This window comes from Neovison vison, chromosome 5, assembly GCF_020171115.1.
Source record: "Neovison vison isolate M4711 chromosome 5, ASM_NN_V1, whole genome shotgun sequence".
Classification (NCBI taxonomy): Eukaryota; Metazoa; Chordata; class Mammalia; order Carnivora; family Mustelidae; genus Neogale; species Neogale vison.
Genome location: NC_058095.1, coordinates 17,799,131 through 17,867,433, shown reverse-complemented (window position 1 = coordinate 17,867,433; position 68,303 = coordinate 17,799,131). Strand labels below are relative to the sequence as shown.

The 68,303-nt window shown below is 54.0% G+C and overlaps 2 protein-coding genes and 2 long non-coding RNA genes across 7 annotated transcripts; 1 reads left to right on the top strand and 3 right to left on the bottom strand.

Moving 5' to 3' along the window:
• Positions 1 to 30,513: 30,513 nt before the first annotated feature.
• Positions 30,514 to 55,500, top strand: FMNL1 (formin like 1). Of its 4 annotated transcripts, none has more exons than XM_044247725.1 (27): positions 30,514 to 30,642; positions 38,997 to 39,080; positions 40,589 to 40,702; positions 41,359 to 41,432; positions 41,617 to 41,700; positions 42,056 to 42,193; positions 42,490 to 42,507; positions 44,011 to 44,119; positions 44,694 to 44,770; positions 44,986 to 45,079; positions 45,986 to 46,060; positions 46,325 to 46,435; positions 47,528 to 47,677; positions 48,161 to 48,262; positions 48,427 to 48,682; positions 48,949 to 49,251; positions 49,440 to 49,564; positions 50,763 to 50,965; positions 51,476 to 51,710; positions 51,930 to 51,998; positions 53,046 to 53,126; positions 53,216 to 53,345; positions 53,494 to 53,657; positions 53,839 to 53,940; positions 54,080 to 54,175; positions 54,430 to 54,538; positions 55,048 to 55,500. In XM_044247725.1, exons 1-27 carry the CDS (start codon positions 30,514 to 30,516, stop codon positions 55,149 to 55,151), a joined length of 3,336 nt encoding a protein of 1,111 aa, XP_044103660.1. In that variant the 3' UTR covers positions 55,152 to 55,500. The 4 variants fall into 4 exon arrangements, with proteins under 4 accessions (XP_044103660.1, XP_044103662.1, XP_044103661.1 ...); XM_044247727.1 differs by lacking the exon at positions 42,490 to 42,507 and adding an exon at positions 54,692 to 54,790 and having other exon boundaries at positions 55,048 to 55,136; XM_044247728.1 differs by having other exon boundaries at positions 30,605 to 30,642; positions 40,589 to 40,672.
• On the bottom strand, positions 46,677 to 48,218 carry LOC122906119. Its single transcript, XR_006384519.1, has 3 exons — positions 48,144 to 48,218; positions 47,491 to 47,656; positions 46,677 to 47,325 (listed from the first exon to the last, which is right to left on the bottom strand). It is a non-coding gene; the product is annotated as an uncharacterized LOC122906119 (long non-coding RNA).
• A 517-nt stretch (positions 55,501 to 56,017) lies between the features above and the next one.
• On the bottom strand, positions 56,018 to 58,218 carry LOC122907574. The gene is made up of 3 exons (XR_006384728.1): positions 58,147 to 58,218; positions 56,822 to 56,893; positions 56,018 to 56,112 (listed from the first exon to the last, which is right to left on the bottom strand). It is a non-coding gene; the product is annotated as an uncharacterized LOC122907574 (long non-coding RNA).
• A 2,190-nt stretch (positions 58,219 to 60,408) lies between these two features.
• Positions 60,409 to 62,806, bottom strand: SPATA32 (spermatogenesis associated 32). The gene is made up of 3 exons (XM_044250219.1): positions 62,801 to 62,806; positions 61,504 to 62,510; positions 60,409 to 60,874 (listed from the first exon to the last, which is right to left on the bottom strand). Exons 1-3 carry the CDS (start codon positions 62,804 to 62,806, stop codon positions 60,790 to 60,792), a joined length of 1,098 nt encoding a protein of 365 aa, XP_044106154.1. The 3' UTR covers positions 60,409 to 60,789.
• Between the last annotated feature and the right edge of the window lie 5,497 nt (positions 62,807 to 68,303).

Here is a 68,303-nt window from a genome sequence, read left to right as displayed (position 1 = left end):
GAAGCCCACAGAGGCAGATACATTCCACGGGAGCGAAGCTTCCCATCACCTCTGTGTACCCTTGCCCACCTCCTCCTCTCTTCCCCATCAGGGACTCCTTCCAGCTCAGGTGGAAACTCCTGTGTCCAGAGAGGGGGCAGAAGGCATCCTCAGGAAGTGAAGAGGGGGGTCTGAGGTGAAGTGATCAGGATGCGGGAAGAGGGGGGCCAGTTCCCACTGCTCCTGCTGGGTGTAAGCAAGGATGGCACTGGCCCTTTAAGTGGGGGTGCCAGCCGATGCCCTCCCCCAGCCTACCCAATTCGTGGGCACACTGAGCATGTGCAGGAGCTGTGCAAGCGCAGGGGAGGGAAGTGGGGGGAGAGATTCCGGAGGGAACTCCTCACCCCCCCCACTTCCTGTAGCTGCCCCCACTATCCTTCCTGGGTCTGACAAAGGAGCCCTTGGTGCTCACCCAATCCTTTCCCCCACCTCAGGCCCGCGTGGGTGCTGCCCCCTCTGGACTCTGGGCAGGCCCTCTGGGCCCTGGGAAGGTGCTGCCCCCTCGGGACTCTGGGCAGGCCCTCTGGGCCCTGGGAAGTCGGGCAGCCCCCCTGCTGCACTGAGTGACACACACACTCAGCCCAGTGCCATCCTCACTTCTCTGGTGTGGGCGGCAGATCATCTTCCTGGTGCTTAATGTGTTTGATATCATTCCCTTGGCACCAGCGTTTTTAAAAGAACCATCTACCTGTGACGAAACTGCTCTGAAAATTAGAAACAGCCAAAATGATGAGGTCCCTGCCCACACCCACCCTGGAGCTTGCAGTCCACACTCAGAGGAAGCAAACAGCTTGAGGTCTGTTAGTGCCTGTCTGCCTCCCTCCCTGGTTCTTCCCTTTCCCCTACAGGCAGTTGGCTTCCCAAGTCCAAGGCTCAAATCTGCCGCTTCAACTGGCTGCATTGTCTAGACCACCTTCCCTCTTACTGTTCCCCCACCTCAAGCCACCCTGTTCCTGCAATGCCCCCCCCATACCTCAGCCCTTCTTCACCTCCCTGCCCCCCTTGGCACTTGCTCTCTTCCTCCTTTAATCTCTTATCTCCAGATTCCCTTATTTCTTTTTATTTTATTTTTTCAAAGATCTTATTTATTTATTTGAGAGAGAGAGGGAGCACAGTGGGAGAGTGTGAGGGAGAAACAGACTCCCTGTTGAGCAGGGAGCCCGATGCTGGCCTCCATCCCAGGATCCTAGGATCATGACCTGAGCCGAAGGCAGATGCTTAACCAACTGAGCCACCCAGGGGCCCCTGGGTACCTTTATTTGTAATCAAGGTAAAAGTCACATAATAGAAAACTAACCGTTTTGGGGCGCCTGGGTGGCTCAGTGGGTTAAGCCGCTGCCTTCGGCTCAGGTCATGATCTCAGGGTCCTGGGATCGAGTCCCGCATCGGGCTCTCTGCTCAGCAGGGGCCTGCTTCCCTTCCCCTCTCTCTGCCTGCCTCTCTGCCTGCTGTGATCTCTCTCTGTCAAATAAATAAAATCTTAAAAAAAAAAAAAAAAGAAAACTAACCGTTTTAAAGTGAACGATTCAGTGGCATTTAGTGTGTTCACAACGTGTGCACCTGCTGCCTCTGTCTAGTTCTGACTTTATCACCCTAAAAGGAAACCCCTGTCCCCCTTGAAGCGGTTAGTTACTCCCTGCTTCCACCTTTCTCTAGCCCGGGCACCACCAACCTGCCTTCTCTTTCTATGGATTTACTTACTCTGGGTATGCTGGTGGTAAAGCCAAGAGGGAAAAACTGGTCTCCTGGGGCTTGGATTTGAAATGACCCGAGAGGACCTGAGGGCATGTTGTAGAGGGAGCACTGTACCGGGAGGCTCAGACCTGTGATCCAACCCAGTTCTGCTTTTAACTCAGGGGCCTCCTTTCCTTTGTTCAAGGGCGTAGTGGGGATGGGTGGCTGCAATGCTTCAGGCCAGTCAAGGATCCTGGCCCTCCAGGGCCTATCCATGGCCAGGGGGCTTGTGTCTGGGAGTAGCTGCCTGGCCTGAAAAACGGAACACCTCCTTGATCCTCTTGGCTCCTCCCTGCTGGGTCCAGGCAGTGCTGGTGGGTCTGGGGCACAGGGTGATTCATACTGGGCGGTTTGGGGTCAGATGCATGAGATGAGACATCTTTGGCTCGGAGAGGTTGAGAAGCTCATAGCCAGTCCTGCCTGACCGTGTTTGAGCCATTGACTGCTGTGTTCTCCTGTCTTCCTAAAAGATAAAGCAAGTTAAGGTTTAGCAAAGTACCAGTAGTGTGGGAATGCTCTCAGATAGAAGTGGCCATAAACGTTTACTACTTGCAGGGTATTGTGTAATCAAGAAGGGAATAGCTCCATTCCAAGATGGTTCTTGGGAGTTCCTCTGGCCACCCCCTTCCCTTATCTTTTGGAGATCATTTCCATCTTGCCTTCTCTTCTGGCTTGCTTACCATGACAGCTTTTGTGGGGGGAGCTAAGAGGGGGCTGCCTGGACCTTGAGCCCTTAGGGCAGGTGGGAGTGGGAAGCATGGCTTTCCTCTCCCCAAGATAAGATACCATTGCTGCCTTCACCTGGAACTCAGTTCACTCATGTCTCCACGGCTGACCCAAAACAGAAAGGCCTTTGTGGACCCAGGGAAGGGAGGGAACTGCACAGGCCTTGCCTGGTGGTGGGACAGGGTGAGCAGCTGGTTCCCAGTTGGCCACAGTGTCCCGGCTGCCTGCGGGTGCGGACATTCCAGAGCCCACCTGCCCCAGAGATCCTCTCTGGACCCCATCCAAGATGGGCTGCCCAGATCAGCCCTCATGATGACTGGCATGGGTGCCCTGTCCTGCTTTGTCCTTACTGCAGGGGCTCCGAGAGGAAGGTTCGAGAAAGACTAAGTTGTGAGGGACACATTATGAGCCACGTGGGGCATCCAGAGCCGGCCTCTGCCACAGCCTGTCATTCTAGAGGAAAGGAAGGGAAAGGGGTCTCCATGGGCCCATAATTCCTCTGGCTTTTACCCCTTCTGCCTTCCTTCCCCATCCCTTGGGCTCACCTTCTGTCCACACACACCCTATCAGACGCTCAGACTCCTATACCACAGCGTGAAGATCTGGTCACAGGTCCCGCACCTTTGTGCCTGAAACCGAAACCTGTGGCTGCTGGTCTGGCCTGCTCCCTCTCTTCCCACTGGGTCTTCAGGCCCCACTGTCCTGCCTAGATGCCCCCCTTCCTTTGCTTCTCAATCCCAGCCTCAGTTGTTCCTCCTTGGGCCTTTGAAAAGGAAGATCCTTTTCCTCTGGGCCCCTAGCCCAACCCCATCTGTCCTCTCTTGTAATTCCCATCAGCTGTATCTGTAGCCACAGGTATCTCCCGGGATGTCTCCTGGGACTCATCCCACTCGAAATGCCCCCTGAGCAACTCTAGCTTCCTGACCTCCCTGGGCAGCACTCCTCAGCTGCCTCTCCTCCTCCCTCCCCTAGGCTCCAGGTGCTGGGGGCCTTGCCCCTTCCCCCACAAATGTCTACACAAGGGTGGTCCTAACACCCTCGAAAAATTTTTTTCACCACCATTTGAAATGCCACATTTATCATAAACTACTTTCACATGTCCGTTTGTGAGTTTTCCTTTCTACTAGTTCTCCAACTCATTTTCTTTTTTTTTTTTTTAAGATTTTATTTATTTATTTGACAGACAGAGATCACAAGTAGTCAGAGGGGCAGGTAGAGAGAGGAAGGGAAGCAGGCTCCCTGCTGAGCAGAGAGCCCGATTCGGGGCTCGATTCCAGGACCCTGGGATCATGACCCGAGCCAAAGGCAGAGGCTTTAACGCACTGAGCCACCCAGGTGCCCCTCTAACTCATTTTCTTAAAAAGATTTATCTATTTGTTAGCGAGAGAGAGAAGAGCACGAGCATGCATGCAGGTGTGGGCCCTGGGAAGGGAGGGACAGCAGGAGAGAGAATCCCGAGCTGACTCCCTGCTAAACTGGGAGCCCAGTTCAGGCTCCATGCAGGACCCTGAGGCTACGAGACCTGATCCAAAATCAGAGGTCCGACTTTGGACCCATTGAGGCACCCATGTGCCCCCCCCCCCATCTCATTTAGTGACAAACTAACCACACTTAAAAAAAAATTATTATGCGGGGCGCCTGGGTGACTCAGTGGGTTAAAGCCTCTGCCTTCAGAGTCTTGGGATCAAGCCCTGCATCAGGCTCTCGGGGAGCCTCTCTGCTCAGCGGGGAGCCTGCTTCTTCCTCTCTCTGCCTGCCTCTTACCTACTTGTGATCTCTCTCATTCTGTCAAATAAATAAATAAAATCTTAAAAAAAAATTATTATGCTGCAGGATGCCTAGGTGGCTCAGTTGGTTAAGCATTTGCTCTCAGCTCAGCTCACGATCTCCGGCTGCAGGGATCCAGACCATTGGGCTCCCTGCTCAGTGGGGAGTCTGCTGCTTTCTCTCTCTCTGCTCCTCTCCACAGCTCGTACTCTCTCTCAAATAAATAAATAAAATCTTAAAAAAACTTATGATGCTGCATAATATACTTTGATAGCTCTATTCTGTCTCATTACACTTTTTTTTTTTTTTTTACTAAAGATCCCTGGATATCCTTAGATTTTTTTTTTTTTTTTTAAATAAAGTACATTTAAAAGCAGCTTGTTGGGGCGCCTGGGTGGCTCAGTGGGTTAAAGTCTCTGCCTTCAGCTCGGGTCATGATTCCAGGGTCCAGGGATCGAGCCCCACATCAGGCTCTCTGCTCAGCAGGGAGCCTGCTTTCTCCTCTCTCTCTCTGCCTGCCTTTCTGCCTATTTGTCATCTCAATCTGTCAAATAAATAAATAAAATCTTTAAAAAAAAAAAAAAAAGCATTTTCTCCGGATCCACTCCCCCAAGCACATCTTTTTTTTACCCCCCAAAGCATGTCTCTTATCTATTTACCTATCATCTATCTATCTACAAAGATACAGATCGATAAGCAGATATCGACATAGATGGAGGTATCTTCAAGAGATTCCTAGACATCTCCTAATTCAACATCAATCTTGAGGCTGGATTTCCTTTCTAAATCCGCAACTCTGTCTCTTGCATTCTGTAACTGCTTGTAAGGGTGTAGTTCAGTGGCATTAAGTACACTCACGTTGTTCTGCATCCATCACCACCAGCCGTTTCCAGAACTTTTTTCTTTTCATCTGCCCAAACTGAGACTCTGTATCCACCCAACAATAACTCCCTATCCCACCCGCCCCCAGCCCCTGGCAACCACCATTCTTCCTTTCTAGAAGCCTTTTGAGATGATCGCTTCCCCGCTGCTTTCCATCCAGCTGGAGTACAGCTCCCCTCTCCTTGCCCAGCTCCTTTGTCCAACAAATTATTTCTCTTCAACTTCACTGCCCATTGGAATCACCTGGGAAAACATTTTAAAGCTCCGATGTCTGGGTGCTGCCCTCCCCAGGGAATTCTGATATAATTGGTCTGGTGATGCTGTCCAGGCATCAGGGTTTTTAAGGGGGGATTCTCCTGTGCAGCCAGGGCTGAGAACCACAGTTCTAAGAACTCCAAACATTCTCTATGCCCCGCTGTCTGTGGCCACATATCCCCGTGTGTGGGGTACCTCTCACTTGCCCACATCCTCAGGAGGGCTCCTAGGTCATGACCTCCAGTTTGCATATGCCAGACAAGGAGGTGGGATGTTTGGGGAGCCCTGGAAGACAGAGTTCGGATTAAAGAAGGAGGAGGTATGAGGGCGCCTGGGTAGCACAGTCTGTTAAACCTCCAGCTCTTGGTTTTGGCTTGGGTCGTAATCTCAGGGTCGTGATCTCAAGGTCAAGGTCATGAGATGAAGCCCTGCCTCAGGCTCCATGCTCAGCACGAAGTCCGCTGGAGATTCTCTCTTCCTCTCTCTGTCCCACCCACATGTGCTTTCTCTCTGTCAAATAAATAACTATATCTTGGGGGGAGGAAAAAAAGAGGAAGGATGTATTTCCATCAATCTCTCCCGAGACTCCTGGCCTTCATGGATGTGCCAGGGCTTATGAGGTAAGAGCAGAAAACATGCTGCGGGCCCCTCCAGCAGTCAGATTTTGAAATCTCGCCTGGCAAGGATCTGTTGCCTCACGGCCGGCTGTGGCCACAGCAAAGCCGCCCACAGCGTGTGTGCGAGATGATGACTTCTGCCCTATCTGGGCGGGGGGGTCGGGGGGGTGGGGGGGTGCGGGCGGGCTCCAGACTGGGAGTTTACCCAGGCCTCCTGCTATGGGCGTCCAGCTGTGAACCAGTGCCGAGAGAGAGAGAGAGAGAGAGAGAGAGAGAGAGAGAGAGAGAGAGAGAGAGAGAGAGTCAAATGCTATCCTTGCTTCCATTTTTACTGGGAAACTAAACCCCATTTCTTCGTGCTCACCCAGAGCAGAGGGAGGTCGGGAGGAGGCCCCTTGGAACCTTGGGCCGGGAGGGTTTTCTAGAGCCCCTGGGCTACTCCAGGGTGGAAATGAAGAGCACAGACTCTTCCCCGGGTTTAAATCCTACCTTATTCTGCCCACAGCGGCTCCCTGCCCACACAGAGCAAGGACAGGCGCCTTCTCCATGGCCTGTCTGGGCACCCACACCCTCCTCTGTGGGCGAAGAGATGGCATGTCTCTCTAGACACACCAGGAGCCGTACCGTCCCTCCGATAGATACTCACTGGCTGTTTGATGTTCTAGGGCCTCGGGAACAAGGCACCATGAACTGGGTGGTTTGGAGCAATGGAAATGTGTTTTCACATGGCTCTGGAGTCTAGAAGTCCGGACCCAAGGCGTGGGGAGGGCCGGGCTCCCTCCAAAACCGGCAGGTCAAGAAACGCTCCTTGCCTCTCCTTAGCTTCTGGTGCTTCGCTGGCCTGGCTATCTGTAGTGTCCCTTGGTTTATGGCTGTATCACTTAAATCTCTGCGTGTCTGTCTGTGTCCAAATGTCCCCTTTGTTTGAGAACACCCTTGGGCTCGCTCTGGTAGCACATAGATTAAAATAGAAGGACACTGCAATTACCTCCTTTCAACCTAATTACCTATGTAAAGGTTGTATTCTAAGGTATTGGGGATCTAGATTTCAACATATCTTTTTTGTGGGCAGGTGGTGGGGGGACTTAAGTCAGTCCATAACTCCGGGTGTCCATGCGGTGCCCAGCACTGTGCTGGTCACTGGGGATGTTACAGGAGGCCTGATGGACATACTCACTGTCCTCATGGACCTTATCCTCTCTTGTGTTACCTATAGCTTCTTCTTCCTTTTTAAAAGAATTTTTAATTAATTAATTAATTATTTATTTTAAAAAGTAGGCTCCACACCAAATGTGGGGCTTGAACTCACAACCCAGAGATCAACAGTCCTGTTCAGGGGCACCCAAGTGGTTCAGTCAGTTGTGTCTACCTTCAGCTCAGGTCATGATCCCAGAGTCCTGGGATTGAGTCCTGCTTTGGGCAGGGAGCCTGCTTCTCCCTCTGCCTGTCACTCCCCCTGCTTGTTCTCTCTCTCTTGCTAGCTCTCTCATTGTGTCAAATAAATAAAATCTTTATTTTTTTTTAATTTTTTGAATTTTTTTAAAGATTCTACTTATTTGACAGAGAGAGATCACAAATAGGCAGAGAGGCAGGCAGAGAGAGAGAAAGGGGTACGCAGGCTCCCTGCTGAGCAGAGAGCCCCATGCGGGGCTTGATTCCAGGACCCCGGGATCATGACCCGAGCCAAAAGCAGAAGCTTTAACCCACTGAGCCACTCAGGCTCCCCGAACATTTTTTTTCTTTTTAAAGATTTTATTTATTTATTTGACAGAGAGAGACCACAAGTAGGCAGAGAGGCAGGCAGAGAGAAAGGAGGAAGCAGGCTCCCCGCTAAGCAGAGAGCCCGATGTGGGACTCGATCCCAGGACACTGAGATCATGACCCGAGCTAAAGGCAGAGGCTTAACCCACTGAGCCACCCAGGTGCCCCCCTGGCATTTTTTTTTTTTTTTTAATTTGAGAGAGAGAGAGCACAAGTGGGGTGAGGGGCAGAGGGAGAAGCAGGCTCCCTGCTGAGCAGAGAGCCCGATGTGGGACTTAATCCCAGGACTCGAAGATCATGACCTGAGCTGAAGGCAGATGCCCAACTGACTGAGCCACCCAGGTGCTGCAATAAATAAAATCTTTTAAAGGGGCACCTGGGTGGCTCAGTGGTTTAAAGCCTCTGCCTTAGGCTCAGGGCATGGTCCCAGGGTCCTGGGATTGAGCCTCCCCTCTTTGCTCAGCAGGGAGCCTGCCTGCCTCCTCCTCTCTCTCTCTCTGCGTGCCTCTCTGCCTACTTGTAATCTGTCTGTCAAACAAATAAATAAAATTTAAAAAAAATGCTTTAAAAAGAAGAAAAAAAGAGTCCTGTGCGTTATACCAACTGAGCGAGCTGGGTGATCATTCCAGCTATAGCTCTTTATTTAATTCTAACTCTTCAAAAAAAAAAAAAAGTATTTATTTATTTATTTAAGAGAAGGAAAGAGCAGGGTGATGGGCAGAGGGAGAGGGAGAGAGAATGTCCTGCAGACTCCCAGCTAAGCGTGGAGCCCCACACGGGGTTGGCTGGATCCCATGACCCTGAGTTCATGACCAGAGCAGAAATCAAGTTGGACCCTTAACTGACTGAGTCACTCAGGCGCTTCTTAATTATAACTCTTGGTCACAAATACCCTGAGTAGCCTGGAGTGTTCAAGCTGCTTTCTTTCAAGAGTGTATTTGGGCGATATGATAGGATTCCCATTTCACGGATGGAGAGACTGAGTCTTGGAGGACAGAAGTGACATGTTCATGGTCACATGACTAACAAGTAATAATACAAGTTAACAATCAAATTCAGCTCTTGCTAGATACCAGCCAGTGCGACCTCACACACTTCATCTCATCTGATTGCCACAGACATTTTTTGGGGTGAGGGAATTGAAGTAAGTTGCCCAGTGCCGTGAGGCTAATAGAAGATTGCACTGGGATTTGAACCTAGATGGTCCAATGCCTGCTTCCATGCTCTTTGCCACCACCATGTAGTTCTCTACAGTGAGACATGAACTTATACCTTTTTTGCTGCTCTGGGCTCTACACCAGCAAGTCAAGCCTGATTATTCGTGTACCCTCCATGCCTAGCAGAGAGCCACTCTCTGCTCTTCCTTATCCAAGTTCTCTGAACTCCTTCTCTCTTCCTCTTCTTCCCTCCCGTTCCTTCTCACTCCAGACAAAGTTGCTTTTTCAAATGTCTTATTTATTATACATAATATTTTATTTAAAAAAAAAAAGATTTCTATTTGTCTATTTGACAGAGAGAGACACAGCATGAGAGGGAACATGAACAGGGGGAGTGGGAGAGAGAGAAGCAAGGTTCCTGTTGAGCAGGGAGCCTGATGCAGGGCTTGATCCTAGGACCCTGGGACCATGACCTGAGCCGAAGGCAGACGATTAATGACCGAGTCATCCAGGCGTCACTATATACAATATTTTAGAGATCAAACAAACACCCATGTATGCACCACCCAGTTTAAGAAATAGCAACATTACTATTACTGTTGAAGTCCTAGCATCTTTTTTTTTTTTTTTTAAGATTTTATTTATTTATTTGACAGATAGAGATCACAAGTAGGCAGACAGGCAGGCAGAGAGAGAGGAGGAAGCAGGCTCCCCACTGAGCAGAGAGCCCGACACGGGGCTCGACCCAGGACCCTGGGATCATGACCTGAGCCGAAGGCAGAGGCTTTAACCCACTGAGCCACCCAGGTGCCCCAAAGCCCTAGCATCTTATCACACCCCACTTGCATTCTGCCCCCTTGGGGGGGTGCATCCAGGATCCTAGATTGGTGACAATCCTTTCCATGCATCTGTAGAAACACAGAGTTGCTTTTGACTGACCATAGGAATTTGTGAGCTTGATTCTTGACAAGAAAACATAGCAGGAGGTGGGGAATCAAGGTGGAGGTGTAGCTTGAACCGGATCTTTTTTGCAAATATATTATGCCAAAATACTTCAGACACAGAAAGGCCTATAGAATGAGAGAAGGAACCTCCTCGCTCAGGAAATGAAAACATTAAAAATGATCCCCAGGGTTTTCCTCCCTGATGGAATCCTTCCCGATGAACCACCCACCTGAATTTGGGGCTTATCCTTTGGAGCTGAAACTTGGGGGAGAAGCAAGGGGCTAGAGTCATCTGTGCGTGGGAAACAGAGAGAACAGTAGGGCAGAGACTCCGAGGAATGAGTTCAGAAAGCAGCTGTTGGGCAACTTTGGGAGGAGAGGTAGGGAGCTTGGGAAGGTAGATAAACAGCCATCCCTGTCCTCCTTGGGGACTTCCCTTCTGAATTTCCCTCTATCATTGCCCTAATCACCCGGAATCCTAATTATTTGTTAGCATGACTCTGAGATCCTAAGGGTAGAGACCCTATTAATCATCTTTGCCATTCTAGCATCTGACACAATGGCGGGCACAGATTAATTTTTAAAAATCAAATATTAAATTGATTAAATGAGTGAATGAAGGGCTGTTCAATTGATTTCAGCCTGCCCTGCGGGGGTGGGGAGCTGCTGCCGGTGGCAAGAGGACAGTCAGAATGGGAAGTCTGAGCGGGAGTGTTTTTGTAGAGAATTATCATTTTCCTACACCAAGTGCAGGACGCCACTGCCTCCATCCATGCCAGAGGCCTTGCTTCTTAACGCAGATCAGTTAAGGGTGAAGATTCGCTGTGTAGACCGATGTTCGGTGATGTGGACGACCGCATGGACGGGCTTCCAGCAGCTTCAGCCACACCGGTGTCATTTGAAACCCTTTCAACTCATAGCTCTGGTTGGAGGGAAGCAGATAATCAGCCTCCCACAGGATTGGACCTATTTCTTTTCCTTAAAAACAACCCTCCAAGCCTTCGAGTCCCCGCCCTTGTGTGTGCTCGCTATGCTGTTAAGTCTGCTTACTGGTACCCCGGCAGCCCATCGTTTGCATTCCTAGAAGCCCCTCTCGGGGCTGGGCATGCTTGGGTGGGTTTTGAGTGGTGAGAAGTGCTGTTCTCAGAGGCTGCATTCCACACAGGGCCTAACAAACAGATAGAATGCGTCTGCAATTAATGGCATCTCTTTGTGCGCAAAGAATTCACGAGCTGGGGGCTGGCTGTTTGCTCTCTCTTCCCAGCCGGATGTGTGCACCACTATCCTATTCTCTTTGAACCAAACCTCGGCTTAGAAAGCCCCCTTTTCTGTCCCACGGAAGGGATGAGTGGGCTAATATGAAAAAGACGAAAGCATCAAGCTGTCATACAGATAAGTCTTAAAAGGTTTCGGATAAAGAGCAGGTTAGGAAAGGACTTGGGCAGTGTGATCCTTAGGCGACAGGATTCTGAATTTGCAGAATGCGGATTAGTGAAGTTGTTTTGTGCCTTGCTTCTCTGTTTCCTGTAATTCAGTTTAGATATGCAGAGTGCTGAGTAGGGCTGGGGGCTCCTTTGTTGCAGCCCCTCCACAGGTGCCCCCCAACTTGTGGCAGGGTGGGGGAGAGGTGTGGTGGGGCATGCCCTGGACTTGGGATTTGGCGTGGAAAGACTGGACATGAACCCTGGCTCTGAGGCTTTTATTGGCCCAGTGGTCCTCATTCACCAAATATTTATGGACTACCTAGCACTAGGCTGGCGCTGGAAAGTCAAAAATGAATCAGACACAATTTCTTCCCTCTCCTGCTCCTCCCCCTTTTTGTTTGACACTGAGGAGTATTTTTATGTTTTGTTATTATTTATTTATTTATTTAAAGATTTTATTTATTTGACAGAGATCACAAATAGGCACAGAGGTAGGCAGAGAGAGAGAGGAGGAAGCAGGCTCCCTGCGGAGCAGAGAGCCCGAGGATCCTGAGATCATGACATGAGCCGAAGGCAGAGGCTTAACCCACTCAGCCACCCAGGCGCCCCTTGTTTACTTATTTTTAGAGAGAGAGAAAGAGAGAGAGAGACGGGTGGGGAGGGGCAGAGAGAGAAAGAGAGACAGAATCCAAACTCTGCGTGGAGCCCAATGTGGGGCTCAATGTCATGACCTTGAGATCATGACCTGAGCTGAAACCAAGATTCGAACACTTAACTCACTCAGCCATCCAGAGGCCCCGAGAAGTATTTTTTTTTTTAAGATTTTATTTATTTATTTGACAGAGATCACAAGTAGGCAGAGAGGCAGGCAGAGAGAGAGAGGGGGAAACAGGCTCCCCACTGAGCAGAGAGCCTGATGCTGGGCTCCATCCCAGGACCCTGAGATCATGACCTGAACTGAAAGCAGAGGCCCAACCCACTGAGCCACCCAGGCGCCCCCCGAGAAGTATTTTTAACTATGAAATATGTTGGGCAATCAGAAAAGTATAAAGTAATAAGAATAATAAAATGAAGAGCTATGATAAGAACCACCTGGTTTAATAAAACTAGAAAAAGGGGCTCCTGGGTGGCTCAGTGGGTTAAAGCCTCTGCCTTCGGCTTAGGTCATGATCTCAGGGTTCTGGGATCGAGCCCCGCATTGGGCTCTCTGCTCAGCAGGGAGCCTGCTTCCCCCTCTCTCTCTGCCTACCTGTGATCTCTGTCTGTCAAATAAATAAATAAAATCTTAAAAAAAAAAAAAAAAGAAAACTAGAAAAACATGTGAAATCCCTCATGCCTATCTCAGTCCCCTCTCTCCCACTAAAATGGTACCTCTGTTCTGCATTTGGTATTTATCATCTCCCCCTGTATGTCTACTATTTGTAATCCCTAGGGATGTATGTGTAAATAACATGTATGGTTAAGTAGTTTTGTTTGGTAAGTTCAATAAATTTTTTTTTTTTAGTAATCTCTACACCCAGTGTGGGGCTCGAACTCACAATATTGAAATCAAGAGTTGGCATGCTCTACAGACTGAGCCAGCCAGGAGCCCCTGGAGTGGTAGGCACTTTAAAATTCCTGTGGGGGCACCTAGCTGGCTCAGCTGGTGGAGGGTATGACTCTTGATCTTGGGGTCATGAATTTGAACTCCCCCCCCCCCATGTTGGGTATAAAGATTACCTCTTGGCCCTGTATCTGGGAGTGAAACTGCCAGGTGGTACCGAATGCATTTATTCAGCTAGAAAGGGAACTGCTAAATTTCTTTACCAGTTGACTGTGAGAATTCCTTTGCTCCACATCCATGGTGGGGATGGGCTTATTTATTTATTTATAAAAGATTTATTTATTATTTGACAGGCAGAGAGAGAGTGCAGTGCGGGGCAGAGGGAGGACGGGAGAGAATTGCAAGCGGATTCCCTTCTGAGCACAGAGCCTGATGTGGGGCTCGATCCCATGACCCTGAGGTCATGACCTGAGCTGAAATCAAGAGCCAGATTCTCTGGGAGCCTGCGTGGCTCAGTGGGTTAAGGCTTTACCTTAGGGTCAAGTCATGATCCCAGAGTGACTTGACCCTAAGGTCAAGTCCCAGAGTGACTTGACCCTAGATCCCTGGGATCTAGCACGCATCCGGCTTTCTGATCAGCGGGGAGCCTGCTTCCCCCCCTCTCTCTAATTGTGATCTCTCTCTCTCTGTTAAATAAATAAATAAAATCTTTAAAGAAAAAAAAAAAAAAAAGAAAGAGCCAGATGCTCAACCCACTGAGTTGCCCTGGCACCCCAGGGCTTCTCTTTTTCAAGTTAAACTCTACTAGGCACTTTATAGGGCCTCTTCTTTTTTTCCCATCACATCCAACCCATGAGGAGGGTATGGCCGTTATCTCTGTTTTACAGATCAGAAAACTGATCTTGAAGGTCTTAAGAAACTTCCTCAAGGCTGCCCAGTGAGGGCTAGAGCAGGGCCCCCAAGCTTCACGGAGACCGCTGTGGTCTGGAGCCCTGTCCGGCAGAGGTGGCGGACCCAACAAAAACATCCCTGGGAGGCGGTGACACACATGCTGCAAGTACCTTGTTCGAGGTACCGTGGTGACCCCAAAGCTAAAGGAGGTCGGTCCCACTGGGTGAGTCAGAAGGAGCCACAGCAGAGCCCTGCATTGAACTGGATCCTTGGACAAGTCAGTGCAGCCGCACAGCGCCCACCTCCAGGGGTCTTAATGAGGTTTAGGCGCTGGCATCAGGGAAAGCTCCTGGGACCTTGTACAAAGCTGGTGTTCGGTGGAGGGTTGTTGAACTAGTGAACATGGAGCACTGGGAGAGTTTCACAAGGTTATGGTCCTTCCTGGAACCAGGGGGATGGACAAAACGACCGCTGTAGGCCCCTTTCATCCTGAGTCTGGGAAAGCCAGGAGAGAGCGGGAGCAAACAGCCGCTCCACCATCCCAGGCAGGAAGGACTCCCACAACCCCACCTCCCCAGCCCAGCCCACTCTACTGTAGGAGGGGCTGTGTGAGAGCAACTCTTTCTTCCTTCCTTCCCTCTCCCCCCTCCCTCCTTTCCTTCTTTCCTTCCTTCTTCCCTCCCCCCCCTCGTCCTTGTTTTTCTTAAATTTATGTTAGTAATCTCTATGCCCCATGTGGGGCTCCAACTCAAGACCTGAGATCAAGTGAGCCAGCCAGGCAGTGGGAGAGCAACTCCTTTCTATCCAGGAAGAAAAAACACCACAGGGCCTCTCCCGGCCCACCTCGGCACCCTGATACCCCCTCCCCAGCTCCATCCGGATTCCCAGACCAGCAGAAGGAACTGGAGTCTAGGAGCAACAACTTCTTGCGAAAGGCCCTGGCGGGCTGGGGACGGGTTGAGGAGGGGTGTGTTTGTTTTGAAAGCCTGGTGCTGCTCGAGTCCGGGGAGGAGGAGGGGAAGAGGAGGGAGAGGAGGGAAAAGAGGAGGAGGGAGTGAACGGGGGAGGGGTAGGAAGAAGAAAAGATGAGGCAGAGAAAAGAGAGGATTAATTTGCTACTCAGACTCTAGGGCCAAGGACTGAAGCCTCTTCCTGCTTATCCCCTCCCTTCCTCCACCAGGCGTCATCCCAGGGAGTAGTTTTGGGGCATCCACGGTGGGGGAAGGGGTGCGGGGAAGCTGAGGGCTCGAGAGTGTGAATTTAGACCCCGGCAAGGATGAGCGAGCCGGCTTACAGACCCCTGCGCCGAGATCTGGAAGACACCCGGTGGGCTGACCACCTCCAGGTCCCGGCTGTGCCTCCGCCAGGGTCGGCCAGAGCTGGCTCAACAGCGGCACCTGCTGGCCGGGGCCCTCCCTGCGGGGCGGGGCTCCCCCTCCGCCCAGGGAGCCCCGCGGGTGAGTCACTCGGCTCAAGTCCTCGGCGGCGTCAGCTGTCAGGTCAGAAAATGTCGGGGGCGAGGAATGTCCCCAAGCGGCGGCCTCGGCCCTTCCAGTCACCACCTGTGCCCCTGATTCTGCCGGATACACTCAGTATCCCGACCGAGGATCTGCCATGGGGCCGATCCAGGGACAGTGCTGGGGAAGAGCGGGATAGAAGTCCCTAACTTCAGAGCCTCCGGTTTGGGTAGAAGGGTTTTGTTTTGTTTTGTTTTGTTTTTTAACATTTTTTTTTAACTTTTTATCTGGAAAAATTTCAAGCTTACAGGAGAGTTGCAAGAACTAGACAAAAATCCTCCACATACCACTTACCCAGTCGCTAAAATATACCATATACCAAAATACCCGTATGCCATCACCAGTTGTTAACATTTTATCCTGTTTGCTTCAGCTCTCACTGTGTGTGTGTGTGTGTGTGTGTGTGTGTATTTTTTCCCTCCCAAACTGAGAGTGGCCACCATTACTGTCCTTTGCTCAAAAATACTTCAGGGGCTATTTCCTAAGAAGGAGGGCATTCCCTTGCATAACCACAATAGACTTTTCAACTTTGCGGAAATTTAACCTTGATCCAATGCTTGTAACTAATCGACCGTGCATATTCCAATGTTATCAATCGATGGAGTGAAGGTCCCTTAGAGAATTTTCCGTAGGATCCAGACTAGGATCACATGTTACATTTCTTGAAGCCTCTTCAATTGGGAGAAATTCCTTATCTTCTTCCATCTTTCACAATTTTTCAGAGTAGAGCTCCCCCCACCCCTCCCCCGCTTTCTTTTAATTGAGTGCTCCTCAGTTTGGCTTTGTCTGGTCAGGCCCCACACTCTTGTTGGAAATACTGCGTAAGCAATATTATGTTCTTGGGGATGGGGATCTCCACCTTAAGGGGTTTTTGGAACCGCTGAATCCTGAATTTCTTATTTATTTATTTATTTGACAGAGAGAGAGAGAGAGAGAGAGATCACAAGTAGGCAGAGAGGCAGGCACAGAGAGGGGGACCTGAGCCGAAGTCAGAGGCTTTAACTCACTGAGCCACCCAAGGCGCCCCTGAATCCTGAATTTCTAAGGACTAACCCCCGGAGTTATCTGTAAAAACTCCTATCAGATTTTCAACACAGGTTAAGAATGACACTATTAATTATATGTGTGTTTTCTTTCTGTTGATGATAGGCTTAGGCTCAGGCTCTGCCCCCCTTTTTTCTCCCCCTTTCTCCCTTCTGCCTCCAAACTGCCTTTGAAATTCAGCAGCTCCTGTTGAAAGCATTATTCTTTCTGAAGGCCACTAGGTACACCCTACTTGTCCAATGTCTTTTTTTTTTTTAAAGATACTTTATTTATCTTAAATAAAGGGAGAGCGGGAACACAACCAGGTGGAGGGAGAGAAGGAGAAGCAGGCCTCTTGCTGAGCAGGGAGCCCAATGCTTGGCTCAGTTCCAAGACCCTGGGACATGACCTGACCGGAAGGAAGGCGCTTAACCTGCTGAACCACACAGGCCCCCTGTCCAATGTCTTCATAGTCCTTACCCTCTTGACTGCCTCACAGTGCCTGGGACTCACTCTTCTTCCTCCCTGAAACCTCCCGGAGCTAGACTGCCTCAGCCTCCACCCATCCTCAAATGACCAGCAAATGACAGAATGGTAGCTTGTGGCTGCTGGGTGCTCTGGGAGTCAGTCCTGCGGAAGGTGGTTTATCTGGGGAAATCTGCAGGTCCTGGTTTTTCTTGTGGCCTCCTGAAACCTCAGTGGAGGCATCCTCTCAGTTTTAATCCAAAGCTGGGTCTCGGGGCTTGTTTACCTCCGTGGGAGAGCTCAGCTGCCGCCTTCTGACTGGGTGGCTCAGTGGGTTGAGCCGCTGCCTTCGGCTCAGGTCATGATCTCAGGGTCCTGGGATCGAGTCCCGCATCAGGCTATCTGCTCAGCAGGGAGCCTGCTTCCTCCTCCTCTCTCTCTCTCTCTCTGCCTGCCTCTCTGCCTATTTGTGATCTCTCTCTGTCAAATAAATAATAAAATCTTTAAAAAAAAAGTACACTCCACACCCAGCATGGAGGGGCTTGAACTCACGACCCTGAGATCAAAATCTGAGTTAAAATTGAGAGTCAGACGCCTAACCACTAAGACCACTCAGGTGCCCCAGAGCTCAGGCTTCTAGTGGCTTCCACATCCCTTTCTTCTTCACCCACTTAGTAGCGCATCCCTGAATCTCCACTCCTCTGTCTGGACTGGCCCTGTGGATGCCCTTCAGCTTCTAAGAATCCCACTTCTAAGAAACTGTTTACTTCTCTTCCCATCCATAGTGTCGTCCTTGTGCCTGTTGTGACTCACTCGCTCTCTGTCACCTGCTCTTCAAGCACGAGCTTGAAGCTTCAAGCATGAGCTTTCACCCTTACATCGAAGCCATTATCTTTCCTCTAAAAGATACCTCCCTTCCCTCCCCTCTGCTTCTCTCCTGGTCTCTTGTTTTTAAGTCTGCAACTGGTCTTCAGTTTTACCATTGCTTTCTGATGTGCCCAGTTGGTCCAGTCCCTCAAGCTACGCCTGATCCCACCAATGACGAGGCTTCAGACTCATCGTGTTAGCATGGCTCCCACACCTTGAGAGGGTTGGCAGTGGATCCTTCCAGACTCCCATCCTCCCCCTTCTGGGTCCACGCCCTGCATTCCAGTCATACCCAGTCTGTTGTGTTTCTCCCAACCTATCATTGCCACTGGACTTGTGCACAGGGTTTTTCTATTTGAAGGGCCGTTCACCGCCCTTTTCTACCCCCTCCCACTAATTTGGTCAAATGCTCTACTGTCACTCTCTCTATGAAGACTTCCTGACATCTTCTGGTAGTTCTACACTTATATCTGGGAAAGAGGAGTCCAGCTCTGGCCTCCTCCAGCTCTTTCCCTCCGCAGAAGGGGAGGAGCCCACTGGGAACATTGTCCAATGGCATCTTCTGTGATGATGAAATTGTTCTCTGTCTGCACTGTGCAGTATGGTAGCCACTAGCCACATGTGGCTATTGAGCACTTGGAATGTGGCTCACTGTGACTTAGGAACTGACTTTAAATTTATTTTTATTTTTTTAAAGATTTATTTATTTGTCAGAGAAAAAGGGAGGGAGAGCACAAGCAGGGGGAGCAGTAGGCAGAGGGAGAAGCAGTTTCCCTGCTGAACAGGAAGCCTGACGTGGGACTTGATCCCTGGACCCTGGGATTATGACCTGAGCCAAAGGCAAACATCCAACTGACTGAGCCACCCAGAGGGCCTGGAACTGACTTTTTATTTATTTATATATTTATTAAAAAGATTTTACTTACTTGAGAGAGAGAGAGAGTGATCACAAGTAGGCAGAGAGGCGGGCAGAAGGAGAGGAGAAAGCAGACCCACTGAGCAGAGAGCCCGATGTGGGGCTCGATCCTAGGACCCTGAGATCATGACCCAAGCCAAAGGCAGAGGCTTAACCCACTGAGCCACCCACGTGCCTCGGAACGGACTTTTTAAATTTTATTTCATTTAAAATAATTTAAGTCAAAATTTAAGTAGTCATATGTGCTAGAGGCTACTGTTTTGGGAGAGCATAGAACTTGACCATGCCTTAGGTACCTGGGGTCTTGGGGTTCCCTGCTCAGAGGGCCCCTAGCCCTGTTTCCAGGGCTTGCACAGACTATGTCCCAGGTTTATTCTTCCAAGGACAGACTGTAGAGTTGGTGTGTATATGTGGGTAAGGGTGCTGTTTATGGGGGTGTGGGTGGGCTTGGATATGTGGCCTGGTGTGTGTGTGTGATTGTGGCTCCTCTTCATGCAGGACAGCGCCTGGGGTGGGAAGGGAACCGTCATGTTCCAGTGAATAATCCTAGAATGCTTTTTAATTTTTTTTTAAAGATTTTATTTATTTATTTGACAGAGAGAGATCACAGTAGGCAGAGAGGCAGGCAGAGAGAGGGGAAGGGAAGCAGGCCCCCGCTGAGCAGAGAGCCTGATGCGGGACTCGATCCCAGGACCCTGAGATCATGACCTGAGCCTAAGGCAGCGGCTTAACCCACTGAGCCACCCAGGCGCCCCTAATTTTTTTTTTATTAAATTATATTAAATTTTATTATTTTTCTTTTTTAAAGATTTTATTCATTTATTTCTGAGAGACAGAGAGAGAGAGAGAGAGAGAGAGAGAAGCAGGCTCCCCACTGAGCAGGGAGCCCAATGAGGGACTTAATCCCAGGACCCTAGGATCATGACCTGAGCTGAAGGCAGACGCTTAACCATCTGAGCCACCCAGGCACCACAGAATTTTTTTTTAAGTAGGCCCCATGCCCACCATGGGACTTGAACTCATGATCAGGAGTTCCTGGGAGAACCCCCAGATCAGGAGTCACAGGTTCCACCGACTGAAACAGCCAGGTGCTCCAGTCCTAGAATTTTTTATTTGAATTTGGGTTTTCAAGTCCTCGGGCATATTCTTCTTACCAGGGTAAGAAGATAAAACTTATTTATTTGTGTTGGCTTGGTTTATAACTTTTAAATATTTAGATGAATTGTAAGTGGGCTCTAGTGGACTTCTGGCCCTTGACCCACAAATTTCAGGAGTGGGTTTTTTTTTTTTAATATTTTATTTATTTATTTGACAGAAAGAGAGAGAGCGATCACAAGTAGGCAGAGAGGCAGGCAGAGAGAGAAGAGGAAGCAGGCTCCCTGCTGGGCAGAGAGCCCGATGCGGGGCTTGATCCCAGGACCCTGGGATCATGACCTGAGCTGCAGGCAGAGGCCTAACCCACTGAGCCACCCAGGTGCCCCCCCCCCCTTTTTTAAAGATTTATTTATTTATTGGAGTGCCTGGGTGGCCCAGTCCATTAAGTGTCTACCTTCAGCTCAGGTTATGATCCCAGGGTCCTGTGATAGGGCAAGTCTGCTTTTCCCTTTCCCTCTGCTCCTTCCCCTCACTTGTGCTCCCTTTCAAATAAATTATATATATATAATTTATTTATTTGGCAGACAGAGATCACAAGTAGGCAGAGAGGCAGGCAGAGAGAGAGGGGGAAGCAGGCTCCCCGCTGAGCAGAGAGCCCAATTCGGGGCTTGATCCCAGGACCCTGGGATCATGACCTGAGCCAAAGGCAGAGGCTTTAACCCACTGAGCCCCCAGGTGCCCCAATAAATTTTTTTTTTTAAAGATTTATTTATTTTAGAAACGATTTATTTATTTATTTTAGAGAGAGAAAGCATGTGCGTGGGGGTGGGTGGGAGGGGCAGAGTGAGAAGGACAAGCAGACTCCCTGCTGAGCCAGAGGGTGGGTGGGTGAGGGGAGGCGGGGAGGGCTCTATCCCATGACCCTGAGATCAGGGCCAGAGCTGAAATCAAGAGTTGGTGGCTTAACGGACTGAGCCACCCAGATGCTCTTCAAAAGTGGGTTTAAGGGGCGCCTGGGTGGCTCAGTGGGTTAAGACGCTGCCTTCGGCTCAGGTCATGATCTCGGGGTCCTGGGATTGAGTCCCACATTGGGCTCTCTGCTCAGCGGGGAGCCTGCTTCCTCCTCTCTCTGCTTGCCTCTCTGCCTACTTGTGATCTCTCTCTCTCAAATTAAAAAAAAAAAAAGTGGGTTTAAGGTTAGTTTCTTTCTTTCTTTCTTTTTTTAAGATTTTATTTATTTATTTGACAGAGAGAGAGAGAGATCACAAGTAGGCAGAGAGAGAGGAGGAAGCAGGCTCCCCGCTGAGCAGAGAGCCGGATGTAGGGCTCAATCCCAAGACCCTGAGATCATGACCTGAGCCAAAGGCAGAGGCTAAACCCACTGAGCCACCCACGTGCCCCTAAGGTTAGTTTCTTTTTAAAAAAAGATTTTATTTATTTGGTAAGGAGACAGGGAGAGAGGGAACATAAACAGGGGGAGCGGGAGAGGGAGAAGCAGGCCTCCTGCTAAGCAGGGAGCCCGAAGCAGGGCTCTATTCCTGGACCCTGGGATCGTGACCTGAGCTGAAGGCAGATGCTTAACGACTGAGCCACCCAGATGCCCCTCAGAAGTGGGTTTAAGCTTAGTTTCTTCACTAACTAGCTCTCTGGCACACAGAACCTCCCCTCATGCACCCTGTTGTAGGCTCTTCCCAGGCAGGCCTGAGTCTAATTCCAATCTAATCGAATTAGAGAATTCTATTCTACTAATTCTGGGGCCTGGTACGCTGTGGGCCCACCATAAATCATCATTGGATAATGAGTATAGAGTCTCAGCTGCTGGCTCAAGGCCTTGGCTTTCATAACAGTGGCCAGGGGGTCAGCTGGCTGGCTGGCGGGTCAGCTGGCTCATTGGCAGTGGGGGCTGGGGTGGGGGTCTTCCAGAGCTGGCTGTCCCTGCTCCAGCGAAAGCAGCCAGGGGCACTGTGCCCCCAGACCTGTCTTTGTTCTGCCATTTTCTTGACCTTGGACAAGTCACTTTCTGAGTCCCCGTCTCCCCTTCCATTAAAAAAAAAAAAATGGGTCTAATAACACCAATTACAGTGTGTTACCAAGAGGATCAAAATAAATGAGACCCTCTCACAGACCCAATGCCTGGTATTTCATTATGTCTCCCATAAATGCGCCCTTAATCAGCAATTACTGTATGCCAAGTACAGGCTCCGTTCCCCATTGTAGGTGCTCCCTAGTCCTGATGGGCCTGGGTGCTCCCAGTGGCTCCCTCAGCCCACTAAGCCTCCGTCTTAGCTCAGCAACTCTGAGCACGCAGGCATCACCTTTCATGTGGCCGCTGGCTGGCTGGGGCCTCATCTCACCTAGTTTGCGTGACTTCAAAAACGAAATTTCCCTCAAAACAACAATTTTTACTTTGGGTGGGCTAGCAGACCTGGCTGGGACAGACAGACAGACAGACAGACCAATGAAGGTGACAGCTGTGGTTTGTGGCCTCTTAGATCAGACACACTCCAAAGCTTGACAGGGGACCAAATACCTTCTTAGTGTTTGCCAAAAAGCTTGTCCCTCCCTCCCTCCCTCAGGGGCAGCAGGAAAAGTGAGCCGGCCAACATGGGTTTGAATCCTGGTTGTGCCATTTTCTAACTGGGTAGCTTGAGTTGTCCCACTGGTAACAGCCTCAGGAGCCTCATTAGGAAAATAGGACCGGAATAATCTTTCGCTGGCAGGGCTGTTGTTTGTAACTCGTCCTTTGGGTCTCCTCTTCCCAGACTCATTTGTTACCTCCAGACTCAGTCCTTTGGTTTTCACGCCTCCTTTGACCTTAGAACTAACTACTGTCAAGTTTTTTTTACACACACCTCTTCCTCCACAAACTACAGTCACATCATCCTGCCATTTTTAGGGCCCTGTCTGCCAAGAGCTTTCTACATAATGTTTTTTTTTTTTTTAAGATTTTATTTATTTATTTGACAGGGAGAGAGAGATTACAAGTAGGCAGGGAGGCAGGCAGAGAGAGAGAGGGAAGCAGGTTCCCCGCTGAGCAGAGAGCCCGATGTGGGGCTCGATCCCAGGACCCTGAGATCGTGACCTGAGCCAAAGGCAGAGGCTTAACCCACTGAGCCACTGAGGTGCCCTCTACATAATACTTTCGATATTCTATTCCAAATATTTTCTAATTTGTGTTAGGAGTTCTTCAACTCATGAATTATTCGGAAGTACATTTTGACATTTTGAAATGCATGGGGTTGTCTTCTCTTTTTATGCTGTCTTTTGATTATTGAGTTCTTTTTAAGATTTTATTTTTAGGGACACCCGGGTGGCTCAGTCCATTGTCTGCCTTTGGCTCCGGTGATGATCCCAGGGTCCTGGGATGGAGCCCCTCATCGGGCTGCCTGCTCAGCGGGGAGTCTGCCTTTCCCTTTCTCTCTGCCTGCCACTTGCCCTGCCTGTGTTCTCTCTCTCTTGATCACTCTTTCTCAAATAAATAAATAAAATCTTTTAAAATTTTTTTTATTTTTTTAAAAGATTTTATTTATTTGGGGCTCCTGGGTGGCTCAGAGGGTTAAAGTCCCTGCCTTTGGCTCAGGTCATGATCTCAGGGTTCTAGGATGGAGCCCTGCATCGGCCTCTCTGCTCTGCAGCGAGCCTGCTTCCTCCTCTCTCTCTGCCTGCCTCTCTGCCTACTTGTGATCTCTCTCTCTGCCAAATAAACAAATAAAATCTTAAAATTTTTTTTTTATTTATTTGTTTACTTATTTGATAGAGAGGAAGAGAGACCACAAGCAGAGGGAGCAGCAGGCCTCAGGCAGAAGGAGAGGGAGAAGCAGGCTTCCTGCTGATCAGGGAGCCCTTTGTGGAACTCAATTCCAGGACCCTGGGATCATGACCTGAAAGCAGCCGCATAATTGACTGAGCCACTCAGGCATCCCCAATAGATTTTATTTTATTTTATTTATTTATTTTTTAAAATAGATTTTATTTTTTAAGTAATCTCTGCACCTGACGTGGGGCTCAAACTCATAGCTCTCAAGATTAAGAGTCACATGCTCCTCTCACTGAGCCAGCCAGGCGCCCCTTGATTATTGATTTCTAATTTAATTATATTGCTGTCAGATAATGAGGTCTGCTGGATTGTTTTGAATTGGTCGGAACTTGCCTTGTGATCTAATATGTGGTCACTTTGGTAAGTGTGTGCCTGAAAGCAGAAGTGTGTTTGCCAGTTGTTGACTGGAGAAATCCAAGTATTCAATCAAATTAAGCCTGTCAGTTATATTGTTCAAATCTTCTACACACTTACTGATTTTTTGTTGTTGTTGTTTGTTTGCTTGCTTAAACTACCGATTCCAGAGGGAAGTGATTTAAATCTTTTATATTGCTTGTGCTCGCTTCGGCAGCACATATACTAAATCTTTTATATTGCTGGACTTGTCTGTGTTTCCCATTATTTCTCTTTATGATTTTGAAGCTATGTTATTAGGTGCATATAACTGCAGCATAGTTATACATTCTTGATAAATTGAGGCAATCAAGTATCTCATTCTCTCTCTCAGCAAGGTGGGTTTTTTCTTTCATGTTTACCCAAGGATGTTACCTTTTGGGTCCCTTGACTTTGGAGAGGAGCAGATTTGTGTCTGCTCCTCCTACCTTACCAGGCCCCAGATTTTGTCACGTTCCATTTTGGATTTGTGATTTTGGGGATTTTCTTTTCTTGCAAGCTTGGCCTTGTATTGAAAATATAATGTGCATGCATGTGCACAGACACAGACACACACACGTGTGCGCATGTCCACACACACGCACACACTTTATCTAGCATTTCTAGTTTGTTTTGTACCAGAAGGGTTTCTCCGGACCTATAGTCAACCTTATTGCTGAAAATAAAAGTCTCTGCTAGCTCTTAACTTGCAATTTTTATTTACTATTTAAATCAGTTCTATGAGGGGTACCTGAGTGGCTCAGTTGGTGAAGTGTTTGCCCTTGGCTCAGGTCATGATCCCAGGGTCCAGGGATCTAGCCTCCAATCAGGCTTCCTGCTCCATGCGGAGCCCATTTCTCCCTCTTCCTCTGCCTCCCGCTCCCCCTGCTTGTGTGATTTCTCTCTCTCTGTCAAATAAATAAATCAAATCTATAAAAAAATTCTATGCATAAAATCCCATCACCATTTTTTTGTAATGAGAAAACTGAGGCTCAGTGGTTTTTGGATTGCGTTCAGATCCTAGCTCTGACATTTACCAGCTGGGTGGCCTTGGATATAAATCAGTCATTTCAGAGGACACCGAGCTCAGAGAGCACAGTGGTCGGGCCTGACTGCAAGGTGGCTGTCCAGCTCCGAATGACACGTGAAAGCCCCCACTATGGCATCGATGCTCGGAAGACATCTGTGACCATTTAACTTGTGATCCCCTGGCTTCTTTCCAGTGTCTAGGCCTGGCTGTCCATAGGGCAGGGACAGGTGTATGGTACTAGAGGCTTGTCCTCTCTTCACTGGGAGATGTGGACAAGGATAGTTCAGCACCTGCTGGAGAGTTCCCTGGTGGACCAGAGAAAACACATACGTGGAGATTCTGATTCGGATGCACTCCTGGGTGTGGGCACATGTGTCCCATGGGTTATGGCTCACGAGGGCTTGTCCCTCTCCTTCCCCTGGGCTGTTCTCTGGTAGGTCACACAGACAGGACAGTGGGCTTACTTCCCTTAGCTGCCACAAGTTGCCAGCAAGAGGGACAGACAGCTCTCCTTGGTTAGCAAGCAACTTGCCTTTATGTTACCTTCACTTTCTGAATAGGGAATAAATACATATGGTTCAAAATCTGAGCAGTTTAGAAAGAAATGCATGGAGAAGACTTACTCCCACTTCTGCCTTGTCTACCCTGTTTCCTTGCTCCTTATAGGTGACTACTTTTGTTACTTTGCTGACATATATTTATGCATATATATTTTTAAAGATTTTATTTATTTATTTGACAGAGATCACAAACAGGTAGAGAGGAAGGCAGAGGGGGCAGGGAAGCAGGCTCCCTGCTGAGCAGAGAGCCCGATGAGGGGCTCAATCCCAGGACCCTGGGATCATGCCCTGAGCTGAAGGCAGAGGCTTTGACACACTGAGCCACCCAGGCGCCCTTGTTGACATGTATTTAAGCAAATACATTTATTCTTATATCCACCTCCCTTTCTTACACAAAAGATAACATAGCATATATACTGTTTTGTGCGGCATTTTTGCTTCCAAATATATCCTGGAGATCTTTCCATATCAATACTGACAGGTTCATTTTTTTTTTTTTTTCCAGCTGCCTATTTTTTCATTGTGGAGATGGACTATAGTTTATTTAACCCTTCATTGTTCAGTATAGTAGCCACATGTGGCTATTTACATTAAACTTATTTTCTTTCTTTCTTTTTTTTTTAAGATTTTATTTATTTATTTGACAGAGAGAGATCACAAGTAGGCCGAGAGAGAGAGGTGGAAGCAGGCTCCTTGCTGAGCAGAGAGCCCGATGCGGGACTCGATCCCAGGACCCTGAGATCATGACCTGAGCCGAAGGCAGCGGCTTAGCCCACTGAGCCACCCAGGCGCCCCTAAACTTATTTTCAATTAAGTCAAATTTGAAATTCATTTCCTCGGCGACCCTGGCAACATCTCAAGAGCTCAGTATAGCTACCTGTGGCCAGTGGCTGTCATGTTGCACAGCACAGACAGAATGGAGCATACCCATCATTGCAGAAAGTTGTAGTGGATTGCTGCTTTCACGGATCCCCCGTATCGGGACACCTGGCTCATTCCCAGTCTTCAGGCGGTTCAGTGGTGTTCAGTGGTGATGCCAGCCATACCTGGGATGCAGGATTGCTGAGTGAGAGCTGCTTTGGGAGTGGTGGGCCTTCAACCTCAGATTTCAAATTCTGGGAGGCTCCTGCAAGAGAGGGGCTATGTGGTGGGGGCACATGGCTGGCTCAGTTGGTTAAGCGTCTGCCTTTGGCTCAGTTCATGATCCCAGGCGCCCCCCTTGTGACACTTTCAACTAGGCCTCACCAAACATCAGGAGGCTTTGTAATACCTATAATATAGTAGAGTGAGGGTTTGGGAAAATAGGCATCCATTGTCGGGGGTTGAAAATTTGTGCAAACTTTTTTTTTTTTTTAAGATTTTATTTATTTATTTGGCAGACGGAGAGATCACAAGTGGGCAAAGAGGCAGGCAGAGGGGGAGGAGGAAGCAGGCCCCCAGCTGAACAGAGAGTCTGATGTGGGGCTCGATCCCAGGACTCCAAGATCATGACCTGAGCCTAAGGCAGAGGCTTAAACCACTGAGCCACCCAGGCTCCCTGTGGTGGAAACTTTTTGAGGGCAATTCCAAATCTACCCAGATTACCAAAAATCTACCCCAAAGTGCATAGCCTTTGATGCAGCACTGTCATCTTTATAAATTTGTCCTATGGATACACAAATAAGTACCGACAAGGATATGTATCGAGATATTTCCTGAAGGCACCATTGTCTGTGGCAAGAAAAGACAGACACAACCTGAATACCCACTAGGAGGGGAATAGTGAAATAGATTGTGGTGGAGGACTATGCAGATTTTGTAGAGGCAGATACGTTACTAAGTGAAAATAGCAAGGTGATAAATTGTGGAGCACATGCTACCATTTGTGTTAAACTCCCCCCTGCCTCTGCTTCTATATGCCTGCAACATCTCTGGAAAGATGCATTAAAACTGTTGTTCTTTTAAACTGAGGACATGGGGGCACCTGGGTGGCTCAGTGGGTTAAAGCCTCTGCCTTCAGCTCAGGTCATGATCCCAGGGTCCTGGGATCCAGCCCTGAATTGGGCTCTCAGCCCAGCAGGGAGCCTGCTTCCCCCCTCTCTCTCTGCCTCTCTGCCTACTTGTGATCGCTGTCTGTCAAATAAAGAAATAAAATCTTTTAAAAAATAAATAAACTGAGAACATAAATGTGTTACCTTAAAAAAAAATTTTTTTTTTTAAATTTTAAGAGGTACCCGCTGAGTAATGGTGAGCAGGCAGAGGGAGGGAAATTCCTGAGGAGACCTGATCAGTCACCTGAGCTTTGAGTGTCCCCAGTGACTGCACAATTCCTCCATATGAGGTGACAAGGGCACGACGTCCAGAAATGTCACCCATGCTGTGACTCCATCTACATCACCTCCCGAGGCCTCGCCCTGTCTTGGCTGTCATTCTTCCTGTGCCCAGCAGGGGGAAGCACAGACCCACCAAAGCATTGGTTCCAAACTTCACCAAGCATCCCTTCTAGGATTTCCTCCTCTGTGGACCCTGATTGGAAAGATATTTCCTGCCAAACCAACCAAATTTATTAGGCAATAACTGACTAAATTCTCTCCGGTTTTGTCCCCCACATTTCTGGTCAGGATGCACACAACAGAGTGTAGCCTTGGTGAGCTCATCATTTTCCCTGTAAGAGGTTCTACTTAGCCCAGCCTTGTTCCCACCAGGCCTTGGGTGGCGGAGGTTAGCCAGAGCATCCCCAGGGATTGGGGGCTCAGGCTGGCAACTGCTTCATTAGAGGCAGACCCTGCTCGGATCTTCAGCTGTGGGGCCCAACTCCCACCCTTCTCCTACCCATTCAAAGAAGTAGCTCTTTGACGAGAAGACTCATGAACACTGGGCACCTAGGCTGACTGGTGGCAGTCACTTCCCCAGATGTGTCTGGAGTCTGTTCCTTGCTAGGGGTGAGCAATGGGGACTCTTTTTATCTGCCCCAGATTCTCCAGGGGTGAGTGCAGTGCTGGGCATACGGCTGGTGTAAATTAAAAGTTTGTTGTTGTTAAATGGAAAGAGACAACCATTGAGGGGACCAGAGACTAAATTCTTAAAAAAAAAAAAAAAAAGGAGGTCCTAGTTAATCTCAAGGGCAAGAAGCCAATGACAAGATGGGACCATCCTTGTCTGAAGATAGGGGTCGTAGGCACAGCACGGGTCACCTTCTTGGCATGCCCAAGGAAAATCCTGCTTTGTCTTACCTTCTGGGTCCCTGGCTGGACATGAAATCAGAAGCCACATCTCTCTTACCCACTAGAGGTGCTGGTGACCTTGGCAGAAGAAGCGCTTAAATCAGGTTGGTCTGGTAGAAGGGGCTGTTTCATCTCAGGGCCTTCCTTAAAATTAGATAGATTTCCTAGCTCCTGCTTAACTCCTGTCAGTGGTTCTGGATGGGGGGGGGAGGGAAGAGGAAGCTCTAAAGGGAAGGGACACTTATGGCCTCTGGCATGGCCTGGAGGAAATCCAGGGCTCCTTTAGTGGGCCCTCCCTCCTTAATGTCTTGGAAGTGCAGGGAGGGGCAACTGGGGATAATGGGGAACACAAGGAGCTACTGAGAGAGAAGGGCCTCGAATACAGCTTGGAGATTATGTCTGAGACCTGGGGTTCTACAGCCCGCCAGTACTCCCTCACCTTTCTGGTCCACCCTGGACGAGAGAGGCAGTGGGGGCTAGGACAGCAGCCCCAAGGCAGTGTGGATTTTGAAGGTAGGCAGAGAGAGTCCTCCTCTCTTAGTAGTTGTGTGCCTTTGGGCAAGTCACTTAACCACAACAAGCCTCAGTCTTCCCATCTCTAAATGAAGATATCAACACCTACCTTCCCTGGTCATTGTCGGGATGAATGAAAGGAGAACTCTGGAAGCATTTCTGTAATTGCTTGAATTCAGGGATTATTATTCTCCAAGGTGAGAGGCCACCTTAGGTCCCTGGAGGTGACAGCGTCAGGAGATTTTTTTTTTTTCCTCCTCTGCGGTGCCTGCTCCTTTCTCAGCCTGGATGCTGGCTTTAATCCTCTGTTCCCCAGCCCCCGCGCTTCTCCTTGAGACCGCCCTGGTGGTCTCCAGATTCTCTCGCACTTTGCCTTTTTCCATAGGCGCCCCCATTCTACGATCCTGGGGGTGTGGGCATGCGCGCAGAGTTGGTCCAGGGTGAGACAGGTTGTGGGGGTCTCCGCTGGCCTGAATCCGCGCCCCCGCCCTGCTTTGGGGTTCTCATTCGCAGATGGTTCCCTCCGGTCCTCAGCTCCTCTCCGGACTAAACAGAGGACAGAAACAAGGGGTGGGGGGCCCGAAAGGGGGTTCCCACCTTCTCAGTCGGGAACCGAGAGGGGGACCCATCCCTTGCGCCCCAACGCCGCACCATCATGGGTCTCCAAGCCGCGCTCGCAGCTGCTGGCAATCCTCGACCGGGAGGTCTGCCCCGCCTGACCCCCAGGCCGTGACCCCCACCTCCTCCCCTCACCCAGACCCCGCAGATCCCCGGCTCCGAGCGAGCGGGAGCATGCGGTTCTAGGACCCGGAGGCGCCGCCGCGCGCGCCGCCGCCTCTGCCTGGCCTCCGCCGCCTCCCGCTCCGGCAGGTGAAGCGGCGCCCGCCGCCCCCTCTGCGGCAGGTGAAGCGGGTCGGCCGCCCCCTCCCTGCCGCGCCATGGCTGCGGCGGACCCCCGGCCCGCGCCCCGCGCCCGCCCCCTCCCTGCAGCCCGCCCCCCGGGGGCCGGGTGCGTAGCGGCGGCGGCGGCGAAATGCGGTTTGCGCGCTCGGGGAGCGACAGCAGAAGTTAGAAAATCGCCGAGGGGGGAGCCCGCGCCGCAGCTTCCTGCCCCCGGCCCAGCCCTCTGGCCCCGGCGGCCTGCAGCCTGACTTCCTCCCCCCACCCCGCAGCTCGCCGCCCGGCTCCTCGGACGGGGCCGCCCCGATGGGACGCCGCGCCCCGGCCCTTGCGCGCCGCTGAGCCGAGCGCCGCCGAGCCGAGCCCGCGCCGCAGCCGCCCGCCGCTGCCCTGCTCACCCCCCCTTCACCCCTAGGCCCTCAGCCGCGTCCCCGGTCCCCCGGAAAGCTGGATTTCCGAGGCTGGAGGCGCCTGGCCGACTGGGTGGGGACCACCATGGGCAACGCGGCAGGCAGCGCGGAGCAGCCAGCGGGCCCCGCCGCGCCGTCCCCCAAGCAGCCCGCGGCGCCCAAGCAGCCGATGCCCGCGGCGCAAGAGCTGGAGGAAAGGTTTAACCGGGTTCTGGTGAGTGTGACCCGCCGCGCGCTGGGCGCGGGCGGGGGGTGGCGGGAGCTCGGCACGCGTCCCCGCCGCCGGGGGCTCAGGTACCGCTTGGAGATCCCTGGCCCAGTGGCTGCCCCTACAGGGGGTGGGAGTGACCGTGGGTGCTTTCAGAGTGACTTAGCACTCTCCCCCCAAAAACTTTCTTCTGCAGTCGCCCAGTCTGCCTCCCCAAGACACTCCCTTCCCTGGCGCTCCTGGGTCTAAAGGTCTAAACAAAAATGTCCTGCGAGGAAGTTGGGAGCCTAGCACGCAAGGGGGTCCCCGGGGGGATCCCCTTCCGCACTGCACGCATGCCGGGCCACGGGGCGCATGTCTGGAGCATCTGCTGGTGTCTCAGGGCTAAAGATGGACGGGTCACATCTTATCGTGCTGGGAGCTGGAGACGGAGTTCAGGTGTTCGGTCCTGATTCGTTCGTGCCTGGGCAGCTGGGAGCTGGGTCCTCAGATCATGCAGAGGGAGCGTCTGTGTTTCTCACCCTCGACCTGTGCAGGAGAGATTGCCTGTGGGTCCTTATCTTGGGCATTTCCTCCAACCCACTGAAGGGATTAAGGTCAGGAGGGGTGGGGTCAGGATGGGTTGACCACTCTGGTTTGAGGTGGTGCAGAATTCTGGAAACCCCTGTGGACTCACCTTCCCCACTATCGCCTGCTTGAGGAATTGGGGGGCTCGGAGACTAAGCCCCTGGGGAGAGAGCCATCAGCTGGGGCTGAGCCTGGAAGCAGTCAGGATGTGTTTGGGGAGGGGCTTCAGAACAAAATCAGGGCTCCCTAAGACCTGGTGGGAGGCAGAAGTAGGGAGGGGGAAGGGCCACTCATTCTCACTTCCCTCTCCCTACCTCAGCCCTGGCCCAGGCTCCCTTCTCTAACTAATTGCCTGGTGGCCTGTCTGCTGTCAGCTCCCTTGCTGGACTCTGGGTGACAGGCGAATGAGGCCGTGCTTTTTCCCAGGGGCACTTCGCAGCCTAAGCAGGCTGGCATTGCAGGTCTGAGCGTGGGAGCCCAAGGGAGACTTAGGCAGTAGAGCAAAGCTGGTGTGTGGCAGTGCTCAGTCCTTTGTCCCTTCCACCTCCTTGACATCATTTCCCCTCCCTTGGCCAGTCACTGGGCAGTACTTGCCAGATTCTCCGCGTGGCCCCTCATCAGAGTTTCTAGAAATCTTGGCCGCCCCCCTCCCAGAAGGAAGGCTAGGAGGGGTTTGGAGGAGCTATCGGGTTGAGTGGGATCTGGTCCATCCTTGTGAAGGCACCTTGCTTGCTTGGGGAGAGGGAGGGACCCGGAGGGACACCTCACACCGGGTCAGACCCTGATTACCCCATCTCTCCACCCGCTTTCCTTTCCCCAAACCCATGGCCTGGCAAAGCTGAGCTGAGCTGAGCAGATGGGGGAGGGGGGAGAATGAGGAGAGACAGTCTCTGGGGGACCATCTGGGGAGCCTGAGTTGGTGGTGGATCCCTGGACCCCTGCCAGCCTGACGTTGGGGGGGTATAGGTCTGTCCTAACCCCTTAAGTGTGTGTCTGTGGACAGGGGTGGGCCAGGCTGTCAGAGTGAGGTTCCGGCCCCTGTCCACTCTCTGTTAGGTACACATTAGTGGGCAGGAGCGGTGTGAATAATTCAGACCAGTGGGAAATCCAAAAGTCAAATGGTGAGTTTCTGATGCATGTGGAGTTCTTGATTGCCCTGCTTGGTGTTTTGGCCTTAGCTCTGATTGACTGAGTCTGATGCTAACTGCCTTTGGGAGTCCCTGAGTACCAGGGCGTGGAGGGCGGAGGCCCAGGACCGGGTCTGAGAGGGTGTCTTGGTGGAGAAAGCAGCGGTGGCTGGGTAGAAATCTAGGGCAGCAGCACCCATTGGGGCTCAGCTTTCCACCCCAGCCCGCAGGAACCCCAGTGTGTTTACACTTGGCCTTCTTTCTGGGGAGGGATCAGTCTGTCCCTTGTCTTGTGTGAGCAGAACACACCCCACCCAAGGTCGCTTGGCTAAGAACCTGGCTCCCCTCACTCCCCACCGACAGGGGCATGAGCCCCGCCCTGGGCTGAGGGCCTTGGCCCCAGCCTGCAGCTGCCTGGGCTAAATATTTGGCTGAAACCACGAGCCTGGCAAGCAGTATTGCAGGGCGCGTCTCCATCAGAGCTTTGCCTCCATGGCCAGAGAGGAGTCCTGTCCTTACTGACTGTCTGAGAGGAGGAGGAGAGCCTCAGACAGCTGAGTGATGGGCCCACTGCCCGCCAGGAATCCCCGAGTCTTGACAGCAAAAGCATAACCCCTTTGCATATTGTCACATGCCCCCAGGGGAGCTCTTCCTTTAGCTTAATGGCAGCCCTTTGGTCCCTGGTGGGGAGGAGGATCCTGAGACCCCAAACCATGCCTTGGCTCCTGGCTGTGGGTGAAGGGTGCTCCCACCAAGGCCTACGCCAGACAGGAGACGGAGCTCTCTCTCCCTTTCCCTGCCGTGGCCTTTCTCCCATGCAGGGGGGAGGGCTAATTTTCTAAGGAGGCTGTGAGAGAGAGGGGTGCCCCTGCTTAAAAAGGGGGTGGGGAGGAAGAGCAGGTTGAGCCAGGGTTTTCCGGCTGCTGCCTTAGCAACAGTGGAGGAGCGATGGCTGCCCAGAGACATGGGCCTGCTGTAATGGTGGGAAAAGCAGCCCGCCAGACGCCAGGCTCTCGCCTCTCCTACACTGTGCCCAAGGCTCGTGTCTTCCTTGCACACCTTCCCCTGTAAGGGTCGGGGTTTGGGATGACAAGGCACTCTTTCCAGGCCTTCCAGAAGTTCATGCTTTTGGCCAGGCATAGGATACCCCTGATCTGTCTGGTCAGGGAGGAGCCTGTGACCTTGGGGCCAAGGGACCAAGGGAAGGTGCCCCGGATGTTGGGCTGGAGGTCAAGGGTGATGCTGACCGACATGGAGGCCGAACCATTCAGAGATGAGTTTTCCTGCTGGGGCTTAGCCCCCTGACATGCCCTTAGCATGTGTCCAGGGGTATAGACATTGGGGGAGGCTGTGTGGGGACGTCAGGATGGCCCCACGCACGGTGTGGATCCTGGAGGTCCTGCTTTCAGTGAGACCCTTTCCCTGAACTCCCTGGCCTACACTGTGTTGGCCAGTGCACTTCTCTGGTGCGAGGCAGATGAAGTTTGGGGACATGTAGCTGTAGATAGGGGTGATCAGTCCCTGGACCTCTCTTCTCTGGGGTGCCTTACACGGAGAACCCCAGTGGAGCTGTGGGCAAGTGGACACATGCTGGGCTGGGCAGGCGCTGGTGGGTGACATTCTTAGCGGGCCAGGCTGGCACACGCTGACCCTGGAAACCCAGGGATGTGGTAGGCATGATTCATGGGGACATCTGGGTCCAGTTGGCAAAGAGCTGGGTGAGACGGGCAGGAGCAGGTGGAGCTGCTCTGGGGGCTACCTCTGCATTTTTCCCAGGCGCATGGGGCCCTGGAAGGTGGCTCAGGCCTCCCCGCCCCTGAGAAGGCCAAAGGTCACTCGAGGGAAAGGCAGAGTAACTTCCTGAGCTTTGAGTTATTACACTGGGGCGTTGGGTTTTCTCTTTGCCACTTGCTACCTGGGTGACCTTGAGCAAGTTACTTGACCTCTCTGAGCTCCAGTTATCCCCATGCGTGGAAAGAGGCTGGCCTCTGTGGACCGACCGTTGAACGATTAAGTGGAGTTTGCCTGACACAGAGCAGGTGCTCCAGAAACTCTCCCTGATGCTGAGAAAGGGGATGACATGGGAGAGGGTAGGGCCCTCTCCAGACTGGAGGCCTTCTAGACCCTTCTAGACTGTGCCTTTCTCCTCTTCCCACCTCCATGGCCGACATCCACCAAGGCTGCCAACTTCAGCCATCACAGGCCAGGCTGCCCTCGCTGCCATCATGCAGGTCCGCAACACTGGGACCTAGTCAGAAAACTGCCTGGCGGCCGGAAACCACGAGAGGGAGGGCCCACCTCTCCTGAAGGGTGGGGCAGTGGTGGTGCTAACGGTAGCTGTGTGCACATGGGGAGGGGGTGGGGAGGCCTCCACTTCCCTCTGAGAGACGGTGTGCTTGTGTTGGGGGGGGGTTCCCCAGTGAGTAAGAGCTCAGTGTGGGCAACAACAGGAAGCGTAGGGTGCTGGGTGGCAGGAAGTGGGGCTGGCTGTTCTTGGTTCCTCAGATGGGGGGGTGGAGGGGCAGGCTGTCTGCAGGAGACCCTGGGGGCTTGGGACTCAACATTTCTTGCTGCCCTCAGTGAGAAGGGAACTGAGTGTTCTTGAACCAGCTTGCCAACCAGGTCAGCTTGGGCAAGCGACTTCATCGCTCTGTGCCTCAGTTTCCCCTTTGTGAAATGGGGATCATCGCTCTGTGCCTCAGTTTCCCCTTTGTGAAATGGGGATCATCAGAGTGTTTGCTGTGTAAGCTTCTTTTTGAGGTTTAAGTGATAGGTAGATAGAAAGCACTTGGAATGGCACTTAGCCCATCGTGGACGTTTGGGGAATATTTACTGTCGTTGCTGTAATTCTCCCCCCAGGGCCTGAATCATCTGGGCAGTGCCTGCCATCCTGGCTCCTACCTGACTTGCCCTTGTCCCCGCCATGGAGACCCTTCAACTCTGATGGGAGAAGCTGTAAACATTTTGGGGTTCTCAGTACCTAATCCTGGGGCCAGTTGGCCCAGAGCTCTCCTCTAAGTCTGGGATTGCCTCTAACTGCCCCAGAAAATCTATATACTGGAACTTAAAAACTTGGACAAAATGGATTGGTTTTGGACATGCACTGAGAGCTCTAAAAACCAAGATCGAGGCCATGGAGAGGTGGGCCGAGGGGAGCTGCATGGGGAAATGGGGGCTGGGGGGGACACTTCCTGGCTTCTGGGCCCATCAGGCTATGGAGGCCCTGGAGGGCTGGTCTGAGACTGGGCCTGGTTGCCAAGTTCAAGGGCATTCTGGGACTCAAAGGGCCAGACGTCATGAGGAGAGGGTGGGCAGGTAGGCCGGGACAGAGTCTGAGCCCAAGCTGAAAGTGAAACCGGAGGGTGTGACTGTGTCCCGAGGCAGACAGAGCCGCTCAGTCTCCAGGGAGACCCCTCCAGATGTCAGCACTTGTGGGGGGGCCGTGGGTCGAGGCAGAGCTTGCCAGGGGCTGGTCTTGGAGTAGCGAGGCTGGAGGCCCCTCTTGGCCCTCAGGACGGAGGGGCAGGGAGGCAGGACGGGCCCCACACATTCTAACAGAAAGGTTGGGGAATCAGCTCCTTTTCCTGTCCACGCTCTCAGAGATGGGTCATTTCTCCCTCTTCCTCTGACCCAAAGCCTCAAGGGCAGCAGGGAAAGGGGGGCTGAAGGGTCAGTTCAAGCCAAGCCTCGGAGGGAGGTCTGTTGGGTCTGGACGTGTTCACAGACTTCTGCTCATCACACCGACTCTCCCTCGGGGTCTTCAGTGCCCCCCCACCCCCCAGTCTGGGAGACACCTCTTTCACAGTGTGCTCACTGGAAAGTATTATTACATCAAAACACAGCTTCTCCCTGAGTATTTCCAGGAGCTCTGGGCACCGTGAGGCAGAAGGGAAGTGTGCCTATTTTATGGAGGGGGATGCTGAGGCTCAAGGAGACAGAGAAGTTGGCAGGCTAGGTGGGCCCAGAAGCTGGATCTTCTGAATCCGGCCCAGGTTCTTCCTCCACCCCCTGTCCCCTCACAGGAGGCAAGTGTCCCCCCACCACACCTGGCCTTCCCTGTCCTTTCCTGTCCCATGTGAGCGCGTCAGCCAACCCTCGGCTTCTCTCCCAGCCCCCCATCCCATGGACTGCCTCCTTGCCGAGGGCCCTGAGTCTGGGGTCTAGGGCCTGGTTTTCCAGGAGGGTTTCGCTCCTCCCTGAGCGAGTGGCACCCTCTGGTTCCTGTCATGCTCCTCAGGGTCCCCGTCTCCTCGGTGGGCCCAGTGAGGAACAGCTGCTCATTAGCTCTCCGCACTGTCATGGCTATTTCTGATTTCCGAGCCTATATTTAGCCCGTCTGGCAGGCGGGCAAGTAGCCTCGGGGGCTTGAGCATGCCCAGGTGGGGAAGGGGCAAAGGAGTGGCCTGCCCGCCACCATGGTCAGAGACAGGTGGACCCTGCCTCAGAGGCCTCCCCCTCCCCAGGAATGACCCCGGGGCAGACCCCAGGGAAGAGGGCCAGGGCACTGGTTCACAGTCAGCTCTGGGCTCAAAGCTGGCCTGGCTGCCCGCTTCCTGGCTTTGTAACCTACCTTGGGCAGGTCATTAAACTAATCTGTCCTTGTACTTGTAAGGTGGGACCGATGGTGCCGATGGTGGCAAGGGTGTCCCCTGCGTGGGGTGTGTGTGTGTGTGCTCAGAGCAGTGCCAGGCATGGTAAGCGTCCAGGCAGAGCTGGCTACCACATTTATTGGGGACATTATTAGCATTAGTTGTGGCCTCTAGAAGGGCCACTGGGGCCATTCCAGGAACCAGACATCCCTGAGGTGGGGGATGGCTTGGAAAGACCCCTGTTGGGAAGCAGCTGTCCCTGTAAGGCTCTGTGGCTGGAACTTATCCACCCCTCTCACTCCTGCTCACTCCCCTTCCCTGCTACCCCCCTCTCTGAGTCGGCCACCGTTCCATTTTCCCTGACATTGGTGGCCCCCCGGCTGCCTCCTTCCCCCTGAGCCTTGCCCTGCTCTGCCCTGCCCCACTGTGGATCTCCGTGGGGTGGGGATGGATCAGGAGAGACCAAGGAGAGAGAGAGACGGGGATGGAGAGTGGTCCAAGGGAGGCCTTCCCCCGGCTCCAAGGGCCCTTCGTGGGCAGTCGGTGCTGTGGTGGCAGGAGCTGTTCTGGCCACTGGCGCCTGGGGGGAGGGCAGCAGATGAGGCAGCAGCGGTTTCCCTCATCCAGGGGCTCACTTTCGCAATGAGGAGAAGAATGACGTATCCCCATCCCCAGCTGGCCTGGGGGGCCCGGAGGGTAGGCAGTTTCACCTCTCAAGTGGGGCCCCAGCCGGAAAGCTTGGGCAACGAGGGCTGAGAGCACCCAGCTTCCTGTTGTCTGGGACTGACCCAAGGCAGTGATTGTTTTGGGGGGTGAGGTCTGGCCAGAGCGCCAGAACTGGGCCCGGCACCCCAGAGAGGAAGCTGGCTACGGAGCCTCGGGTGGGTGTGGCCCCCTCTGTGCTCCAGCTGGGCCTCCTCTCAGGCCCACGTGACTGAGGATGTGTCCTGAGCCACCAGAGCTGGTGACAGGGGCCCCTTGACTCTGGGCTGGGGATTCCTGGGGACTCCCACAGCCCCAGTGGGACAGAACTCCTTGAGGGCAAGAACTGTCTCTTAGGGCCTGACTCACAGGAGACTGTTTTTTAGCCTGGGGTTTATGGAATTGGGGTCGACCGGCGCCATCTTCTGTGTCTATTGGGAAGACACACCAAGTTCAAGGGGGCCAGGGACCCCCTGGAGCTGGTGGCACGGGACAGGACCCTGTGTCTGCCCTAGGAGGGAGAAGCTGGCCAGGCACGTCTGTGGCTGGGGGAGGAGAACCAGGCAGAGCAAGGCTGACCTTTCGTAGCTCCTGAGGGGAGTCCCAGCCTGGGCCACCAGCCCCACGGACCCAGCGTGTCAGCTGCTGGCCCCAGTTCCTGTGGCCGGGTGACCTTCCCCAGGAATCCCCCTGCCCGTCCAGCTGTGATGGGCCTGCTTGGAATTCCCTGCCTGTCTGACTAGCTCCCTTGGTTCGTGTCAGTCTCCTCCTTCCAGAAGTGATGAGGACGGAGGGGGCTGGAGAGGGTTGAGGAGGAGATGTCCGATGCCATCCTGGCAAGAGATTTCCCGGTGTGTGTGAGACACTGGTGCCCTGGGCCGGGACCGCACGCAGTCCCCGTGGTTTCTGATGGCACACAGGAGTGGGCCACAGCTCCTGTGGCTGGAGACGGAGCCTGCCCAAGTGGGAGAAGAGATGGTACCCCCTTATGGCCCATGGGGAAGTGAGTCCAGGGCTGCTGGAGGTCCCAGAAGTTAGGCTGAGAACCCATGCTCCGAGTGTCACGGCAGACACTCTGGGGAGGTGGGGTATGGCTGACAGAGCCCAGGCTCTGGGGTCAGGCAGACTCAGGGCCAAATCCCAGTGTCACTTTCTAGCTTTGGGCCAAGGGGAAGGTGCTCTGCCTTTGGGCCTCGGTTTTCTCATTGACTAATGCTGCTTATATCCCAGGGAGAGAGGGTGACGGGGATTCACGTGGATGACAGATGTCCTAGGGACTTGACCCCTCATGGCTCCTCTGAAAATGCCCATACCTTGTCCCTCCCACTGGGAGCTCAGGCTCAAGGTCATTCCCTTGTCTCTTCCCCCTCCCCAGAACTGCATGAACTTGCCGCCAGACAAGGTGCAGCTGCTGAGCCAGTATGACAACGAGAAGAAGTGGGAGCTCATCTGTGACCAGGTGGGTCCCAGGCCCCTTCTGGCAGCGGGGTACATTGCCGTGGCCAGGCTGGGGCTGGCGGGAGCGGGGGCACTGCCACATTGCCCATGGGGCCAAGACCCTGCCCAGAGGCCTGCGTAGCATCTGCAGAGTGTGCTGGGGGTGTCTTCAAGACTCTGGGGTCTCCTTCCCTAGGACGTGCGTCTCCCCAGGGACCTTATGAGTCCCTAGCAGGGCTGGGTCCGCCCTCTGAAGGGCTGGCAGGGGTAGTGCGGGCCGCCGGTCTGTCCAGTCCGGCCATGTCACCGTCCTCCTTGCGGAGCTTCTTGGAGCAGCCTCTGTTGACCCTCCAGCTCAGGGCTGGGGAGGAGAGGGGGCAACCCCAGGGCTGGGCCTCTTTGACCCCATGGGAGGTGAGGAGGAAGGGGCAGGATCCCTGTCCCTCCTTTCGTGGGGGCCAGAGGAGCTACTGTCAACCAAACAACAAGCCAAAGGTAGCCATTCCCAAGTGGCAGAGTGAGAACTAGACGCTCGGTCTCCTGGTGCTCGGGCAGGCACCTGGCTTTGCCACCTCCGTGGCTCCTTGGCTGCCCTTGCCTCTCTGGCTTCTAGGGCTGCTGTCCGTGGTAGCAGGGAAGGCCCCTCTCCCTTGGCTGGGCCAGGGTGGGGCCTGGCTGCTGCAGTCCTTTGGGGAGGGAGGGAGGCAGCGGGTGGGGAGCTGGGGAGCAAGGAGCCTCCCCTGGGAGTGAGGGCTAATGGACCGGAATGGGATGAGTGGGCCATGATGGAGTCTGGGGGGTAAGGGCTGGGCCACGGAGGGAGGGCAGGGAGCTGCTTCAGAGGGGGCTGTGTTTGGGGTCCCTGCCGCTTGGCCTGGCATCTCAGGCTGGGAACTCAGAAGCCTGGGAGAAGGGGGAGGCTGAGGGGGGTGGCTGGGTGTTGCCTGGGGGATCTGGGTGGGGAAGGATGGGAGCTCCTCCGCTGGGGGGCCCTCAGCTGTGGCCCCTGCTTCTTTGTGTGAGTGGCTCTTAGAACCCTGGGTGGGGCAGGGAAGTTAGGAGCTGCTTTTTTGAGCATAGAAGGTGGGCACACGCAGGTTCCCATCAGCACAGGTGAACGGGACAGCTGGGAAGGGGCCCTTAGTGTGTTCTTTCTCCCCGGACTCCCAGTTCTGGACCGGTATGTGGCCCGGGGAGGGCAGGGGGCTGGGAAGGTACTCCTTACTGGCCGGTCCGTGTCCCCTCCCTGCCCCTACCCTGGTCACCAGGATAGGGTATGTGGCACTAGGGACACCTCCAAACCCCCCCCCCCAGGACTGCACTAGGGCTACGGCTTGTGAGGCCATTGTGGGGAGCGAAGGTTCAGAACTGGGGTCTTCTAACGTGCCCTGGTGGGTGGTTTGGTTAGACCTTTGGTATTGCAGAGCCTGGAGAGCCTGGGGCCTGGGGTCAGAGCTGAGGATGGGATTCTGGGGCAAGGGCTGAGGTAGCTGTGGCTGGTTTCCTGTTCACCCCACTCCATCTCCCCAGGAGCGGTTTCAAGTCAAGAACCCTCCCACCGCCTATATCCAGAAGCTGAAGAGCTACCTGGAAACTGGTGGGGTCGGCCGCAAGGTAGCGACGGACTGGATGTCTAACCTGGGGGTATATGTCTCCCCCTTTATCTCTGTCCCTTTCCCCTTGCACCTGCCAAGCTCTGGGCAGCTGGAGTTAACTGTGTGAATCAGCTTTTTGGTGGACTTTGTGGGTATGTGTGTGAGTGTGGGTGTTTATTTTTAGGGGCTGGAGGGGGTCCGGGGCAGTCTGCTCGGCCCAGCTGCGGACGCTTACGTGGGTCCACTCGTGTGTGCGCTCCAGTGTGTGTGTGTACCATGTGGCCGTGCGTGGGTGTGTGTGTACTATGTGCATGCTTTTGTGTCCACAGATGGTTGTGAGTGTGTACCCTTGGGTCCGTATATAGAAGTGTGTGCACCCCATGTGTCCATGTGTGGATGCACTGATGTCATATCTGTACCCACGGTGCTTGTGTATGGATGTGCGTGTGTGTGTGTGCGCGCATGTGCCGCGTGTCTGTGTGTGTGGAGGTTTGTGTGTGCACCGTGTTCATCTGTGTACGGGGCCATGTGTAGCCTGAGATGCTTGATCTGCCAGGCAGGTGTGTGGAGGTGGTGGGGGAGGCTGAGCGTGAAAGGCCAGTCGTGGGGGGCGGGCAGGGGCTGCTGGCTGCTGCCTCCGCACTCAGCGGGCCTGTGGGAGGCCCTGGGCTTCACCCACCAGACTCTCTTGTTCTTGGTCCCCAGTTTAAGAGGCGAGTTCAGGAGTCCACACAGGTTCTGCGGGAGCTGGAGATCTCCCTGAGGACAAACCATATTGGGTAAGCAAGGGCTCAGATTTCCCTCTTCGGGGCTTGGGACAGCGCTGCCCCCAGGCGGGCTCCTGGGGCTTCCCGTTGCTGCTCCCCTTACTACCGGGGATGGGCCCTGGCCGCGCCTGTTCCATGCCCAGCCTGGGCAGGACCTCTCTCCTGGCTGGAGCTCAGGGAGCCCTGTGCCCTGCAGGTGGGTGGAGGAGTTCCTCAACGAGGAGAACCGCGGCCTGGATGTGCTCCTCGAGTACCTGGCCTTTGCCCAGTGCTCCGTCACGTAAGCCCCCTGCACCCTCCCTCACACGACTCCTCAGAGCCCGGGTCTGTGCTTTCCTGTCCCTTGTCCATGCCTCTGGCTGCGTCTAAGCAGTGCCGCCCTGGAGCTCATGCGCACCACACCCCTGTGGTGGGTGATGCCACTTCCTCGGGGCCCGCATGGATAGGGAGGGACATGGCCTGGGGTGGCCAGCTGGGACCTGGGACTTCCTTGGCCCCCTCCTCTGCCCAGCAGAGCGCTGAGAACAGCCGCTGATCTCCCCTGCATGTCCGTCCATCTCTCCCCTCAGCATCCCTCGCCCTGCTTTCAAGGGCCACTGAGCTGCGGGTCACCCAACCCCATCCAACCCCTGCAGGTATGACATGGAGAGCGCAGACAATGGGGTCTCCGCCTCGGAGAGGAGCAAGCCCCTGGAGCAGTCTGTGGAAGATCTCAGCAAGGGGCCGCCCTCGGCCTTGCCTCCCCAGTCCAAGAGCCGCCACCTGACCATCAAGTATGTGGGGCCCCTTGCAGGATGATGGGGGGAAGAGAGGATTCACCCCCTAGACTGCTGCACCCTGCCAGCCCCACCCCAGACCCTTGGGGGTGGTGAGAGCAGCAGCCTGGCATTGGGGGTCCCAGTAAGAGCCTCAAGCAGGACTTGAGAGATGGGTGTGTTATGAAGCTTTCCAGGGGTGGGCACCTAGAAACTGGAATCTGGGTGGGTCTGGGATAAGGAAGGTGTTTCTGGGTTGGTGAGACCTGCCTTGTACCCTTCTAACCCCCTCTTCTTTCCTGTGCGGCCTCCAGGTGCCCCCCCTCTCCCCGGTACGTAGCCACCTGGGGGCAGGTGCATGCCTGGTTGGCTCCCTGGGTGGGGGTGGGGTAGGGTGTTCAGCTGACACCCCTGGGTTCACCTGCTCTGGCGAGCCTCTCCACCCTAATGCAGGACATCCTGCTGGGAGGCAGGGAGAGGGAAGGAGACAGCCCAGGAGCCTCATGTGGACCCCCAGCTTCTATCCTTCCAACATTGGTCTATGGGCCCAACTTCACATTAAGCCCCAAATCCTCACAATATGTTTCTTTGTTTGCTCATTCATTCATTCATTCAACAAATATTTTTTAGCCTTTCCTATGTATTAGGCATGGTGGCAGGTGCTCAGGAAACAGATCACCCTGCCCTTGGGAGCCCTTGGTCTAGAAGGGGACAGTATTTGACAGGCTATCATGGAGGTGTGAGCAGGAGTTCTGAGAGGGGAGGTGGCTACTGGGAGAGAAAGCTCTGGAATAATGTCTCGCAGATGGATACGGGCTCTACGGGCAGTGGTGGGGACAGGGAGGGGCATTCCAGGTGGAAGGAACAGCATAAGCAAAGACTCAGGCCTATCTGAGTAATGACAGGAGAAGGACAATGTGGCAGTTGGAGGGAGGAGGTGGGGCTTCCTGGTGTTGTTGGAAATGTGATAGAATTGTCAAGATGCACTGATGTGGAAGTCATGATTGGCAGTTCTGCAACAATGAAAAAGAATCACATATTTCTTAGTAAAGAATAATCGAGGACACTCGTAGCATTTACTATGTATCAGGCACTGTTCCAGGCTTATTTCATAGTCCCCAAAACCCTATCAGGAAGGTACTATTATTACCATTCCTATTTTACAAATGAGGAAACGGAGGCACAGGGTGATCAAGTAAACTCACCAAGTATTAAGTGGAGACCTGTGATTGGAACCCAGACCATCTGAATTCAGAGTTGGCCTTTCGAGATGGCACATAAGCCCAGGACGCTGGGAGCGCCACCTTGTGGAGAGCATTTCCATGGTGGTTTCCAAGCGTTGGCTGTCTTCCCTCTCTAGGCTGTCTACCCCCACAGCACAGCAATACTTTTTGTACTTTCTTTCTTTCTTTTTTTTAAGATTTTATCTATTTATTTGACAGACAGAGATCACAAGTAGTCAGAGAGGGGGGAAGCAGGCTCCCCACTGAGCAGAGAGCCCGATGTGGGTCTCGATCCTCGGACGCTGGGATCATGATCTGAGCCAAAGGCAGAGGCTTAACCTACTGAGCCACCCAAGCACCCCATAGCAACCCTTACTGATGCCAAGTTGCTGTTAAGGGTCTTTGCCTTCCTCACTCCCTCTGCCCCCCTTGCAGCATGCCAGGCCCGAGTCCTAAGGACCAAGGGAACCTTCTTGCCCTCCAGTGGCCTGTTTGGTTGGGTGGATGGGAATCAGTTGCCTAATGTTCCAGATGTGCCTGGGGCGGGCGGGTAGTTGTGGGAAGCCTGGTGTAGGACTCTGACCCCTGCTGCCTCCCCTCTACCCGACCCAGGCTGACCCCTGCCCACAGCAGGAAGGCCCTGCGGAATTCTCGCATCGTTAGTCAGAAGGATGACGTCCACGTGTGTATCATGTGCTTGCGTGCCATCATGAACTACCAGGTTGGTCAGAGGGTGTGAGGCTCCGGGGTACCTGGGAGTTGGGTCTGTCCTCGCCTGGGGCTGCCTCAGCCGCCAAGGTTCAGGGACTCACTGAAGAGCCCTGGGGATGGGGGCTGTTGAGCTTCTTGAGACTTGAGGGGAAGCCCAGATTTCTGCCCCCTCCTGGCCGGGCCCTCTGGACTGCACTGGACATGACTGGGGTCATGGACATGCCTCCGGCAGGGACCTAGGCACAGCCACCAGAGAAGGCTGAGCACAGCGAACTTAGGGACGGCCGCTCTGGGTGATTTTGTCTGGAGGAGTGATTGGTGCGGCCTGCCCTCCTTCACTTAGCAGGCCTTTGAGGGCTCCCTGTTTCTGGGGTGCTGAATCCTGACACTGGCTTTTGAACAAAGTTATTTCAAAAGAGGGACCAGGCTTTGGCAGTCACAAAAAAGGCTATAAAGAACTTCCCAGGCTGGAGGGCAGTGAGACCACAAGGCAGGAGCCCTGCCAGTGCCTGAGGCTCTGGGTGCGACAGTGCTGGCAGTCCTGGGGGTCTGCCTGGAGGAGCTGACCTTTCCTCTCTCCCCAGTCTGGCTTCAGCCTCGTCATGACCCACCCGGCCTGTGTCAATGAGATTGCTCTGAGCCTCAACAACAAGAACCCCAGGTGAGGCCTGGGCCCCTCACCTTTCTCCACATCTAGAGTCTCCTGCCACTTGACCCCTTGCCTACTCTGCTCCCCAGTTCTCAGAACTACTGGCCAGGCTCATTCCAGCTCTACTTCCCATCAGCTGCCCTCACTGTCCTCCCCCAGTCTGGCCCTCCCCCTCCCCTTGCTGTGGGGCCCACTTTCAAGGGATAAACTGGCGCCCCTGTCCCCAGGACCAAGGCTCTGGTGTTGGAGCTGCTGGCGGCCGTGTGCCTGGTGCGAGGAGGGCATGACATCATCCTGGCGGCCTTTGACAACTTCAAGGAGGTACTGAGGCCCCCCCACCCGCAAAGGGTGCTTGCTCTCTGGCGCCCCTTGGAGTCCTGTGGCTGGCAGTTGTGGCCTCTGCTGGGGCAGCCGGGAGTGCTGGGTGGGCATTTGGGGAGCACAGGGTGGGGATAAGCTGGAATGGGTAAACTTTCAAGGGCAGGTACCAGGTCACGTAGGGGCACCGCCTGGGGCGACAGGGACAACTATGGGGATCTGCTGAACCTCTGATCCTCAGCCTGGCCGGATCCAGACTGGACTTGACCCATGCATCTCAGAGTTCCTTGAATACACCTCTGCGGACTCTGGTTAAGTAGATGCATGAGAATATGATGCATAAGGCGGGATTTGGTCATTCATTCCCTTAATAATATTTGTTGAGTGCCTACTATGTGTCAGGCACAGAGTGGGCCCTTGGGTTGCATCAGTGAGCAAAAGAAACAAAGAAGGCAGGGGAGGACAGATAATGAACAGTACACTAAATGAGCAGATTACATAATGTGTCTGAGAATGGTGGACGCTCTGAGGAATAAGTCCAGGTCGCTGGAAGGGCAGGAAGAACGGGTCACAGGGTGGGCAGGGAGGCCTCGTGGAGATGGTGAAGTTTGAGCAAAGCTGTGACGGAAGTGAGAGGCTTGGTGTGGTGGGGATCTCAAGTAAGAGCACACCAGGCAGACGGAACAGCAGGTGCAAAGGCCCTGAGGTGGGAAGGTGCCAGGACAGCAGTGTGGCCAATGTAGTACGTGAAGGGAGGGTTGGAGGGGAATGGAGAGGGAGGGGAGGTTTTGAGCAGTGGCCTGACTTTGATTTAGCGGGGAGGCGCCTGTAGAAGCACGAGGTGGTGGCTGGAAATGGTTTGGGAGCTGTGTTGCTGGGGCCCTCGTGACAGCCATTCTCCCCATGCAGGTGTGTGGAGAGCAGCACCGCTTTGAAAAGCTGATGGAATATTTCCAGAAAGAGGACAGCAACATTGACTTCATGGTGAGCTCGGGAGGGTCTGGCTATCCTCGGTGTAAGGAGGAGCCAGGGGCCCGGGTCTCCAGCTTCTGGACTCTGCTCCTGAGTGACTGGTGGGAGAGGGAAGCTGGAGGGAAAGGACCTGGAAAAGAAATGTGGGTAGGGCAAAGCTGGGTTAGTGGAATGAGAAATGGGGAGAAGGAGAGACTTTGGAGTAAATGGGGAACAGAAGGCTTGGAGCACCCCCATCCGGAGGGTCACAGACCTGCTTGTGGGCCTGCTCCCCAGGTGGCCTGTATGCAGTTCATCAACATCGTGGTACACTCAGTGGAGAACATGAACTTCCGTGTCTTCCTGCAATATGAGTTCACCCACCTGGGCCTGGACTTGTACTTGGAGGTGAGCCCTGCATCCCCCTCCTCGCACTGGGATTTAACCACTAGGCAGCTGCGGAGTGTGGCTCTGGGCTCAGCGGCATGGGTGCTGAGGTTGGCAGATCTGGTTCAAATCCTGAGTCTGCCACTTCCAAGCCCATGTGACTCGGGACGGGTCTCTTCTCTGGGAGTCTCACTTTTCCCGTCTGTACAAGGAGGGAATCATAAAGGTAACGATGACTCTAAATAGAAATGAGGTAGAACATTTTCTGCCACCTTCTAGCCACGCGGTCCGTGGAGCTGTTATCTCAGGCACGGGAACAGGCTCTGGGTGGCCCTGGGCCTGTCTGGCTTTGGGAGGATCAGCCTCAGACAGGTTCTACCTCAAGAGCATAATGGGAAGCATGGAGATACTGGGCAGAAGTGGGAGCAGGCTCATGTCGGACGGGCCCAGGGCCTAGAGGAGTTCCTTGCCCTGGAGAAGGTGGGCAAAGGGCCTTGGTGCTTCCTGGTCCAACCTGAGCAGAGAAGCTGCAGATACCCCGATTCCTTCGGGAGGCCTTTGGGATTGGATTGGGATTTGGATTTTTCTCCTAAAAGCCAAAAGGTGAAAAGCTAGAGGGGAAGATTTAACCATATGAGGGGATATTATTCAGCCATGTAAGGGGATGAAGTTCTGATACACGCCATCGCATGGATGAACCTTGAAAGCATTAAGCTAAGTGAAAGCAGCCAGACACAAAAGCCCAAGTACTGGATGATTCCTTTATGTGAATGTCCAGAAGAGGCAGAAGGTCTGCTGGCAGTCGCCAACAGTGGGGGGAGGGGAGAGTAAGGACTGACAGCTAACAGCAGGGTTTCTTCTGGGGGGATGAAAATGTTCTGGAATGAGACAGTGGTGACGACGGCACAACCCTGTGAATATACGAAAAACCGAAAAACTGAATTGCATGCTTTAAAATACTGCATTTTACGGAATGTGAATTATATCTCAATAAGAAATTAAAAAAAAATAAAAGCCGGCTGGGGCTCAGGCCCTTTCCTCCAGGCTTCCAGGCTGATGGGGGGAAGACCTCTCACCTTGGGCCTCACCCCACTCTTTCCGTCTCGGGGACAGAGGCTGCGGCTCACAGAGAGCGACAAGCTGCAGGTGCAGATCCAAGCGTATTTGGACAATGTTTTTGATGTGGGTGCGCTGCTGGAGGACACGGAAACCAAGAATGCTGTGCTGGAACACATGGAGGAGCTGCAGGAGCAGGTGGCCCTGGTGAGAGCTGCTCCTGAACTTGGCTTTGGTTTTAGGTGTGAGTAGGGGGTGGCTGGCTGCCTGGCCCCTGACTTTGACCCGAATCCAAATCTTGAATCCTGTGGTGTCTTTCTCAATGAGCCTTCGCTGGGTTCCTACCCTGCGGGACCTCTGAGGTAGGCAGGTCCCCCCTCTCTCCCTGTGCTTAGGCACCCTGGCTTGGGTGGAACTAGGTGCCTGTCTGTGGTCCTAGCCCAGTTTCCTCTCCATCCACCTCCCTCCTCAGTGGTGCCTGGGTTCCTCCTCCTGAGAGAACGTCAGTGCCCTCAGGATCTTACCTACTTGGGTTCAAGTGCCAGGCTCGGCCCACCAGCCAGGCACCCGGTGCTAAGCGCATCCGGAAGCCTCCCCCAGCCCTGCAGGCAGGCGTGCCTGCTGCCGCCCCCTCACCGGCGGTGCCAGTGCCCAGCGGCGGGTGGGAGCTCACCATGTGCTGTGCCACAGCTGACAGAGAAGCTTCGGGACGCAGAGAACGAATCCATGGCCAAGATTGCCGAGCTGGAAAAGCAGCTAAGCCAGGCTCGAAAGGAATTGGAGACCCTGCGGGTGAGGCTGGGGGCAGAGGGGGCCGGGCCAGGGGCGGGCCAGGCTCCCAAGAACTCACCAGTTGGGGCTTCTAGGTTTGACACTTCCTCTCCTGGGGCAAGAGGGTGGGGGCTGTGTGCCAGGCCTGCTCGGAGGCACTGACCTCTCCCCGCCGGGGCTCACAGGAGCGCTTCAGCCAGGCGACCTCCATGGGCGCCTCCAGGCGTCCCCCTGAGCCTGAGAAAGTGCCTACCTCCGTCCCGGTGCGGCCCTCCGCCCTAGAGCTGAAGGTGGAGGAGCTGGAGGAGAAGGGGTTAATCCGTATCGTGCGGGGGCCCGGGGATGCTGTCTCCATCGAGATCCTTCCGGTCGCTGTGGCAACTCCCAGCGGCAGTGATGGCCCGACTCCTCCGGGAGTGCCCACCCGCTCGCCCAGCCCAGGTAAGCAGGAGCTTCCGGCAAGATGGGGTCCGCGTGGGGGGGGCGGGGAACCAGGGTCTGGAGGGGGAGCCTGGGGACATCTCCCACTGGGAGAGTAGGAGAGGTAGGTTCAGGGTTGTGGGCGTGGCTCAGGTGGATGCGGGGATGGTAGACCTGGACCCAGGGCGCATGCGTAGGCAGGGGAGGCGGAGGCGAGACCACCTAGGCCCAGAATTTGATTCCGCTTCCCCCATACTCTCCCATTTTGGGTTCTCGGTTCTCTCCAGGCTCAGATCTCCCACTTGCGGCAGAGCCGGTTCCCGGAGGAGCACCCCCACCGCCACCTCCACCGCCACCTCCCCCACTTCCCAGCCTCCCCCACCAGCAGGAAGTCCCGCATTCGGCACCCCCACTGGTCTCACCCCTCCCTGGAGGCTCCGAGCCCCCACCCCCACCGCCGCTGCCGGGAGACTTGCCACCCCCACCCCCGCCGCCACCGCTGCCTCCTGGCGCAGATGGACCAGTGCCTCCGCCACCTCCCCCGCCTCCAGGAGGTCCCTCTGGAGAGTCGGGTCCTGAGATGGCCTCAGGTGAGTGGACCACCCGGGGCGGGGGGGAGATATGGAGGTGCCTAGACCTCAGTGTCCTCCACGACCTGCTGTATGGGTGGGGCCTCCTATTGCCTTCTGCCTGTCCTGTCAGGTCATTCTGGACCCTCTGTCCCACCAGCCACCCCACCTCACCTCCCCGGTGCTCAACCACTCTCTCCCCGTCCCAGGAGTGAAGACCAAGAAACCCATACAGACCAAGTTCAGAATGCCACTCTTGAACTGGGTGGCACTGAAACCCAACCAGATCACGGGCACTGTGTTCACTGAGCTCAATGATGAGAAGGTGCTACAGGTAAGTGTGACCCTTCCTAGCTTCCAGTGTGGGCACCGGGGGAGGAGGGGACTCGGCCTGGACTGTGCTTGGTCATCTCCAGCACCCCCTTGTATAGAGGAGGGCATGGAGGCCCAGGGATGGGGGTTAAACTAAACAGGGTTAGTGCATCTGATAGGCAGTGTGTCCTGACTCCCCTGGAGGCTTTCCCCTCCTTCACTAAAGAGGGCACATCTGGCTTCCACAGTCTGGCCTCTTTCCTCCTTTTTTAATTTTAAAAAATTTTTTAAAAAGATTTTATTTATTTATTTATTTATTTTTATTTTTATTTTTAAAGATTTTATTTATTTATTTGACAGAGAGAAATCACAAGTAGGCAGAGAGGCAGAGAGAGAGAGAGGAGGAAGCAGGCTCCCTGCTGAGCAGAGGGCCCGATGCGGGACTCGATCCCAGGACCCCGAGATCATGACCCGAGCCGAAGGCAGCGGCTTAACCCACTGAGCCACTCAGGCGCCCCTTTAATTTAAATTTTTAAAGATTTTATTTATTTATTTGACAGAGATACAGTGAGAGAAGGAACACAAGCAGGGGGAGTGGGAAGAGGGAGAAGCAGGCTTCCCCACAAGCATGAAACCTGACTTGGGAGGCTGAATCCTAGGACCCTGGGATCATGGCCTGAGATGAAGGCAGATGCTTAATGACTGAGGTGTCCCTCTCTGGGGCAGAGGGGGAGAGAGAGAGAGTTCCAAGCAGGCTCCAGGCTCAGTGAGGGGCTCAACTTGGGGCTCAGTCTCACAGCCCTGAGATCATGACCTGAGCCAAAATCAAGAGTCAGATGCTTAACCAACGGAGCCACCCAGGCACCTCTAGCCCTTCTAATTCTACTTTTAGTTTTCCAGAAGGGTTGTGTTCTCTTGCTTCCAGGCCATTGCTCATGCTGTTCCTTCTGCCTGGAACGCCCTTCCCTTTCCCCTTTTTACCCCTGGCCAGTTCAGCTCTTCCTTCAGCTATAAAGGCTTGGAGTGCGGGTCCCCAGGGTTGGGTGCTCTTCTTCCTCCTCGATGCTGTTTGTTCTCCCCCTGCCTCCCCCATCAAGGTCAAGCTGGGTTACTGGTTTGTTTCTCTGCTGGTGGTGTGGTCAGGGCTGGATGGCTGGTTCAGCCAGGAATGTAGCAGACCCCAGCCGGCCCAGCCTCACCTCCTCCCCCTGTGTCCTCAGGAGCTAGACATGAGTGACTTTGAGGAACAGTTCAAGACTAAGTCCCAAGGTCCCAGCCTAGACCTCAGTGCTCTCAAGGGTAAGGCAGCCCAGAAGGCCCCCAGCAAGGCCACCCTCATTGAGGCCAACCGGGCCAAGAACCTGGCGATCACCTTGCGCAAGGGCAACCTGGGGGCTGACCGCATCTGCCAGGCCATCGAGACGTGAGTACCTCTGCCCTGTGCTTGTGAGTAACCCAGCCCCTCTACTAGGCAGGGGCCATCAGGCTATCAGTAAAAGAGTCCCAGCCGTGGGGCAGAGCTCATCAAACTTCATGCTAACCCTGGTCAGGAAGTAGGGCTGGGAACCTTGTTCCTATTTTCAGGTAGAGAAAACTGAGTCCACTGGGCGGGGCAGACAGTTTGGTAGACAGTCCATAATGTGAGTCCACACCCGGACCCAGACATTCCCGTATCCTCCCTGCCTCCTTGCCCAGCTGTGGGCATTCAGGCCCTGGCATTTATAGCTGGGCATCTGTCCCTACTATATGATAGGGACCTGTGGCTTCCCAGCTCCCAACTGACCTAAGTGCTACCTCTTGGTCCCTGAAGTTATTGGCAAATCGCAAATACTGAAGTTCATTTATTCAGTCGAGAAAGTGGGAGGGGGTGGTGGTTAGTCCTGTCCTCAAGAACTGGTGGGTATAGAGTGATAACCACCCCATCTTCCACCAGGTATGACCTACAGGCCCTTGGCCTGGACTTCCTGGAGCTGCTGACCCGCTTTCTGCCCACGGAGTACGAGCGGAGCCTGATCGCCCGCTTTGAGCAGGAGCATCGACCCATGGAGGAGCTGTCAGAGGAGGACCGCTTCATGCTACGCTTCAGCCGCATCCCACGCCTGCCGGAGCGCATGGCCACGCTCACCTTCCTGGGCAACTTTCCGGACACTGTCCAGCTGCTCATGCCGGTGTGGGCGGGGCAGGCAGAGCGGTGTGGGCGGGGCAGGGCGGTGTGGGCGGGGCTGGCAGGGCATGTGTTCTGGGTGGATGGATGGTGTGTTCTGGGTGGACGCGAGGCAGCTGGCAGCCTCCGCTCCCCGAGGGGGCGTTTAGGAGTACTTGAACTTCCCATGGCCTTGCCCCCCACCCTGCCCCAACTTATCTCGCCTCTCCCATTGCACCCCCAGCAACTGAATGCCATAATCGCAGCCTCAATGTCCATCAAGTCCTCTGACAAGCTACGCCAGATCCTGGAGGTGAGTGCCCAGCTCGAGGGCCTGGGAAGTGGGGCCCACCCACGTCTCCTTGCTTGTTCCGGGTGCTGCGAGAGGGAGACCCCGGCCTTGCCCTGCACTCCTAGCATGCAACAGTTATGTTCCCAATTCTCATGTAGAAAGAGCTAAGGCGTGCGGGGGGGTGGGGTGGGGGGGTGAGGGGGGCGGTCATGTCTCCAGCAGCGTACCTTAGACTCCTCCTGAGGGCCAAGTCCCCTCTGGGGATCACTGTGTGATTAGCAGAGCACCCACACCTGCTCAGTGGAGTCTAGCAAAGTCTCTGGGAGCCAGTAGAAATGGCTGTTAGATGGTGACGCACTGAAGGGATGTGAGCAGCGCAGTTCCGGGTAGGAATAGCAGAGGACAAAATTGGGTACGCTGAGGGGCACCTGGCTGGCTCATTCGGTTGAGTATTCGACATTTTTAAAAAAAGTTTATTTATAGGGGTGCCTGGGTGGCTCAGTGGGTTAAAGCCTCTGCCTTCAGCTCAGGTCACGAACTCAGGGTCCTGGGATTGAGCCCCGCATCGGGCTCTCTGCTTGGCAGGGAGCCTGCTTCCTCTCTCTCTCTCTGCCTGCCTCTCTGCCTACTTGTGATCTCTGTCTGTCAAATAAATAAAATCTTTTAAAAAAAATTTTATTTATAATTATTTGAAATTTCTACGTTGAATGTGGAGCTCAAACTCATGTCCCCAAGGTCAAGAGGGACATACTCTTCCAACTGAGCCAGCCAGGCGCCCCAAGCATGTGACTCTTGATGTTGGGTTGTGGCTTTGAGCCCCATGTTGGGTGTAGAGATTATTTAAAAATCAGATCTTAAAAAACAACATTGGGTATGCCAGGCACATAGGACAGACAGGTGCACAGGCTAGTACGTGGGTCATGAGCCTGAGGGGTGCATGCATGAGTGCAGTGTGGGCTGAGCGTGTGGGGCTGGCTTTTTGCCACGTCTTCTTGTGCAGTGTACACATGAGGCGGTTTCCTCAGCCCCGGCGCCCTGCTGAACATCCCCCTTTTCCCCTCTCTCCAGATTGTCCTGGCCTTTGGCAACTATATGAACAGCAGCAAGCGTGGGGCAGCCTATGGCTTCCGGCTCCAAAGTCTGGATGTGGTGAGGGGCACGAGGAGGGGTTCCCTGGCCTGGGGGATGGGGATGGGGAACGGCTGGTGGCCTGTGGCTGACGACAGGCCTGCACGCAGCTGCTGGAGATGAAGTCGACTGACCGCAAGCAGACGCTGCTGCACTACCTGGTGAAGGTCATTGCCGAGAAGTACCCACAGCTCACGGGCTTCCACAGCGACCTGCACTTCTTAGACAAGGCGGGCTCAGGTATGGGTGCCGGTCCCCCCTCCTCAGGTGGGGAGAGGGGCTCAGCCCCGGGGACTGATGGGGGTTTGAGGAGAAGTGAGGGGCCCACAGGGTGTCATTGGCCACCTCTCTGATTCCCTACTTCTGTGCTGCCCCATCCCCCACCCAGTGTCCTTGGACAGCGTCCTGGGGGATGTGCGCTCCCTGCAGCGAGGCCTGGAGTTGACCCAGCGAGAGTTTGTGCGGCAGGACGACTGCACAGTGCTCAAGGAATTCCTGAGGGCCAACTCGCCCACCATGGACAAGCTGCTGGCAGACAGCAAGACCGCTCAGGTGGGCCAGGGCTGGCCGGGCCCTGGAGGTGGGGAGGCGGGGGATGAAGGCCTGGGTCAGGGCCGCAGTGGGGAGAGGTGGCAGGGGGCCTGGGGGAGCAGAGATGAAGCGGCCAGTGTCTTAAAGGCACCCGGAGCTCCTAGGGGTCGGTGCTGGCGGGCCTGACGTGCTGTGCCCACAGGAGGCCTACGAGTCCGTGGTGGAGTACTTCGGAGAGAACCCCAAGACCACGTCCCCCTCCATGTTCTTCTCCCTCTTTAGCCGCTTCATCAAGGCCTACAAGGTATGTGTGTCTGGTGGGCAGGCTGGGACCCCTGTGGGGCCTTCTGGCCTCTCCACCTGGCCAGCGTGAAGGGTGGGGCATGCTTCTGTCCGGGGGCGGGATAAGACTCCCCTCACGGAGACCTACCTCGGCCCCTCAGAAAGCCGAGCAGGAGGTGGAACAGTGGAAGAAGGAAGCAGTAGCCCAGGAGGCAGGCGCTGACGTCCCCAGCAAAGAGGAAGCCCCAGCACCGAAGGTAGGCAGCTGTGCCTGAGCTCGGCGCTTTGCAGGGATACCCATCCCAAAGACCCAGGCCTCTTCCGTACCCTCATTTCTGGGAACAGACCCTGCCCCAGCAGCCGAGACAGGAACGGCTTCCTTCTGCTCCAGCCTGCTGTGGGGGACCAGGCCAGCAGATAGTCTAGGGTTTGGTGGCCTGGGGAGAGGGGATTCTGGAGCTGCAGATATACACCTTGCATGACCACCCCCGCTCCCTCATCACCACCCAAGGCCCGGCGGCAGCAGATGGACCTCATCTCTGAGCTGAAGCGGAAGCAGCAGAAGGAGCCGCTCATCTATGAGAGTGACCGCGATGGGGCCATTGAAGATATCATCACAGGTGAGGCTTTGGCTGGGCCTGTTCTATCCTGTCTGTCCTTCTAATGCTGTTCTCCCCTGACCCCAACCCTAGGGGTCTGGCTGCCTCACTGCTTCTTGCTACTTTTCCTATCTTTGTTCCTTTCTCTCCTCCCTCCTCCCTCCCAACCCTCAGTGCTCAAGACGGTGCCCTTCACGGCCCGCACCGGCAAGCGGACGTCCAGGCTCCTCTGTGAGGCCAGCCTGGGAGAAGAGATCCCTCTCTAGCCCCCAGGTACCTGGGTAGCCTGGCCTCTGAGCCCAGAAGCTGCCCACAACCCTGGGGGCCCTTGGGGGACTGGGTCATGCTGCCCTCCCTGGGGCCACCCGTGGCTGGGGTGTGCTTGAGCGGGGTTTGGTAAACATGAACAGGTCCCTTCCCACATGCACACAACCGGGGTCCCTACAAGGGTGAGGCCTGTGGCCTGGAGTTAGGGTCCTGACCCCGGGGCAGACTTCGGAAGGGTGAGTGTCTCTCTTCTTGGCTGCCAGATCTGCGGAACCAGCCCTACATCCGCTCAGACACAGGCCGCAGAAGCGCTCGCCGGCGCCCCCCAGGACCCCCCCTGCAGGTCACCTCGGATCTCTCGCTGTAACTGCTGTTTCTGCACAAGGACTCAGTGGGGAATGGGGGATGGCAAGCAGGGGGGCCCAAGGAAGGTGGTCCTCAGCTCGGCTGGGCCGGGCAGCCCCCTCTGCCGCTGCTGCCATTCTCCGCGATGGTCCCACCTCAAGTGGTCAGGTGCAGGGGCATGGGGAGGACAGCATCGCCAGCCCCTCCCCCAAGTGCTGCTTGCAGCACCCCTCTCTCCCTAATAGCCATACTTAGCCTCAGCCGGAGCCTGGCCTGTAACTTATAAAGTGCAACCTCGCGCTCTATCCCCAGCTCCGGAAACTCTCCACGGACCTTATTTTTATACAAGATTAATAAAGATGTTTGCAAAAGATCCGCGTCCGCTCTGTGCCCGCCCCACCACACGCAGGCTGTTCTGCTCTGCAAAGGCTTTACTTTTTCATAGCAGGTTTCTGCAAACAGGCTGGCAAAGGGGAGTAGGGCTGCTTCTGCACTAGAGTTGGGGGGGAGGGAGTCATCTTCGAGGGTCGCAGATAGTCTAGTGGCTGGCCCACGAACTCTGTGGGAGGGCAGAGGGGTTGTGGGGAGGATCAAGCCGGCTGCTCCCCTTCTGAGAAATCGGATTAGCCCCACCTCAGTCCTCCTGTCTATGCGCCCCGTGCCCTGTCTCCGCCTCCTATCTGGGTACCCTGCCGCTTTTTCTGAGACTTGGTCCCAGCCTTGGTCAAGCCCCTGCATGATCCCAGTTCACTTCGCTGGCCTCCTCCCGGTTTCCCGGAGTCAGTGCCTGCCCCTCCCCTGTCTGCCCTGCCCCCCCCCCTCACCTGGGCTGAGCAACCTCCGGGTGGGCACGAGCTTGTGGCGGCTGGAGTGGCAGGACTTGGGAAGTCGGACTTTGGGGCGCGGGGCTCGGTGCCACATCCCGTCTTCCGGGGGTGTCCACACGGCCAAGTTAGGTATCTGAGAGTAGGGACTGTGCACACCTGGCCCGAGGAAGCCGGTGGGAGGAAAAGGAGAGGCTTATTCCTGACAGCAGGTCCCCGAGGGAGAGTAGACCCTCCCCCACCCCGGTGGGTCCCCGCCAGCCCAGGGCGCACCCGCTTTGCGCAGTCTGTGCAGGGAGCGCTCCAGCTCGGTGCTGGAGAGGCCGCTGAGACGCGCGGCCTGGCAGAAGAAGGTGAGGCCCACGTGAGGGCGCCCAGCGCTGCTGCGCCCTCGGGACCGGCCCTTCCAGTCGGGGTTCAGCTGGAGAGCCCGCTGCTTCTTGGTGTAGTAGCTTGAGGGGACAAGTGGGGGGCAGCCTCATTAGACAGCGCCTCCCCCAGTCTTCTCCATCTCACAGATGGGGAAACCACCTCAGGACAGGAGGCCACAGGAAACTGACCCCGCATTCAGGGCTCCCATCTCCCTCAGGGGACCCCTGCAGGGGGCAGCAAGTGCTCCCCCATCCTGGGTCCTAAAGCTGGGGACATGGGCCTACCTCATCACTTCCTGCACCACCCTGTGAGGCAGGAAGCCCTGGTTCATCAGTTTGAACAGCATCTCTAAGAACAGGGTTTGCAGGCCCTGGGGGTCCCAGAACTGGCTGTTCCTCACCTGGCCTGGGGGCAGAGATTGGGGTTGGGGGGGGCGTGTGAGGAGGAGCTTCCCCCGGTCCAGACCCTTCCCACCCCCACCAGCTTAGCCCCTCACCCAAGCACTGAGCCAGGCGGTAGCTATCAGTGAGGACACCCAGGAAGTCTTTGAAGCTTACGGTTCCATCACCTGGGAAGAGAGAGAGAGGAAGGGGCGCTGGCGGTGCCTTCCCCACTGCCGCAGAAGACTCACTCTGCATGTGCTTTAGGGGTGTGTCTGCAGCTCCTTCCAGACACTAGAGAATCCAGTCCCACCTCCAGGCAAATGTCAACCCAGGTGGAATGGGAGAGAAATAGCCCTTGCCCTGGGGGATCCCCCAGTCACAAGGATTAACACAGCAGAAAGGTTTAGGGCTATGGGATAGGTGTGTTCATCAGAGCAGGCTTCCTGGAAGAGGGAACTCTAAAACAGGACGGGGCTGGGGATTCTGTGGCAAAGGAGACCTTGTCCAGGGCTAGAAGTGAGGGAGGACAAAAGGCCAGGGACGGGGGGCGCCCACCATCCAAGTCTGCCTGCTGCAGGGCCTTGCACATCTCCTGTGGGCTCAGCTGGATGCCCACATTGTGCAGGGTGGCTTTCATGCTGCGCATGTCCACAGACCCTGTCGGGCCGGAGCTGAACAGTTTGAAGATCTCCTGGAACGCTGCGGGCGGGGAGGGAGGCAGGCAGCACGGGGGACAGCATGCAGGGGCCGGGACGTCCGCCCACTCCAGCTCACAACGGGACTAAGGACTTGGGTCATTCCCACTGTGGGGGCATGAGAACATTTAAGAACAGCAGTGGCTGCTGTGTTGGCCCTTGTCAAGTCCCCATTAAAGTCTCGGGTCCAAGACTCATGTCTGGACATTGAACATTTAGGTCAAGGTCACACCACCAGTAGACTGGGCAGTGCTGGGCTTCGGACTCCGGCTCTGGGACTCAGTGCTCCGGGGTTCACGGAGCCCGGCCGGCACCTGGCAAGGAGCAGGAGCTGAAGATCACTGGTGGTGGGTGAAATGACTGCTTCAAGGGGCCCCTGCCAGCGGTACCGTGGCTTTGGGGCCCCCAAACCTAGACCCCACAGCTCCAGACTCGGGGGGGAGCAGGGAACTCAGATCATTTTTCCCCACCCTCTCCCCCAATTTCCTTCCTCCCTCTTTCATCTTCCATTTGTGCAGTCTATCCACCCATCACACACGCGCGCGCACACACACACACACACACACACACACACACCAGTGAGCCCTGGAATTGTAACGATTAGCCAGTTAGACTGGCATTGAGGGACAGTTACATGATCACCAACTTCTCACAACAACCCCGGTTTCTGGGGAGGACACCTCTTGCCGTTCTGCGGGGAGCACCCCCCTCTTCTCCTCCGCTCCCGGCCCCCAGGGCCTCACCTGCCAGCAGCCGGGCTGTCAGGGGCAGCAGGCTCTCCTCTGCAGAGCTGATTCAGGAGGAAGAGGGTGGAGAGGACTTTGCACCTGCTGCAGAAAGATGCCGGGGCCTGGCAGGCCTTACCCCAAACCCCGCACCTTGGACCTGGTCTCTGGTCCCTGCCCTTACCACTGAGACCCAGAGCCTGACTGCACCGAGCTGGCAGCTGCAAGGCGCTTGAACTGCCTGGGCCTTCTGGAGGACTGCCCGGCCCCTACGCCTTTGATGGATACTGGCTCCCTTGGGCTCAGCAGGGGAGCGGGCTGCTGAGGCCTCCCCTTCTGTGTCCTGCAGCCCTGCTCCCCTCCTGGGTCCTGTGTGGGCAGTCTTCGAGGCTGCTGTGGGGACCTTGGAGGCAGAAGAAGACAGGGGTAAGGGGCCGGCCTGCCTGAGTGCTCAGACTAGGAGGGGAAGAGGAGGGCCCTGGGCCCAGGCGTGTGGTGGCTCAGGCTCAGCTTGACCTTCTCCCAGGATCCCCACACCAGCCTGTACCCACAGGGGGATTCTGCGGACAGTAGCTTGTCCCAGCAGACCCTTTGTCAGCCCGGTTACCTGTACGTTCCCTGTGCCAATGTAGGGGATCTCTTGGTCTTCGGCCTTCGGCTGCCTGAAAGGCAGAGTCCCAGACTCGAGGCTGGTCCAGTGCCCCGGGCCCGCAGCCCCTAGGTTTGTTTTAGCAGCTGTTGGCAGCAGGGCACTCTGTCCCTCGCCACAGGCCCGATTCTTCTGGCAGGGGGTGGGGACCTGCTGCCTTACACTTGAGTTTCTGCTCCCCTTAAGGCATCTGAATTGGCGACTGCACTCCAGGTGCTAACACAGGCTGGCAGAGGCCCAGGGAGAAGCAGGCCGTAGAGTCCGGAAGTGAGGGCATGGGAAGGAGCGGTACAGCCGGCTGTGGCCCACTCCCACCTTACCCCAGGTCTCCTGGCGGGGAAGGGTCTCCTCTTCCAAACCATGCAAATTTACAAACCACAGTTCACAAAATACTCCAAGATGATGCTTCCAACAGCCCAGCCGCTCCCCAGATACTCACCTCCGTATCTCCTCCTCCTTCCTCTTTCCAGTCTCCGCTCCCCCACATGCCCCCCCACCCCACCCCATTGGCCCTGGCCCATTCCCAGCTGTTCATCCCTTCCTAATCCCACCCTCCTACGGCCTGGGTGGGCGGGCTTCTAAGGATCAGCAAGGCTGGGTTTTCAGCTGGAGCCTTAGTGCTGGTGGGTGGAGGCTGACAGGGCCCAAAGGAGGCTCTCCCTTCCCCTTCTTCCCTTTTCACACCCGTGTCCCTCCCCACATTCCGAATTCCCTTCCCCCCTTTGCTGCCAGCTCTCTCCCACATGGCCTGTCCTCCCTCAACGTGGGAAGGCTTGTGCATTCGTGTGCATGTTTAGTACACGTGTCTGGCACACAGGCAAGTGTGTTGATGTGTGCTTGTGCACACGGCCAGTGTGGAACTGTCTTGTGAGTGAATGTGTGTCTGTGCGTGCCCTCGTAGTGCGCGAGTCAGCGGAGGGTAGGTGTGTACGTGTGTAAGTGTGTCTGGGTTGCACCAGGAAGTACACCATTACATTCAGGCTCGCCCCTACATTTTGAGATACTTGTAGCTCAAGGCTGTGTGGCCCCTGGAGGGGCAGTCCTTTGGCTTCTCTGTTCCCCTCCTTTGAGGCCCTGGGCACTGTCCATTCCCCATACCAGGCCCTTGCTGTGGACAGAAGTGGGAAGAATTCCTTTCAGACTTGCCTCCTCACCTGGCCAGCCCAGCCCCCAGAGGCCCTCTCCAAAGATGATCTCAACATGTCCCTGGCTTCAGGCCAAGAGGAAGACCCACTTCACGACGTAACACACCGGAAGACTTGGGGAGCCTCGGGGCCTCAGTGGGTTAAGCCTCTGCCTTCCGCTCATGGTCTCAGGGCTCTGGGATTGAGTCCAGCATTGGGCTCTCTGCTCAGCAGGGAACCTGCTCCCATCCCTCCCCCGTCTGCCTCTCTGCCTACTTGTGATCTCTGTCTGTCAAATAAATAAAGAAAATCTTTTTTTTTAAAAAAAAGAAAAGATGAGCGCCTGGGTGGCTCAGTGGGTTAAGCCTCTGCTTTTGGCTCAGGTCATTACCCCAGGGTCCTGGGATCAAGCCCCGCATCGGGCTCTCCGCTCAGCAGGGAGCCTGCGTCCCCCTTTCTCTCTGCCTGCTTCTCTGCCTACTTGTGATTTGTCTGTCAAATAAATAAATAAAATCTTAAAAAAAAAAAAAAAAGAAAAGAAAAGACACCTGAAGCCTCAGACAGGGTCATGAGTCTCTGTCACTGGCTGAGAGTTCCGGAAGGGAGTGAGGAGGGGCCAAATAGGGCTGGCAGAGCCCTCAGGGACAGGGTGGGCAGGTGGGCTGGGGCAGCTAAAAAATAGGGATGGGTTGAAACGAATACTACAGAAAACGAATACAACTAGAATTTAAATAAAGTCTTGAAAGAAAAAAAAAACCCATGGAGGGTGGCATCCCTAAGAAATCGAGATCAGGACGCGCAGCCACGTGAGCTCACTAGTCCGGGAGCATTTGCACAAAAAGTCTGAGCCGAGGGCCAGCACTGGAGGCTTTTACTGGTTTTGTCTAGTCATTTCACTGGGGAAGTGGGGGACGACACCTTAAAATGGATTTTCAGCAATAATGGACTCCCTTTCCTGGTTCCCGGCACCGAGCTGCAACGCAAAAGAGAGAGTGTCACTTGGGCCCCAGTGGCGGGGCGGGGAGGGGGCTGAACCCAGACGCCTCCACGAGGAGGGCACCGGGGTGAGGGGGTAAGAGAGCCGCTTCCAGCGGCACACGGTTGGGCAGTTGGCCCTCTGTTGTGTCCATTCATCACCAGGAAGCCAGGGGTGCTGGAGAGCACTGTTTCCCTCATATTCTGCTCCAAGGAGACATCCTGGGCCCTGGGCCATTGAGTCCTCAGCAGGGCAGATGCTAGCCTGAGCATGGCCCATGAAGGTGAGGCCACCTGCCTTCTGGGGGACGGAGCTTCCTAATGCTAAAATGGCCCTTCCCAGAGCCGAACCCAGGTCCTTGCCTGGGCCCAGAAGTGCTCACCCTCCATGGTCCCCGGGCCTCCTCCAGCCCTGGCCTTGGCTCTGCCCCTCAGTCCACCGGAACCTTGTTTCCAGCAGCCTTTATGAGGTCACTGAGTTTGAGACATCACAGCCCACCCCGTCCCCATCCCGTCTCCAGCCCCTCGTTCCATTTCCCCACCCCTACCCAGCTGCGTGAGGAGTGGGCCCACCCACACAACCCAGCACACCCCCTCTGCGGGAAGGTGGGGGCCAGACTCACTTACCCCTTCACGGCTCCTTTAGGAGGAGGGGACCTGGCCGGCTGCTGGAGAAGCTGCACTTCTCCTTTTATGGTGGCCCTCTTGATCCCCGGCTTGCTGAAATCCAGGTAAGGGCGGAAGATGTTCTTGTCTTCCTGTTTCCAAGCTTTCTGTGACTCCTCAGTTTCCAGAGATTTCTCCATCAAGTCCTTAGTGAGATTTTCCTTCTCTGGCTGGTCCTTAGTGAGATTTTCCTTCTCTGGCTGGTCCATCACCAGCTGGGGGGCGGGATCTGTAGAAGGTGCCTCCGCCTTCTGAGGCAGAGCTTTGATCATGTGCTCCAAGTTGGGCAAGTCCATCTTGCTGGAGGAGGCCACGGCCAAGGAAGAGGCAAAGTTGACCAGATCGGCCAGGTCGATGCCCGGTGAGGGACTGGAGGAGGGCGGTGGGGGGTTTGATAGCTGCTGGGAGTCAGCGGCGGGCGGCGCTGGCTGGGCACTGGGGTTTTCGATTTGCTTTGTGAAGCACACACAGGCGTCCTCGAGGTCAGACTCCTGGTCCTGACAGCTAGTGGTCTTACCTATGTTATTGCTGATCGCCCGTTGCAGGCTGCGTTCTGAGGCCTGGATGTGTTTGTCTGCCCAGAAGAGATGGTTAGAGGTCTGCACGCGGATAGAACGATGGTTGGTGGACGCCTGGTCCTCCTCTGGCAAACTCAGGTAGCTAGAATGCGACCGCACACTCCAGAGGCTGGTGTACCGCGGCGTGTGGGGCTGGAGGGACTCTGTCCTAGACTCGGGCTGCTCCGGGTCCCTGGGCTCAGGCTCTGGCTCCGGCTCCGGCTCCAGTTCCAGCTCCGGATCCGGCTCCGGTTCCAGTTCCGGCTCCGGCTCCGGCTCCAGTTCCAGTTCCGGGTCCGGCTCGAGCCCAGTCTCCAGCTCTAGTTCCCGCTCTAGTTCCTGCTCTAGTTCGTCCTCTATGTCCAGGTCCACTTTGTGAGTGCGCTCCAGTTCCAGCAATTCTTTCTCCAGCTGAAAAGTTTCAAGTGAAGCTGAAGAGGCCCCTGGCCCTGAGGTTCTTCTGGGACCAAGTCTCTGTACCCCTCTCCTGAGCCTTCCTCCCTTCCTGGTCCCTCTTGCAGAGACCCACCTGGGGCAGGGAGACAGTGTGGGGCACTGGCGAGGGTAGGTGGGAACAAGGGCGCCAGCATGGCCTGGTGCAGGCTCCCGGGATTGGCAAGGATTTCGAGAAGACGGGCCTTAAGGAGTCCAGCCCCTTACCTCCCACCTCCCCGCCAAGAGGCGCTCCTGCCCACGGTTACCTCCATTTCCTCTTCCTCTTCGAATGGCTGCTGTTGGTTTAGGTCACTGCTATGACAGAAGGGGACAGAATGAATGACAGGCTTCTGGGGGGTGGGTGGGGTGGTTTTAGGGGGGAATGGAGGTCTCTGGGGCCCTCAAGATTCCCTCCCCTGTACAGAGGCTGGCAAGACCCCCGCAGCTCATCCACTCCTCTCACGGTCCCTACATCCACCAAGAATTCTGGAGCAACACTCTCTATCTTTAGTGAGTTTGGGAGGTGCCTGGAGAGCCCCTACCCCAAAGAGGGATCCAGTCAGCTGGAGGTGAGGCCCAGGATTCTTCCTTCTTATCAAGTATTCCCATGAGCCAGTGAGCTCCCCGGGGAGGACTGGTGCCCAGAAGGTGGCTCCCAACAGAGGGAGAAGCCCAGGGCGACGCCCTCCTCCTGAGCTGCCCAACCCCAGCCTGCCAAATCTCAAAGGCAGGGGTGTGTGTGGAGGCTCCCCTCAGCTCTTGTTGGCCATGTGCTGCTAGCGTGGCCCTTCCCCTCAGTGCTCAGCCCCTGTGACTCCCTCTCCTTCCTCAGGCTTCGGGTCCCCCCTCACCTCGGGCCACTCTACTCAGAGCAAGGCAACCAGAAGGGATCAGTTCCCATCCATGTTCCTGAGTGTACCCCACCACCCCTCAGTCCTTCATTAATGTCAGAGACTGGACACAGAAACAGAAGGGGGGGTGCTAGGACTCCCCTCCCCCCCAACACTGCCCTTGAGGAGATATTGGAAAGAAGCAAGATGGAGGGAGATCTTGGGTTGGGGGTGGTGGTCCTGGAGGGTGGGGGAAACTTGGCAGTGGTGGCAGGGGGTAAGGGTTGGTGGTCCTGGAGGGTGGGGGACTGGCTCTCACTGCGTCTCCACAATGTCCACTGACTCCTTGCCACAGCAGGGGAATCCATTGGCACCTGGCAGGGAGAAGGAGGTGAGGGCCGGGGAGCTGCAGGGGGAGACGTCCCTAGGGCATTCTGGAACCCTGGGCAGGTGGTACTGCTCCAGTTACCCACTCCTTCCCTCCCTGTCCTGCATCTCAGCCCATTCACCACCGCTCTCCCATCCTGCCCCTTGCTCCCTCCTCTCTCCAGCATCATCAGCCCTGCCCTCCACATCTGCTCCCCTCCGCAGGCGCTAGAATTTGCTTCTTTCACTCTCCCCAATCCATCACCCTTCTCCCCGAAGACAGATGCTAACAGGTTTCACTGCTGTTTCTTGAGGGCTGCTAGCCCAGGCAACAAGTTCGGCACATTCTGTGCTTTATCTCATCGATTCAACACAAAAAATGACAAGAAGTTCATTTACCCAAGGTCCCTCAGCCGAGGGTTGCCAACACCAGGAGCTGGATGCAGATTTGACCGAAGAAAAACTCTTCACTCCCCTGCCCCACGTGCTACCCTATGAGGCATCTGTAACTGGGTGGGGGCCCCTAAGAACCCATCCATTCCTGGTCCTTGGCCCCCTTTCCTCTCTCTTCTCTGGCCAGGCTTCAGATCTGGCACTCCCCCTAATCCTGGCCCCTCCTGCCCTGAAGTCCTTCCTCTCCTCCAGGCTTCTCATCCTGGGGTCACCCACCCGGGGAATTTTCGCCCCAGGCATTTGATCTGTGGGGATGCTGACTGCAGTGTTCCCATCACTCTCTGAAGAAGAGGTTGAGCATAGCCTTCGGGAAGGTTTCTGCATCCCAGTTGCCTCCCTGGAGCTTGTATCTTTTACTGAAGATGCTTCTTTTTCATGATCTGGGGCCAGGGAGTGGGGCACCAGGCTGTCCCATTCTCCCATGCTCCCGAGAGTGGTAGATGGGGGTCGATGATGGATTGGTCATGGCAGTGGGAAAGCCGGATCCCCCAGACTTGGAGTGTGGCAAGAAATGATGGCCTTGGCTCTGGCTGAGAAGAATCGCTCCTAGGATTATATCCAAAGGATCAGTGTGCCCTGGCCTCCTCCTAGAGATGTAGAGGCTGTTTGTGTCTGGGATTTGCGACATCCATGTTCCTCCTGGGCCTGGACCCACGGTCAGGCTCCTAAGAGCTAGCTCAGTGGTCTCTGGACCCTTCCACCCAACTTGACTGCCATGTTCCATTGGCTTCCTTCATGTCTCTCTTCATTTCTAGTTCCATCTGCCCCCAATGCTGCTTTTCTCCAGGCCTCTCACCTCAGTGCCTTCCTTTGCTCACTTGCAAATTTTCCCTCGACAATCTAATTGACACCCATTGTCTAAACCCTTCCATGAACAGAACGGGGTGTGGATAGGAAGAGAAAATATTAGGTGTGAGCCTTATCGTGGCACTGGAGGGGTGGAAGCAAAAGTCTGAGGTTGACTCAGCTTGGGACCTCTGTGCCCAACTTGGGAATGTTCTGTCAGGGACTCAGGTGACATTCTATAGCATGTGAAATGATTTGTTTCCAACCGCTGGATGCTAGTGTATAGAAATGTATATCCTGTAACCATCCTAAAATCCTATTGGTTTTGGTTTAGTGTTGTAGATCCCATAAGGTTCTCTACAAAAACAATAATGTGTGTGACTCAGGCGCCTGGCTCAATCAGTTGCTAGAGCACGTGACTGTTGATCCCAGGGTTGTGGGTCCAAGCCCTGTGTTGGGTGTAGAGATTACTTAACTTAAAAATAAAGTATGTGTGTGACTCAAGAGACAGTTTTACTTCTTCCTTTCCAAATTGGATGTCTCTTATTTCCTTATTCTGCTTTAGTGTACCGAGAACAGTGTTCAGTACAACGCTGAATCGAATTGAGAGTGGATGTGTTGTTTTGTTCCTAATCTTAGGGAAGAAGCATTCAGTATTTCACCACTAAATATGATGTTAGCTGTAGTTTTCCCTCAAAGATGCCCTTTATTACGTTGAGGATAGTTCTCTTCTATTTCTAGTTCACTTAGTTTTTACAGATTTCTTTTTTGGAGAGAAAGAGAGAGCGCATGTATGCAAACAAGGCAGGGGAGAGAGAGAGGAAGGAGAGAATCCTAAGAAGACTCCACGTTCAGCGTGGAACCCAACATGGTGCTCGATCCCAAGACCCTGAGATCAAGACCTGACCTGAAATCGAGTTGGACACTTAATCAACTGAGCTACCCTGGTGCCCTTTAGTTCACTTAGTTTTTAGTTAGGAAGGGCTGTTAGGTTTTGTCTGATGCTTTTTCTGCATTTATTGAGATGACTATACGTTTTTTCTTTTATATTCTTTTATTTTTCTTTTGTTTTTTAGTATCTCTTCACCCATTGTGGGGCTCGAACTCATGACCTTCAGAGTAAGAGTCGTATGCTCTCCCAACTGAGCCCGGCAGGTGCCCCTGTTTTTCTTTTATGTCCTGTTAATATATTATATGATATATATAATATGCTATAACACAAACAATGTTATATATTATTCTGTTAACAATTCTCTTATAGTCTGTTTATGGTGAAATAAATTAATTTTTGAATGTTAAAATCAATCTTACATCCCTGAGATAAATTTCATCTGGTCATAATGTATTATCATTTTATACATTATTGAATTTGATTTGCTAACTATTTTTTTAAAGACTTTATTTATTTGGGGTGTCTGGGTGACTCAGTTGGTTAAATGACTGCCCTCAGCTCAGGCCATGATCCTGGAGTCCCAGGATGGAGTCCCATATCGGGGGGTCCCTGCTCAGTGGGGAGCCTGCTTCTCCCTCTGACCTTTCTCCTCTCATGCTCTCTCTCTCTCAAATCTTTTAAAGATTAAAGATCTTTTTAAAGATTTTATTTATTTGACAGAGGGAGAGATAACAAGAGCTGGAACACAAGCAGAGGGAATGGGAGAGGGAGAAGCAGGCTTCCCACAGAGCAGGAAGCCTGATGTCAGTTTGATCCCAGGAACCTGGGATCATGACCTGGGCCTAAGGCAGACACTTAACAATTGAGCCACCCAGGTGCCCCTGATTTGTTAACTTTTTTTGAAAGAAATCTCACATGAGGTTCATGAAGTATATTGGTGCATATTCTTCTTACATTGTCTTCATCAGGTTTTGATACCAGAATAATGTTGGTTTCATAGAATGAGTTGGGAAGTATTCTCTCTTCAGTTTTCTGAAAGAGTTTGCATAAAATTGGTATAATTTCTTCTTAGGTTTGGCAGAATTCACAGGTGAAGCTTGTGAACCTGGGCCTGGAGTTTCCTTATCCATCTCATCTAAGTTGGCGAATTTATTGGCATAAGGTGTTTATAGTATTCTTTGTTATCCTTTTCTTATCTGTAGATTCTGTAATGATGCCTCCTTTTTCATTTCTCATATTGGTAACTTCTGTCTTCTTTCTTTTTGTCCTGTTCAGTTTGGCTAGAGATTTGTCAATTTTGTTGATCTTCTTGAACCAGACAGAGATATGTCGGTTTCTTGCCTGATCATCGTAAAGTGACATCTGCCAGGGAAGGAGTCCTGCAGTTACAGGTTCCAAATCAGTTTTTTTTTTAAAGATTTTATTTATTTGACAGTAGGCAGATAAGTAGGCAGAAGTGGCGGGGGGGATCAGGCTCCCTGCTGAGCAGAGAGCCCGATGCGGAGCTCGATGCCAGGACCCTGAGATCATGACCTGAGCCGAAGGCAAAGGCCTAACCCACTGAGCCACTCTGGCGACCCCCAAATCAGCTTTTTATGATTTCACTCTTAAATATGAACAGCTAAGCATGACCACACATTTGAGGAAACTGCGCACATGCAATTGACAGACCAAGAGAAAAGATGACTATAATACCAGAGGTTATTTGGGAAACAGAAAGGAGCTTTAAATATACTCTAAAATCTTGAGATTCTGAGATGTAGATGTTCAGCAATAGGTATTACATCCAAAAAGCAAGAATAGGATGCTCTTAAAAAAATTAAGAAAAGAAAGAACTTTTGGCAAAAAGACTTGGAAAATATAGCAGAAAATTTTCTCAGGAAGTAGGACCAAAATATCAAGACAATGTGAGAGAAAATGATCAAGAGGCAGTCAGTTCTGAGTTATAGAAAGGGGATCTAGAAAGAATAGAGAACATGGAAAAGGAAAGAGAAAAATTTTCATGAGCTGAATGATATGTCATTGGCTTAAGAGGGTTCACCGAAAGTCCTGCACGATAGATGTCAAAAGATCCTTCTGTCAAAGTACATTGCCCCAGGAATAAAGAATTCTTAAATGTTTCTAAAGTGGAAAAACCAGTCACCTACGAGGGGAGGGGGGGTCAATTACACTGGCAGCAATGTTAGCAACAATGGCTGTCTTTAAAATTCTGAGGAAAATGTTTTTTAACCTATAGGTTTATATCCAGCCAAACTATCATTTCAGACATGGAGGGACTCAGGAAATTTACTTCCTCTTTTTTAAAGGAAGTTATCTGAGGATGTGCTAAAACAAAATAAAGGTATAAAACAAGAGAGCCAGGAAGGAAATAGGGGTCCACCCCAGGAAATCAACTAAGTTCTGGGATTTTAACTGTATAGAGGCAAGAAGATGAAGGGTCTG

Bases quoted from the DNA above. Each gene is read 5' to 3' on its own strand.
- FMNL1 (XM_044247725.1), top strand. From the start codon at position 30,514: ATGGGCAACGCGGCAGGCAGCGCGGAGCAGCCAGCGGGCCCCGCCGCG. The intron at 48,683-48,948 runs GTAAGCAGGAGC...GGTTCTCTCCAG, and splicing joins CACCCGCTCGCCCAGCCCAG to GCTCAGATCTCCCACTTGCG. The intron at 51,999-53,045 runs GTGAGTGCCCAG...CCCTCTCTCCAG, and splicing joins AGCTACGCCAGATCCTGGAG to ATTGTCCTGGCCTTTGGCAA.
- SPATA32 (XM_044250219.1), bottom strand. The intron at 60,875-61,503 runs GTAAGTGAGTCT...TTTGCGTTGCAG, and splicing joins CCTAAAGGAGCCGTGAAGGG to CTCGGTGCCGGGAACCAGGA.